Below are 72,089 nucleotides of genomic sequence, written 5' to 3'. Positions count from 1 at the left end.
AACCCTCTCTTTATCAAAGATTTCTATTTCATATTTAACCTCTTAAAAAAGGAAACTTATTTTTTTTTTTAGATTTCTCAGGAACCAAACTGATGCTAATAATAATATTAGGATGTCCCTTCTTACAAATTAACATGTTTTTGTTTTTATTCAACATGAATGATTTGATTTTGATATTTCAAAAAAAAAAATCTCTATTCCCATATTAACCGGATATACCCATTTTAATTTATCACAACACAATTCAAAAAAGAAAAGATGAATTGATGGGAGCTTAATTCCGCAATTTATGAAATATTTTTTAAGAACTGATTATTAATTAACAAAACAATTAAGAGAGTTGGTTCGAAGAAAATGAAGCAAGTGCCTGTCTCTTTAAGCTTTATCCTCTTAAAAAGATAAGGAGACCCACATACTAGGAACGTACATGAGCTCTAGGCTCGAAAAAAATCATGCCATCTTGTTGGGTTAGGCCATTAAAAAACTTCATAAAGAAATTTTGGACAGATAGTGACAAAAGCATTCACAAATGAACATCAAACCTTACCACTTCATTACACAACAAAAAAGTAGTTGAAAAAACTGCAATCAAAACATGGATCTTGCTTAAGCTAGATGGTGCTGGCCTTGGCCAAGGCCCGTAACATAATTTATTTGATTTTTTTTAACTATCGACATCTAATATATTATTCAACTGATTCAAATTTTAAAATTTCAATATTTTTATGTAGATTTTAAAACTTAAAGACCAACTTCGAGAGGCGGAGAAAGAAATCCAAGGGTCAACGGAACGAGTCGACGGGGTGTCGAGTAACAGTCCGTGTTCATCATCAGTATATTCAATGGAAGCCGTGGATCCACCACCTTTCCTTGGGGAATTTGGATATGATCAAGATGTTTTCCATATAGGACAAAATAGTTATATTCAAGGCCTGGAGTGGATGAACCTATATATGTAATTAACTAGTATGTGTAGATAATTATGATCTCTATATATCAAATATAATGTAATTAATCCTTAACTTTGTTTCTTAAAACAGTTTGCTAGTGTTAACAAGGAACTCTAAATTTAGACATTAATGTTATTAGAGGTACTATGTTAAGTAACTTACCTTTTGACTAAGATGGTTGAGTGATTTAGTCAACAAAGTTTAACTATTTTTTAATGATAAAGAAAATGTTGTTCTCTCAAATTCGAGCTGTTACGTCTGTAGGATATATATGTTATCAATTAGTTAAAAGTTACTAAACAAATAATACTTTATAATTATTCGACAATTTAAAAGAATATTCTTCTCTTCAAATTAATTAATTATCATAAATTCTCTCAAAGTTTGACTAGTAACATGATAATGTTTAATCTTATGTACACAAATTCCCAAAACTATATAAAAAGATATTGAAAACCTTTAAAAAAATATAGATAAAACGTAATGTTAATAGCTTGATTATTGATATTATTAACTTGAACTTTAATTGATAATTAAATTTAATTTTAGTGCAATTTTATTTGTAAAATATTATTTAATAATTAAGTTTATTTAGGTAATAAATTTTGTATAAGGATTTCTGGTGACTAAATATTCGATAAAAATATAAAGTATGTATTTTTAAAATTATGAGAGAAAAATTATTGGAGAGATTTCATCTTTTGTACGATCTCAACAACTTTTGGTATCTTTGTTGCAGATATGGATTTTGTAGTGACGTTGGAAGAGTTTTTGATAATACATCAAATTTTGAAATGCAATGAATTATATGTATTTGAGTTATTTGTTATCTCTATATTTATAGTTATTTTTTCTCTCACACGTGGAGGTAAGTGATGTTAAATAACATTAAATCTCATCCTCTTGTTTTATTTATTTCATGTTGATTATTTTTTAACTCACAAAATTTTAACAAGTAGTGGTAGAATTATAGTTCCAGAACCATAATGATATGATCATTAGTAGTTGGCCATTGTTAAGAGAAATTGTTGTTGTAAATTGTGTTAGCAAGATTATAGATGTTTTGTTGGAATGAATTTTTAATTACAAGAGACAAAATTCTAAATCAATCTAATAGTTGGCCATTGTTAAGACAAAATTGTGTTAAGACAAAATTTTTTTTGTTTTGTTGGAATGAAATGAAGTTATTGGAGACTTGAAAATTAATTCTCTCGTGAAATTTGTTCGATGAGGATATTATAATATATTGATTTCAATTCTAATTGATAAATGAAATAAATTATTATTAATTTATTTAATATTTTATATGTGAATTATTTCATTTTAATTTAATTTTAATTATTTATTTATATATAAATTTCTAACAATGATGATAATATTGTTAATTTATACGAAGGGAACTTTAAAGTGGAAACTAATAATAAAAAACCCTTTTACATAAAATAAAAACGAAATTAAAGCAAATCAAATTAGGCCACTCAAACTTTATAAAGCAAGGAGGGACAATATTTATTTATTTTTCTCACATTCAATGAGGGTAGTTTTGCGGTGCGGCGCCTAAATAACGGCTAATATACGGCGTGACCGGTTAAATAAGTGACCGGTTAAAATTTAGATTGGTTATGTTATATTATTTAACCGGAAATATTATAAAGTACAATAACATACTAGGTAACGCTTATATAATGTAATAGGTATCGCTTATATTTACCTATTTTATAAGTAAACCGGTATATTTATACCGATAGCATTGCAAATTTACCTATTACATTATAATATGTTGAAAGTGTCCATACTTTTTATAAAAAGGATCGATACTTTTTTTAAAGTTATGTAATTTATGTTTCAATTTTTTTTAATAGTGTCTCATGTTTTCCACCTACAATATTAATTTAATAATTTCATTTGCACAAAAAATTATTTGATTGTTTTGATATTTTATAAAATAATATTTAGAATTTAAATTTAACAATATTAACCAAAGATAATAATAAATATGTAATATATATGTTTATTGTTTTTAATTTAATAATAATATATATCGTAACGTAAAAAATAAATCATTAGACGCCTATAATTACTAAATTAATATCTTAAAACTCACTCAAAAGATAACCTTAAATTAATGTTTTCCACAGTGAAAAAAGTATGGACACTTTATAAAAAGGATAGATACTTACAATATAAGCATTACTTATTACATTATATAAACGATACCTATTACATTATATAAGCGCTACCTATTACATCATATTTTTACCTATTATATTGAAAGTGTCCATACTTTTTATAAAAAAAGATCGATACTTTTTTTAAAGTTATGTAATTTATGTTTCAATTTTTTTTAATAGTATTTCATGTTTTCCACCTACAATATTAATTTAATAATTTCATTTACACAAAAAATTATTTGATTGTTTTGATATTTATAAAATAATATTTAGAATTTAAATTTAACAATATTAACCAAAGATAATAATAAATATGTAATATATATGTTTATTGTTTTTAATTTAATAATAATATATCGTAACGTAAAAAATAAATCATTAGACGCCTATAATTACTAAATTAATATCTTAAAACTCACTCAAAAGATAACATTAAATTAATGTTTTCCCAGTGAAAAAAGTATGGACACTTTTATAAAAAGGATAGATACTTTACAATATAAGCACTACCTATTATATAAACGCTACCTATTACATTATATAAGCGCTACCTATTACATCATATTTTTACCTATTATATTGAAAGTGTCCATACTTTTTATAAAAAGAATCGATACTTTTTTTAAAGTTATGTAATTTATGTTTCAATTTTTTTAATAGTGTTTCATGTTTTCCACCTACAATATTAATTTAATAATTTCATTTGCACAAAAAATTATTTGATTGTTTTGATATTTATAAAATATATTTAGAATTTAAATTTAACAATATTAACCAAAGATAATAATAAATATGTATATATGTTTATTGTTTTTAATTTAATAATAATATATCGTAACGTAAAAATAAATCATTAGACGCCTATAATTACTAAATTAATATCTTAAAACTCACTCAAAAGATGTATATACCTAATATGTAGTTATTGTACATACCTAAATATGTAGTTATTGTACATACCTAAATTTAATGATATATATACTTGTAGTTATTGTACATACCTAAATATGTACTGCGAATTTAATGTTGTACCCACCCTTTAACTACCACTACCAATGCCAATCCTATTGAAAGCAGCACGACTGAAACATTTCAAAATGAACCTTTGCTTACATCTCCATCAACTCATGGACCACTGAACTTGCACAACAAAATTTTTGCCATTGATAATACTGATGTAGACAATGTTAAGCCAACCGAGGAATGCCATGAAGTACATAATGTTGATGAATCTGATAGATTGGTTGGTCAGCTCTTCTGTTCACGTGATCAAGCTTGGTACTTTTACAAGGGATTCGCACGGGAACATGGGTTAGTGCACGTAAGGGAACAACACGGCTTGACGTGGAAGGGAATGTGAAGACACAAGAATTTTGTTGTTCCAAAGAAGGGTTTCGAGTATCAAAAGTCAATACTGTTGATCGTCAACGTGCTCATACGCCAGTCACAAGAACAAGATGTAAGGCTAGAGTCGTAGTTACAGCAACAAATACAAACGATCAGTAGGTTATAAGTAAGTCTGATCAGAAACATAATCATGCATTGTGCACACCTGCTATGACACCATTTATGCGTTCTAATAGAGCTGTAAGTAAGGCTGATATCGATGAGGCAACAACATTGAAAGAGGTCGGTGTTGGCACGTCACAAGTAATGAACTATTTAACGCAGCAGGCAGGGGGCTATCATAATGTTGGATTTACACATAAAGACCTCTACAATGCACTTCAAAGAGGTAAAGCAAAGGAAATCGTCGATGGGGATGTGAATGCGCTTATTGCCTACTTTGATTATAAGAAACATGATGATCCCGGGTTTTTTATGACATACTCGGTAGACGAATCGGGGGGGCATTATATAATCTTATTTGGTCGGATTCTACATCGAGATCGGATTACACATGCTTCGGTGATGTAATTGCGTTCGACACAACGTACAAAGATAATTGTATGGTCGACCAATTATGCCTATTGTTGGTGTCAATCATCACCATAACACAATTGTGTTTGCCACTGCCATAATCGCTGACGAGACGTCTCAATCTTTCGAGTGGGTGCTACAGAATTTTTAGAAGCCATGATGAATAATCACCTATTTCCGTTGTAACCGATGGGGATAGGGCAATGCAGAGGGCTATCAAATCTGTTATCCCTTATGCTAAGCACAGATTATGTTCTTGGCATCTTTCTCGCAATGCACAAGCTAACATTGGTGACCCAAAGTTTACAGTAACATTCTCAAAATGCATGGCTTCCTGGTGGACAACCAAGGAATTTGATATTCAATGGCGTTCGGTTGTTTCAGAATTCAACGTCCAAAAGCATCTATGGGTGATTGAGAAGGGAAATACACGACACTTATGGGCACAAGCATATCTAACCGGTCATTTCTTTGCCAATATTCGCTCAACACAAAGGTGCGAGTCTATGAATGCTTCACTAGCTATTGCACTGAAACACAAGAAGACATATTTAGATGTTGTTCGTGCAATTGAAGATGGAATTAGTAGAATGCGTATGAACGAGTTGAAAGAGGATTACTTAAGTTCCCATACGAAGCCCTTCCAGATCACAAAACTGGTCGACCTTGAAAGCCATGCCGCTACGATTTTTACCCGCGAATCTTTTCGTGTGTTCCAAGATGAACTTATACGGGAGACATTGTACCAGATTGTGGCAGAGATTAAGTCCTTATTAGATGAATGTCAACATTATATTTTGTCAAAGTACGCAGAAAAAATAGGAAATTTGAAATTAGTTTTGATTATCGTACAAAAACTCTAATTTGCTCATGCAAAAAATTCGAGACCGTTGGACTTCCGTGTCGCCATCAACTTCACAACAAGAAGATATTTAGATGTTGTTCGTGCAATTGAAGATGGAATTAGTAGAATGCGTATGAACGAGTTGAAAGCGGATTACTTAAGTTCCCATACGATGCCCTTCCAGATCACAAAACTGGTCGACCTTGAAAGCCATGCCGCTACGATTTTTACCCGCGAATATTTTCGTGTGTTCCAAGATAACTTATACGGAGACATGTACCGGATTGTGGCAGAGATTAAGTCCTTATTAGATTAATGTCAACATTATATTTGTCAAAGTACGCAGAAAAATAGGAATTTGAAATTAGTTTTGATTATCGTACAAAAACTCTAATTTGCTCATGCAAAAAATTCGAGACCGTTGGACTTCCGTGTCGCCATCAACTTCACATTTTGAAGCAATTGGACTACACATATTTGCCGGGACTTTGATTCAAAGTAGGTAGACTAATGTGCGAAGGCTTCTGCACCCAGCTATGTTGATTTGAATGTCTCCAGAAGTGATGCAAATGGCAAGGTTCGCTGCTCTACGTTCAACGTCAAGTAGTTATGCTACATGCATCAAAGACAGACGAGTCTTTCAAACCGCAAGAGATGAGATGAAAAAACTAATAGAAGAATTAGAAAACTCGTTTGGTTTGAATGATTCAGTCAACCATAGCATTGTAGTAAACAATGTTCGTGACCCTCACGAAAACAACGCAAGCGAAAAGAAGTGCCGAAGAACAAGGTCGAGAAGAAAATTAGGCGATGTGGGTACTGCAACGGTGAGGGACATAACAAACTAACATGTCCTCAAGTCAAGCTCAGTTTGAGTACAAGCACACAACCTACATCAACTGATTTTTTTCGAAGACGGAATGGAATGACAACGATCTCCATATTTTGTAAGTATCAACATGACTCCTATTGTATGTACATATAATATTTTGAATGAAGGAGAAAAACCGCGTTACTTTAAAATTACCGACACAATATTAAAACGTGTCGATATAGGTTGTAAGACCTATCGCAAAACTGGTATATTTATACGTTATATACAAAATTATCTATTACATTATAAATCTGGGTTCCGATGTGTAAATGTCGACACTTTTTTAAATGGTATCGACACATTTTTCTTCCAATCTGGACATAAAGTACCGACACAATATTAGAAAGTGTCGATATAGGTTGTAGACCTATTCGCTCATAAAACCGGTATATTTATACCGTATATTACAAAATTATCTATTACATTAAATCGGGTTCCGATGTGTAAATGTCGACACTTTTTAAATGGATCGACATATTTTTCTTCCAATCTGGACATAAAGTACCGACACAATATTAGAAAGTGTCGATATAGGTTGTAGACCTATTCGCTCATAAAACCGGTATATTTTACTTGTTATATTACAAATTATCTATTACATTATAATTCTGGGTTCCGATGTAAATGTCGACACTTTTTGACAATGTATCGACACATTTTTCTTCCAATCTGGACATAAAGTTCTGACACAATATTAAAAAGTGTCGATGTAGGTTGTAGACCTATTCGCTCTAAAACCGGTATATTTATACCGGTTATATTACAAAATTATCTATTACATTATAATTCTGGGTTCCGATGTGTAAATGTCGACACTTTTTGACAATGTATCGACACATTTTTCTTCCAATCTGGACATAAAGTTCCGACACAATATTAAAAAGTGTCGATATAGGTTGTAGACCTATTCGCTCATAAAACCGTATATTTATACCGGTTTATATTAAAAATTATCTATTACATTATAATTCTGGGTTTCGATGTTTTTCATCGACACTTTTTAAATGGTATCGATACATTTTTTTCCATTCTGGACATAAATACATACACATATTAAAAAGTGTGAAAACTTTGTTGTGGATATCTCGAAACAATGCTATAGTCATGTGTTTCGATACTTTGCAAGCAGATGTAAATACATTAGTATTGATATTCAACAATCCTCAAATGTATATGTACACATAGAAGCAAATATAGAATATTAATGAAATATACACACAATATAATCACACCAAAATATAAATACACAGAATGTTCAAATAATGTACCGACAAACAAAATTAATCCGATGAAAAGGGTTATTTCTAACGAAGTTCGGAACATTAGAGGCCTTCAACAAATTTTCCAAATACTCTCGTATGTTTCCCGCCTTTTTCTGAGGACATACATAAATAATTTTAATTATCAAACTAATGAGGTGCAATTTTACTAACAATAAACTAAATTCGCATAAGCATGAATAAATTTGTGTCATACCTAGAGCATTGTCGTTCGAATGGGAAGCAGCATCAAAGGTATGTGGACATATGTAATTGTATTTCTATATAAACACATAAGTTGTTAAAATAATCAATGTCTGAACACCTATTCAACTGAAAAAAACATATTGCATAAATGCAACTTACCGGATTATAAATCATTTTTTCCGCTGAATCATCGACCAAAAGTGTATTTAGCTCGTTAAAATCTGGACACGCGTTCCAAACATCATTGAGATCTTTACAGTAGGTAACAGAATCGTATGTTTTGCATTTTTTTTGATCCTGTTCACAAACAGTAGAACATAAATATGTAGGAATCATAGACAACGAAAAGTCAGCAAACTGTAATGACATTCATCTTAGCCACACGAATAGAAAATGCTCAGAAAATACAGGTAGTTTCTCAAGTACACGGTCGACGTTATGCCTGAGATTGTAATCAAGTTTGAATGTTAACATTCAAATGTATATTAACGATTTTGACTACAGTAATTCAATTGCTCCAAACATGTTCTAACCTCATCTTTGAAGACCAAAGGACAACAACAAAATTGTCGACACAAAATTGCATAAATTCAAATAATCATCTTCTAAGGACAACATCTACAACATGAAGAAAATGAGATTAAAGTTCTACGCTTATATGTTAAAATAATGGATACAAAAGAATAGAATTAAAACCTGCAGGCATTCTTGGGATGTAGGCAAGGACACCATTGAGATCAAAAATTAAAAGTTTTCTTGAAGGCGGCGTTGCAGACACGATATACTTGTTTGGATCATCATCATCATCATCATCATCATCGTCATCATCTTCATCTTCATCGTCAGCTTCATCGTCATCATCATCGTCATCTTCATCGTCAGTTCATCTTCATTGACCGCTTGGTTGTCCACATCTGTTAAAAGAAAATAAAATACAGTTTAGAATGTGTAAATGTTTAGAAACATAAATAATGAATTACCTAACTCGTTTGATGTCGTTGACGTAATTCGTTACGCAACATGGAGACTTCATGTTGCAATGATGAAATATCGATCGGCATTCACTCACAAGGGAATCAATATGCTCCCGAAAATTGACCATGTATTCCATCACGGTCTTAATTGTGACATCCTCTGCAACTGGAGCTTCTTCCATCATTGCGTCTCCACTTGGTTGCTTTTCTTCATGGTCAATGGGGTTCATTTCCTCCCCCTCTTGATCTAATCTGACCTCCTTGACACGCTTCCAACTGAGTTTTTCAACAAAATCATATCCCGCTTTTTTAATAAATACCATGTCAATCTTGCGGGTTAATCGAACAGGGGCGTCATGCGAAAAATCAACTTTCTTCTTCTTCAACAGATGGGTGATGACACATCCATATGGTAGTGTAGTTGAAATTATTGCTCCCTTTGTGACCATATATACAATTGTATTAAATATGAGTTTTGCAATGTTTGGAGCCGTTTTGGATTTATACTTTGCTATCCACCAATAATCACTGTCTCGAAGCGTTGAATGTTTTCCCCCACTAGGCCGGATATACCATGTGAGCATTTTGTGAAACACTCTCGACTCTACATCGAGGTGAATTGGGCTATTTCTAGCAACCCGTTTAATTATAGACCAATCTACACCATTTTCATCTGAATCCCCTGTATTCGCTACACCTAAACCCTCCGCAATAGTTTCTGGAGATATATATATATCATTCCCCATGACATGTGTAATTTCCTATTATATTAGTCTTATTAGGCTCGTGTTGTAAGGAAGCATTGTTGTAGAAGACTCTAACTAGGTGGGATAATATCTTGGTTCTACACCAGGAATTCAAGCCAACCCCAAGATGTAAATGTGAATTTAAAACTAAATGCATATTATCATCAAACAAGAAACCCAGGTCAATGACACGTTCGGGACGAATCTTCCTTACTTTAAAACTCGTCTGCCATCTTTGTTTCTCCATATCGGATCTAAAGTTCAGAGTTTCGAAGGACCTGATTTCCTCAGAAGAATCGTTTGTTACAGAATGAGGTTGTGGTTGAGAAGAACTGGTTGAGAAGAGCTTTGAGAAAGACCGCGCTTCTGACGCTGACGTTTTGGAGCCATTTGGTTGGATGCTATTACAATGGAACACAAACACATTCAGGAAAAAAACTCCAATATAGAAATCAATCAAACCCATAAAATATCGATAAATTTACCTGAATATCTGATCGTCACTTATGATAACGCTAGAAGAAAGAGGAAGATTTATCTTCTGCCTGTTTGCATTTATGTTTAGGGTTTTTCGATTTAGAGTACTACATATAGTGAACGGTGGAAAATCACTTGATATTTAAATTAGTATCAACAAAACATTACACAGTGTCGATACATATTATATACCAATTCTCTCATAAAACCGGTATACTTGTACCGGTTAGATTGAAAAATTACATATTACATTGTACTTTTGGTTTTCGATGTTTTTGGGATCGACACTTTTATATATGGATCGACACTTTATGGTTGCACCCTGTTTTCCATTCATTCTGGACCAAAAATATCGACACAAACTAAAAAAGTGTCGACACATTATTTAGACATATTCTCTCATAAAACTGGTATACTTGTACCGGTTAGATTGAAAAATTACATATTACATTATACTTTTGGTTTTCGATGTTTTTGGGATCAACACTTTTTATATATGGATTGACACTTTATGGTTGCACCCTGTTTTCCATTCATTCTGGACCAAAAATATCGACACAAACTAAAAAAGTGTCGACACATTATTTAGACATATTCTCTCATAAAATCGGTATACTTGTACCAGTTAGATTGAAAATTTACATATTACATTATACTTTTGGTTTTCGATGTTTTTGGGATCGACACTTTTTATATATGGATCGACACTTTATGGTTGCACCCTGTTTTCCATTCATTCTGGACCAAAAATATCGACACAAACTAAAAAAGTGTCGACACATTATTTAGACATATTCTCTCATAAAACCGGTATACTTGTACCGGTTAGATTGAAAAATTACATATTACATTATACTTTTGGTTTTCGATGTTTTTGGGATCGACACTTTTTATATATGGTTCGACACTTTATGGTTGCACCCTGTTGGCCATATTGTAAATTTGCCTTTTACTTTAAAGTATCAACATGACCCTTAATGTGTATAAGAAACATGTACAACAATATACTGCTAACTTTTCTCATCTCATTCATAATTATATTCACATACAAAATTATAAATCCTATACAAAATTATAAATCTTATACCTAAAGGCCTACATTTACATCATTGCATCCTTTTGTTATTCTTATGTATCATGGCAGCTTTTGTTATCTCCTATCTTCGTTCATTTTGATTGTGGCTTACGAGATCATTTAATATTCGCGATCGATCCCACTCTCCAACAACCTATATTCAAATTGTCAGAACGTTAAGTATTGTAAACTACAGCATTCAATCTACGATTTTTAACAATTTTACCACAAACGAATTTTTCTTTCCACGTACAAAATCACCAGTTGCCCATGTAGAACCGATCGATTCCATCCACATCATCACATACATGCCGCAATCATGTCTGTTACAAAATTTGAAAACCACACATGTCAATTATGATGAATACTGCATAAATTAAGCTTTCTATTTGTGATAACATCTCATACCCATTCAATTGCTTATTCTTCTTATGCTCCACAAATTTGAAATTTTTCAAGGGATACTTTCCTAGAGATCCATAGGATTCAACCCAAATGCGTTTCTTATTATAAGAATCTAATATTTTAATCTGCATTAAAATAGAAGAAGTTATGATCCAAAAAAATTATGCATTATAATTTACATAATGTCCTTTCATACATACATACATACATACCAATCTCTTAGCATCCTTCACTCTCTGTTTAGCTGCTTCAGTTGTAAACATACTATCATATATTGTTGCAACACGATCTACCATATCCAACACCAACAGATACCAATGTGAATTATGGTAGTTTATCGTGATCATGATCTGCAACAAATTTCACACCCAATTTGACAAAATTCAACATTCTATATCCGAAAACATCATTTGCAATTGGTATGGTGTCTTACCTTCTCACAGTCGGTGAATTTCACATAGTTATTCAGTATGGGACCCCAGAAGGTAACAATACTCTCAACACTTTCTTTGCTGTTGGCATCCAACGCCTGCTGCTGCAATTACGCAACAAACATTATTAATTTACCGTCTATAACACTACTTATCTCCATTTATTAATTTAACTCACCGCTAAGTGGTATGGAATGTAGCCAATCCTCCGGAGTGACTTCTGAGAACCGTAGCATACTGTCCAGGTGAGCAAATAAATAACCTAACAAAATTAATTACACAATCAGAACATATTCAATAAGTTTTAACATTTTCTACTTTCTACTTACCACACCGCCAACCTATTCCGTAGGCTTCAACGTTGCAACGTCGTATACACTAGCGAATTGATTTCCTATTGAGATTACAGAATATATGTATGAATCATTAGGATTAATATGTTGTCATGAAATATTTAAATATAACTCACAAAGCAATATATTTCACTTACTCCGATTCTAACTCACTATTCCATAAATAATCACAAATTGCAGCTTCGATGTCATCAATTCCGCTTGGAATATCCGCTTTTTCAACCTACAATTTTGCATACAAATTTTTGTCACAACAACATAATAAAAATCAAATTAAGTTTTCTTTTATTCAACTTACCTTCTGCTTCTTCTTCTGGGGTGCAGGACATTCCGAATCCAAATCTGCTGCTATAACACTCTCCGGTGTATAAATGACACCGACTTCCTTCCTCCTCATTTCTTCCATCTCTTCTTCTTCTTCCTCCCTCTTTTCTTCTTCATATTTTTTCAGTTCATCGTATTTTTTTTTCTACATAGCTCTTTATCTCTTTTATTTTACCCTTCAATTGATCTCCTTCATCCAAGTATTTATCAACCACCCCCTTCACCCCCGTAAGTTCACTCCTCAATTCCACAACCTCCTTCACCACTCCCTCAAAATTTTCACCCGTCACCATCTTAATATCACCCCTTAACACCCCAACTTCTTTCACTACTTCACCCCTCAACACCTCTACTTCTTTCACCACTCCATCTATTTTTCCTTCCACTACCCCCTTATGCCTCTCAAGTGTATCTTCGGCTCTCTCAAGTTTCTCTTCGACTCTATCAATTTTCTCTTCGACTCTTGATTGTCTTTGCATGATATCAAATTGGATTTTTTTGATATCAGCCAATTCAGACATCAAAATGTCGAAGTTACTATGTTTTCCCTCACCGTCGTCCCACTCACTGTCATCCCCCAATACAACCATCCCTCCTTTCTTCTCCTCTGCCTCCACTGCCTCCTCTACATCCTTGACAATAACCTTCAAAATTAAATTACAATATTAAGACATTGATTATATTCTTAATATTATTTAATTACATTTATTACCCTTTCTTGCTTCTTCGCTCTATCCAACTTCAACTTCACCATCACTCTAACCACCTCTTCCTTCACCCATGTACGGAAGTGTGCCACTCCGGTTCTTTCATAAGCCGGCACTGCCTCACAGCCCGACCAAAAATCGAACAGTGCAACCTGCATTTATAATAAAATTTATATTTTTATATAAAAACACAAAAAAGTTCTTCAACTCATTTACCTCTAAGATTGCTATGCACCCTTTGAGGTATCTCTGGCTGCCCTTTTTAAAAGTGATTATTGATTCAATTAATCTCGAATGGATATATTCAGCCCAATTGAATTCACCCTTCAAGCTTTCATCACAAATGAGCTTCATATGTTCCTTGTTCGTTGACGTATTACCCGTTGGACAAAGAAAGATACCGACAAAGTATAATAGAACTCTGGCCTTCAACTCATCCCCAACGTAAGATCCACTTTTTATTTCCTCTTCAATTTCAGCATATGTCACCTTATGCTTCAAACCATATTTGGAGGCAAGTTCTTTCCAGTCCTTACTCTTACAGACTTCTACTACACTTTTGCCTTCATTTTCTACCCCCAATACGGCTGCAGCACATGGGATCCCGAGAGGAAATGAAAAATCACCATACTTAGCAATACATTGTCTGACATCAAATTGCGCCATCAAGGATCGACACAATTCCCTCCGAATAGGTCGATCCCTTACTCCTACCAACGATCCAAAACCTATTTCTCCCAGCACATTCAACTGACCCTTCTCCTTGAGGTGTTTAATTAATAAATTCACCCTTTTAATGCTGCATCTTGTCGACACTTCCTACATTTTTTAACAATATATAATGTTATAGTTCTTATATATTTTGTATCAACGTATTTACAAGTTTAATGAATACCTTATTTTCATGTGCTTTCCTCCATTCTTTGTATTATTTACTATCATTCCTTGACTGTGTGATGTAAGGTTCCTTTTCAGCATCACTCATTGAATTCCATTTGGACCTCACATCTTTTTTCACCTAATATTAAACATAAACGTTTCTTAATCAATACATTAACACTAAATACTACTCAATGTCAATGTCAATTTCATTTTACATACCGAACCGCTCTGTGTGCCATCTTCCTTCATCCTTTTGTATTCGGCCATACTGTCAACATTTAAAATTTGTAATCAATTTAAAGTTTATCGATACTTTAATCCAATTACCATTTCAACAATAATAACAAAAAGACATTGATACTTACTAGAAGTACATATATCCACCCTTTGGTTGCTTTCGAGTCTCGGCCTCAATTTCAAAGTCATCTGCTCCACCAACAATTTTCCAACCCATTGACTCCATTTTTCCTTCATATATCAATTTACGCAAATCAAATTATTTTGTTACATACACTTTATTCAATATACAAATATAGATAACTACTCTTGTGGTAAAACGGTTTTCTTCAAAAGAATTTAAATGGCCACACCAAAATGTGTCGGCACATTTATACAACCTATAATATCATTTTCTACCTATAATATTTAATAAAAGTATCGACATTTATATTTTTCCTTGAATATCACTTTCTACCTGCAATTGGTCCCAAATGCTTCTTTACTCCAAAACCCCAAACAACACTTAAAAACTCTATCGTGATTACTGTAATAATAAAAAATTAGGGTTTCGACAACATACTTTTCTATTCGACTGCAGCAACAAACAAACAAACTTCGCTTTAGAAACGCCTTCTGAAATGCAGCAACAATTACGCTTCGATTTCAAAAACTCGTCCGTTCTATCTATTTTCAGAGGATATTTAGCTTATATTTTCATCAGATATGTTATTTATATTTAATCGATACAAATACGAAAGTGTCGATACTTTTATGTCAGGTGTCGATACTTTCGAAAGGATAATTACATATTTCTTTGAAAGTGTCGATAATTTATTACACGTACTTACGAAAGTATCGACACTTTCAATATATCCGGTATCATTTTACCGGTTTTATCATTTTGATACCGGTTTTATCATATTTTTACCTGTTATATCGTTGTGGATCGATATATTTTTTTAAAGTATCAACACATTATAGGCGCTAAAACTGCTTCTCTTTTAAATTCACAAAGTGTCGATCCTTATATAAAGTATCGACACTTTCAATATATTCGGTAACGTTTTACCGGTTTTATCATTTTCTTACCGGTTTTATCATATTTTTACCTGGTATATCGTTTTGGATCGATACATTTTTTAAAAGTATCGACACTTTATAGGACTTAAAACTGCTTCTCTTTTAAATTCACGAAGTGTCAATCCTTATATTAAAGTACCAACACTTTAAATGTATCCGGTAGCGCTTTACCGGTTTTATCATTTCAATACTGGTTTTGTCATAGTTTTATCTGTTATATCGTTTTAGATCGACATATTTTTAATTTGGATCGACACGAACCGACAAGTTAAGTTTGCCGGTTGCATAATTTTTTAATATTTCTTCATGACTTAGACCTACCACATTATTATTAGACAACATTTCTAATAGCACTAAACCGAATTTGTTAAATATCTTTTAATGTATCCGGTAACGCCGTATATTAATCGTATATTAACCTGCCTTTCCTGAGACATTCACATTCAATAGTATTTTATAGGGCATAATTGTCTTGGAGTGTGTGAGACGGTAGAAATTTATTGCGTTTTTATGGTAGGTGGTGTAAAGCCAATATGTATGGCGCCAGTGAAAACCACATCAATGGTCTTACCCATTGCCACTTGTTACCATATATAGACTTTTTTTTTTCTTACTCCAACATTTGATTCAATTATTTATGCATTTTCATTTTAAAAAGAATTGAATTTGATTTTCTTTGTAATTAGTTATAACTAATTAAATTTTAGTTTTTATTATTTAAAATTTATTATTAAAAAAATTAATAAATAATTTTGAAAACAAATATTTCATAGTTTGAACTTACCTAAGGTATGTGTTGGGTTGTTGGAAAAAGAACAACAACAAAAAAAAGATGAAAAATTATCCTCGTTAAATTATTATTGATCAAATCCGATTTTACAGAAATATGTATCTTTCAAATTCAAACTTGTATGGATTTTAGAAAGGATAAAATTAAGGTTGAGTGGGTTCAAGTTAAGGTTTAGGATTAAAAAAATTTCAGCCGGATTCCACTAAAAAATCATCTAATAATAATTTTAGGGTTTTGATATTTAGTTATTTTTCTATTTCATTTCAGTGTTATTTTCTTCTTCTTTTATGAGTTAAAAAGGCAATTACTGTTGTTTGACAAGGTACCATTTGTCCAAAACATTCATAGTTTACGAAGAATACGCACATATCTTGTAAAAGTCTTTATTTGAATTCAAAATCTTTAAAAATATCAACATTTTCTTTTATCATTAAATGTGACCAAATAAGTTCAATTTTATGTTTCTTTCAATCCCTAGTTTTTGCTTCAGTTCACTGATTTTTCTACAAGCTTTCTCAATTTTATGTCATGCCTTCATTGTTCATTTCTATGGCTCTTTAGTTAGTTTGGGTCGGATCAATTCGAAAGCACATATTTATCCCAAAAATCATTTTAAACTTTAAATTAAATCGAATAATCACACACAGTTCTTGCGTCAGGATTGAGATAGTAAAAGATCTAACCCGCCTATCACCTTTACCATCCTTAGTTAAGAAGTAGAGTCCAATAAGAAATAAAATAAAAAACTTTGGGGATCTTAATCTTCTCTCTCAATTTTTTTTTGAGATAATGTTCCCTTTACTTTGACAATATTCTAATGTGGTGTCCGTACTTTATAAATATTCAATGTGTTTTTTATACTTAATTTCAGTGTTCAATTTTATATCCGGAGACTAATGACATTATATGATAATGAGACCAGACATATGTCACTTTATTATGTTGTTATGTGACATTGTTTAAAAAAAATGTAACACCCTCATACCGATTCAGGTGACTCGATCTAATTTAAGGTATCACATTAGGGCCACCGGAGCGACCATAGTAAAAATCCACGAAAAAATTAAATTTTTTGTTAAAACATGTAAAATCATAAAATAATTTATAAATAAAATACAAATTCAGAAAATCATTCATATATTACAAGCAGAATTAAATTCATACAAGTTCCAGACTCAGTATATAAAAAAATCAAATGTGACATATATGTCCCCCTAACTGCATATTGTACCGTACTCTGCAAGCAAAACTGAAGGAACTCCCAATAATGAAGTTGTTAGCGGCATTGGATCGATTCTTTTAACCTGAAATGGTGAGTAAAGAGTGAACTTTGGGAAGTTCAGTAATACAAAACTATCAGATGATGCTAAAGGACAAACATATAAATCATACATCATAAATTTTCCTTAGTTATTCAAGCATCTACATGTATTAGTAATGAGCGGAAGTTCCATATATATTCCTTTAGGTAATTAGACAAGAAGCTTACAGTTCAGAGAAACAGATTCGGGAGATCGAAATAGCATGTATAGTGTGTGTCCAAAAAACTAAAATTAATAAAATCATAGATTACAAACAATAATAATTTATTTCAGCAAAACAAATTTTTAAAATCACTGTAATACCCTCCACCCGAACACTCCATATGCAGTCCCTCAAAACTACATCCATAAGAACTTACCCTAAGCACATAGCAAAGGAGCCACCCTAAGGGAGTACCTTGAGGCCTACCCAAGGGTCTCTTTAGGTACGTAAGGATTTACCAGCTTGATTAGAGTTAACCTCTTACTCCAGACTCCTACCCATATAGTATCTAGTATAATTCAGATTGAGCACTAACTTTGATATCAAAATCATGATCCAGTAGAATATTGTAAAAATGACAATGTAGTCATTTAAATCATATAAATGTCATCTACCCGAACACCAAAATACAATCCTCATACTAAGAGAGTGCCTTGGGGCCTTAGAGCCTACCCAAGAAATACATTGGGGTCTCAAAGCCTACCCAAAGCTCACCTTAGGTCCGTAAGGATTTACTAGCTTGATCAAAGTTGAACCTCCATACTCAAGCCTACCCAGATAGTGTCCTAGTAAAATAATTCAAGTAGTATCCAGTAGTTCCATGATCCATACTTCAGGCATATTTCATTTTTCCAGTAAAACAAGTAACCAATAAATCATTATATCAATAAGTAAAAACAATCATAAATTAACTAGATATCAATTTATAATTTCAATACAAATAAAACGGCCAGGTAGTATATAGGGAACACACCAGAAGAATTAGTTATTTTTCGAAGGCAATTGATCGTTCTCTGGAAGGAAAAACATATAACTTATGTAGATTGGACGTAATTCAGAATCAATGTCCCTATAAAAAAGGGTTCGTTCATTAGCAAATCTAATCAACAATCAAAAATTGATGTTTAAAAAAATCATTTAAGATTCGAGTGTATTAAAAAAGTACTCAGGAGCTTTTACATCAGAATTATTGAAGATCAAGATATAACATGAATGTTTCCATTATTCAGACAAATAAGGGTATTTTAGACATTTTAATTTTTAGTGGATTCTTAGCAACTTAATTCAATAAGGGTAAAATGGTAGTTTGCATTATTCTAAACTTATATCGAATTACCATGATTTCGAGTCAAATTGTACTAGTCGATCTCCACCCTATGAAACTTGACAATAATCCAAACTAATATACTTCACGAATAATCACTTCTTAATATTGATTACACTGGTTGAATTAGTCACTTTTAGAATCATCACTGAACGAAACTTGAGTATTCGATGGTAATATATATTTCTGCGATGTATCAATATCAAGAATACTCAACATACTTGAGTTATACTCCATAACCTTTAGGGATGATACAACATTTAAGGTATTGGTGTTTATAAAATTTATCCAAAGATATTCACTTATTCCAAGTTGTTAAGATATTTAGGTCACTTTAACATTCGAGGTTAATTCGATCATCTTAGAGTTCATGGTTTTCTAATACTTTTAGGGTTTAGGGGTATTTAAGTTATTTGAATATCGAAGGTTATTTTAGTCATTTTATAGCTCGATTACATTTCGGTAATTCCTTTCAATCTAAACATAAGCACTTTTCCTGATAATTTGGCCAAGTATATCATTTCTAGGTTATTTTTCACATTCAGGGGAAATCTTAGTCTTCTTACAGTACAAGGGCATTTTTGTAATTTTACTCCATAGAGCTATTTTTGTAATTTATTACCCAAGTATTCATGCATTTAACCTTTAAAGAAATTAATTAGAATTTTGGATCCTGAGGTCAATTTATTTACCAACAAATCACTGAACTTATAATTGTTTTCGATCGGTCTACCAATTTCTTTTGTGAGCCGTCTGAGTCTTATGCATTGTTCTTCCTTTATTCCATATTCAGTGTGAGTCCAATGATAATTAAATAAACATAATTGATCAATCATTTCCATTCATGTATTTACCAATTATCAACGAGTTCCGAAAAATATACAAAAGGTAGTAGAGTATGCTCTCGATTTACGAGCCACATCGGTTAACCAATTAAAATCCATTTGATCACCTTCGAACTTTAATTTCACATCCCATAATGTCTCGGATACATGGAAAAACCAATTATATTAGAAACAGAACTTAAACGTGAAAATTTATATTGAATCGGGAGATAAAATACTGAAAACAACTTACTGTGTTTGAATTTGGCAAAATGAACTTTGGATTCGGGCTCAAGACGTCGAAAAATATAAAATATAACTTTTCAAAAATTTTAACGGTCAAAGTCAAAGTTAACGGGCAGGTCAACAGTCAATTAACATGTCAACGATTATGTCAAAGTCAACGGTTTGGGTCAAGGTCAACGGGTCAGACCGGTTCAGGTTGACTTAATTCGATCCGAGTTGACTCAGGCCAGTTCAAGCGAGTGACTCGAATCGGTTCTAGGATGTTCTAAGGTCTAGAAAGAGCCCCACACGTAAGTGGTAGTAATAATAAGATAGGGTCAGTCGGTCGAGCTCTCCGGGAGCATCCAAACACCATATCAACTAAGATTTAACTAAACATTAAACCAAAACTGAGAGAAAATTAACCGAAATATAAACCCGAGCTTACCCACACCGACGACTAAGAAAACGACAGTGACAACTAAACTTCTTGGTTGGATTTTGAGCAGACGAAGACGAGAAGTCTAGCTGAGGTGACAGTGTGGTTAACTGATGTCTGGAATGGCTGGAAACTGCGAGAAATTGAGGTGGAGAAAAATGGGTTTTCGGTGAAGCTTTCAAAAATATCTCCCTAACAAACAACGACAGCTGGTTGAGAGTGGCTGGCAGGGGTTGGTTTACGGTGGCCTAACGCTTCTGTTGGGGGTGGTCGTGATGAACACCGATCAGCGACGATGACGACCTAAGGTGAGGAGAGCCAAACAATTTTCTTCCAAACTGCGACGAACAATTGTTGAATAAGTGAATTGAGGGTTGGGGTTGGATCACCGATTGATGTTGAAGGTAACGACAATGATGATACACTTCACCGCTGGTCAGATATGGATCATCGGAGTTTCAACAATAACGGAGGGTTTTGGAGGGACTAACTTGTGAAGCTTGTAAACATAAGGGGTGATTTCTACTGGAAAAATGAATGGAGTTTTTTCAGGGGGTTGTCGCGACCGTCTTTTGGGTGGGCCCAGAATTGAGTTTTGACTTGGATTAATTGGGGTTAGAGTCACCACCGATCGTTTTAAAAAATATTTAGGTAGATCGGACACCATCTTACCTGATCTGCGTTTTACCAGAAATGTGTCGGGTTCGAGAGTCGGTTACGGTCAAGGAAGGATTAGCACCCTTGAACCACCCTTTCGGTACCAATTAATTTATTGGTTGTCTTTAATTACGAAAATTAAAATTAAAATTAAAATTTGAATTACCCTATTCGAATTGCTTACCTTTGATCAATTGAAAATACTACTGAAAATGTCAAAAAATGCTAGATGGTAAAATAAAAATAAATACAAAGAAAAAAGAAATATATATATATATATATATATATATATATAATAATAATATAAAATAAATGATAAAAATATTCATAATAAAAAAAGTTAGTTTAAAAAAAGAAGAGAAGAAAAAAAGATAATGTAAAACATATATGAAAAAAAGAAATAAAAAAATATAAGTAGTATAAATTAAGTAAAAAATAATATAAATTAAAATGTAAAGAGGACTAAATTGAAATAATGATAAAAACAGGTGGTGAAACTAAGAAGAATTCGGGATGAAAAATTAAAATTAAGGGGTCAAAATGAAATAATTACAAAACGGGGTGACCAAAGACATAATTTACCCTTTTAGAGTTAAAAACACGCGGACCTACCTCTGGGTCGGGTCGAAGGCACGGATCGGGCAGATGGGTTATATAAAACCCAAATTCCACTCCAACTCTCATTTTTCAACTATCTCTCTGAAAACAACATTTCTAAATCCCTCAAGCTCTCTCACACCCTCCCTTCCCAAGCAAATACTGGCCCCCCCGTCCTGTGGCTTCTCCATACTCCAAACAAGGATCCGAGGCCTGATTCCCCTAAAATTGTCACAGCCGACGTAGGTTTAAGAGTAAAGGTTTGACCTTTACCATTTTTTTGACGGTGACCTTTTGTTTCCCTGCGAGCTTCGGCTTGGTTTTGGTTTGTTTCTTGACCGACTTTTATTTGTTTGGTTTTTTTACGGGGCTTCGGACTTTGGTTGTGTTTCGCTGTATTGATGCCTTTTCGTGTGGTTTATTGTTGATATCTCTTTGTTATTGTTTGGTGTACTCGTTGGTTTACTGTTGGGTTTGTGGATGCTATTGATAGTTAATCTTTTGTGGTCGATGATGGTTTCTGTTGATGGCTCCCTCTCGTTGTGGTTTGGTGGGTATTTATACCCACCACTGAAACTATCTGCTCCGCCCTTCACGGGTTATTTTTGGGGTTTTGAATGGGACAAAATCGTGGTCGTTATGGCCGGTCATCCCGGGATGGGTCAGTCCCGGGATAAACGGTCGACCGTTTCGACGTTGGTGACACGTGACCATCCACTGTTCTCCCATGCGGTGCAGTGACATGCGTGTCTAGGGTTTTCAGGCCCTAAACCTTTGATGGGCTAGTTCAGGCCCGTTCTGTGGACTATTGGACTTTTGCTGGACCACTTTGAACCGGAACAAGACATTGGACCTGAAAAGAAAAATAAAATAAAATAAATTAACATAAATTACATGAATAAAATAAAATAAAAATAAAAATATACTAAATATAATTTATATATTTCAAAAATATTTTTAAACTATATATTATATTTTAAAAAGTTTTCAAAACTATATATTATATAGTTTTCAAAATGTTTTAAAAATATTATATAAGTTTTCAAAAAATGTTTTTAAAACTATATATTATATATTTTTTCAAAAATGTTTTTAAAACTATATATTACATAATATTTCAAAAAATGTTTTTTAAACTATATATTATATAATTTTTCAAAAATATTTTTAAAACTATATATTATATAATTTTTCAAAAATGTTTTAAAAACTATATACTATATATGTTTTCAAAATGTTTTAAAAACTATAAAATATATAAATGTTTTCAAAACTATATATTATATTTTAAAAATATTTTCAAAAACTATATAATATATAAATTTTCGAAAATCGTTTTCTGAAAATTATATATTATATTTTGTCAAAAACATTTTCACAAACTATATTACCATATACATATATATAAATAAATAAATATATATATATATATATATATATATATATATAACAAAATAACTTCAGGCGAAAATGAGTGTCTACAACTGCCCCTCTTTGTCCTTTTTAATGGAACGAAAAATATGATAAAGATAAAATGACACCAATTTTCACTCGGTAGAGTTGGAAATTGATTTGAATTAGAAATAACTCCTTGTCGAATTGAGTTGTGGATGGCTCCTCCGTCGCGAAGTCGAGTCCATCTCAAAATGATATAGAATTGAAATCGTAGTTTGGAATTTGAATCAGAATGTGGCTTCTTATCGCCTTTCGGTCTTCTTCTCGATTTAAAGACCTTGGTTAAAAAAATTCGACTAGGAAGTAGTTCCTTGACTCCACCCTGTGGTGGATAGGCCCTCGAGCTGAATGAAATCGAACTCGAAATTTCTTCATTAAAAGATAGCTTTTCTCGACTTAAGCTATGTTGTCGGAAAACAATTTTTTTCACTGAGGAACGGTTAACCCGAGTCTTCTTCTTGACTTGAAAACCTTGATTGCAACCAGACAGTAGTGTGATTGAGGTGTCATCGAGCTGAATGGAATCGAACTCGACAATTTTATTGGCATATATCCCTTCTTGCCTTGAGTTATTCTATAAATTTGGTTTGTCTATGAGCTGAGTGTAATCGAACTCGAAGGTCTTCGGTTGGTAGATAACCCTTCTCGACTTAAGCTATGCTGCAAATGATGTGCCTTGGAGCTGAGCGTAATCAAACTCGAAGGTCTTTTGGTGATAGATAACCCTTCTAGCCTTGAGTTATATTGTAAATGATGTGCCCTTGAAGCTGAGCATAGTCGAACTCAAAGGTCTTTGGCAGATAGCCCTTCTCGACTTAAGCTATGCTACGAATGATGTGACTTGGAGCTGAGCGTAGTCGAACTATAAGGTCTTTTGTTGGCAGATAACCCTTCTAGCCTTGAGCTATATTGTAAATGATATGCCTTGGAGCTGAGCGTAGTCGAACTCAAAGGTCTTTTGTTGGCAGATAACCCTTCTAGCCTTGAGTTATACTGCAAATGATGTGCCCTCGATGCTGAGTGTAATCGAACTCGAGGGTCTTTGGTTTGCATATAGCCCTTCTCGACTTAAGCTATACTGCAAATGATGTGCCATTGAGCTGAGCGTAATCGAACTCAAAGGTCTTTTGTTGGCAAATAGCCCTTCTTGCCTTGAGCTATGTTGCAAATAGAAAAAATTGGCTTCCCTTCACAGGTCTAAGCTGGTCGTAATTCTTCTGGTGATTCCCCTGAGCGGGTTTGGACCAAGTGATTTTTGGATGATTCCCCTTCACGGGAAAGCTCACTAATAAATTCTGTCAGCCGGATATCTTTCGTTATGGAATTGAAAGCTAGCTTGAAGAAATTAACTTGAAATATGTTGCTCGTTGTTGAGTTGAACTGAACTGGATTTGTTCTGAACTGGTTCTCGAACTCATCTGAAGTTGATTATCGATCTTTCAATCTGTCAAATTGGTTGAGGTATAGCTTCTGGATACTGAGTTAAGCAACTACCATCAATCTTTAAATGTGCTTTTGAATCAAGTATCCTTCACCTTGAAGTTGAAACTTGACTCTAAAGGCTGTAAAAAATTATGTATGGGAAAAAATAATAAATGTGATGCTCTTAAGTATGCCTAAGATGCATGTAACATGAATGAGTTATGTTTTATCTCTTGGATTGGAATCCCGTGTTTTGTCTGCCAATCTGGTCCATGGAATCGATCGTGTCCCATTCTCTTTTCAAGCTCTGGCTTTACAGACCTTTCATATCTGAGACTGTTCTGTTTGAAAATATTTTTCTCATTTTTCTTGTTTTAGGAGGGAAACAGATAAAAATGTCGTAAAATATTGCTCCTTAATTGAATCAAATTGTAAACATGAGTTCAAAGTATATCAAAGGAATCAATAGCTCGTTTAATGCTTTCAGAGTTATAGCTCTTTGACAAATGTTCAAATAGATGAGTTGGCTTTAGGATGGCCTCCTTTCTAAGGTTTCGGTAACTCAAAATGTCATTTTTTGAAATAACGCAACATGCTTTGGCATTTTCATTAGATGCAGACAAAATGAGTCAACTAGCATTATCGATTACTAGACCTTCTATTTCAGTTCTCTGAAATCTTTCATTTGTTCAAGTTTTGTAAGCTCCTCTAACAAAGGTAGTGCAGAAATATCAGTCTAAAAATGAAATTCCTGAGTGCTCGTGTGTATTTGACTATAACAGGTGTTCCTTAACTCCCTTAGTCCATTTTCACCTAAACTCCGTATTTAAATTTGTCATTAAATGCCTAGCTGGATCCAAAAAGCCGGGGAGTTTAACCAATTGCTCAAGAGGGACAACTTAATATATAAACACCTTTATCAGGTTAGCTGAATCTTATCCATAAAGCTGAGGCGTTTAACCAATTGCATTAGAGGGACAGCTCAAGCTTTATTGTATATTATAATCACCTTTATCAGGCTAGCTAGATATTAGCCATAAAGCCGGGGAGTTTAACCAATTGATCTAGAGGAACAAATCAAGCTTTATTGTATACATAATATTATAATCTGGGCATACGGGTCCAGCTTCTTAAGTTTGTCAAGAAGAACCTGTTATAGTCTAGGTGTTTTTGAAAGTCAAGAAATTTCATCCTTAGAGTTCAATTTCCAAGCATCTAACTTAAATTAGATTCACCTACTCGACTTTTCTATCTGTAAAGATCATGATCATCACTGAACGTCTTAAATTAAAAGTATAGTAATTGCTATATGCAAAAGATGCCCCATGTTGTCCGCACCCATGCAGATATAAATACCAAGCCTTATGAAGGGAGAATGCTATTTCAGTTCTTGTAAATAGTGTTCGCATTTTTTGGGTTAAAGTCCTTGTTTTATCAATTTTTGATCATGTTAACTTCTCAATGATCTGTAATTCTGAATCATTTACAGAGTTTTTTTAATTCAAATGATATTCAAAGAATTGCAAGTTTGCAAATGTGATTCATTGCTTAACATCTTTAAATTAACATAAATTTATTTAAAAGACCTTACAAAAACTTGAGAAAAAAAATGAAAAAACAAATTCAAACATAATGTCTCAAATAATGAAATGATCTCCCTCACTTGGATGTCCCCAAGTTGTTGAAGTCAATCAAGTTCTGGTTACGCATATTTTGTACGACTCTTTTGAATGCGTAACAGTTCTCAATAGTGTGCCCTGGGACACCGCCGTGATATTCACAATGAGTATTCTCATCATTCTACTTGGGGTATGGGGGCTTCATGGGTTCTACCGGATATGGTGACACTACATGAGTGTCAAGAAGTTGTCGGTAAAGCTCTTTGTAGGTCATGGGAATAGGGTCGAAATGTTCACTTTCCCTCCTAGGTTCTCTGAAATCTTGTTTAGAAGCACCTGACGGTACATATGCAGTTGATTTTAGGCTGGAGATTGTAACACCTTTACTGAGGTGTTTGATGTTGTTAATTTCTATGTTCCTCTCCCTCATAAGAGGTTTCTTACTGGCTTCCCCATCCTTTATCTTGCCTTGCTTTATAGCTGACTCGATCATTTCTCCGGCCATAACCAAGTCTGAAAAGCTTCTTGATGTGATCGCAACTAGGTGTCTAAAGTATGGAGTCTTCAGGGTCTATACAAAAAGCTTCCGGGTTTCTTTCTCATTCAAGGGCGGATGAACTTGTACAGTCAAATCCCTCAATTTTTGTGTGTATTGCCTGAAATTCTCGTTATGCTTATTTTCCATGCTTTGTAGCATAACTCGGTCTGGCCTTATGTCATTGACATGCTTGTATTGTTCCAGAAATGACTTGGTCAGGTCCCTCCAGGTCTTGATATTTGATCAGCTTAACTTGTTGTACCACCGGATGGCTGAACCCAACAGGCTCTCCTGAAAGTAGTGGATCAGGAGCTGGTCGTTTCCTCCATATCCTATCATCTTTCAGCAGAACATGGTGATTTGAGCTGATGGGTAACTATTTTTGTCAAACTTCTCGAATTCCGGGGACTTGAATTTCGGAGGAATAACCAAGTCTGGGACTAGACTAAGCTCCGCGGCATCGACTCCAGGGTAGTCATGGTCTCTTTTAACTACCTTCATTTGGTCCTCCAATTGCTTGATGTTTTCCCCAATCTTCTTTGATTTGTCCTCTTCGTCTGAATCCGATATATGATAGTAACCCAGATTATTCTCAGGGTTAAATACAGAGGACGAGGGCTTCACTTTTATAGCAAATGAGTCCCCTCGAAGTTCTGGTAAGATTTCAGGTGAGACAACCACTTGTGGGGTAGATGTTATAGTTACCCCTTCCGGTGAACCTGCCCTAGGCGTACTGGTCTGTTGTAGGCCAACTAACTTGGCAACGATCTGATTAACCAAAGACTTTTGGTTCTTCATGATTGTATTCAGAGTACTCAGACTACTCTGGTTTATCTTGTCTTCAAGTTCTTTCTATAATTTTTCCATGTTCTTCTCGATTTTCTCAATTCTTGCTTCTATCTTCTTCTTTTTCAGGTGGGTGTTATGCGGATGGGGTGTGTCCAATGCTGGAGGTAAAGAAAAATAACAAAATGCAAAATATGTATAAATGCGTGATGCATGAAATGTTCGAGGCATTGATCCAAAAAATATGTTGTTATTAAAAATGATCCTTATTGCGGACAAAAATGTAACGTCTGAAGAGACAAAAAACTTTTTGATAGTTTAGATATCGAACAACCTCTGACAAGTTAATTCATCTTTCATCTTTTCTGTTATCGGTTGAATACCCTGTTGAGTTGTTTCGGCTCCTCTGGCTAAGCTGTGCAAGAAACGAGCTGCTTGCCCAAAAAAAAGTCTCGAATGAGTGCATCTCCGTCTTTCACTAAATGATGCAAATAATGAAAACAAAATAAAATAGAAAAAATTAGTGAGGTAAAAAAAACAATCATGAAGATAAAGTCCTACCCCACATGATATCTACCACACATGCTTATTATTCCTATCCGGACATTATCTCTATCCCGCATGCTAATTTCAAACAAATCCTAACCGCATATTTATCTAGTTCGCATGCTTTGAACAGAAAGTAAAACAGGAAATAAAAACCAAGCAGCCTAGGGTTTGCAATGAGGTTTTGGGGTGGGCTCTAATTTCATGTACTCTCCCGGTTTAGGTTCTAAAGAAGGTACCCGAGTTCTCCTTGCTGATTCCCCCTTGGGCTTGCCAGATCCTTAGTCCTAAGCCCATTACAAGCTTATGTGGACTAAGTTAAACTCGAGACGAAACATTCTCTTATACCCGCACGGTGAATAAATTCACACGAAGACATAAGATATATGAATCCCGAAGGCTACTTGCTAAGCCCACACGGTGAATAAATTCACACGAATGCGTCGCTTTCACCCCCACTTAGATAAGGTTTGGAGCTCGGGTATAGAGTTTGAGAAATTTTTTTCAAAAATCTAAAATCATTCAAAAAAATGTTAGTACAACTATTTATTTGAAAAATAATCAAAAGTAATAATTAGAATCGAATAAATAAATTAAAATTAAAATTTATAACTTTCGCTCAAAAAGACAACTGAAAATTAATTTCGGCCTGACTCACTTACCTGTCCCCAGTGGAGTCGCCAAGTTGTCGCGGCCGTCTTTCGGGTGGGCTCGGAATTGGGTTTCGACTTGGATTAATTGGGGTTAGAGTCGCCACCGATCGTTTTAAAAAAATATTTAGGTAGATCAGACACCATCATACCTGATCTGCGTTTTACCAGAAATGTGTCGGGTTCGAGAGTCGATTACGATCAAGGAAGGATTAGCACCTTTGAACCGCCCTTTCGGTACCAATTAATTAGTCGGTTGTCTTTAATTGCGAAAATTAAAATTAAAATTGAAATTTGAATTACCCGATTTGAATTGTTTACCTTTGATCGATTGAAAATACTATTGAAAATGTCAAAAAATGTTAAATGGTAAAATAAAAATAAATACGAAGAAAAAGATATATATATATATATATATATATATTAATATAATAATAATATAAAATAAATGGCAAAAAATATTAATAATAATAAAAAAGGTTAGTTTTAAAAAAAGAAAAAGAAAAAAAAGATAATATAAAACATATATGAAAAAAATATAAAAGTAGTATAAATTAAGTAAAAATATAAAAAAATAATATAAAATAAAACATAAAGAGGACTAAATTGAAATAATGATAAAACAGGTGGTGAAACTAAGAAGAATTCGGGATGAAAGTTAAAATTAGGGGGTCAAAATGAAATAATTACAAAACAGGGTGACCAAAGACATAATTTACCCTTTTAGAGTTAAAAACACGCGGACCCACCTCCAGGTCGGGTTGAAGGCACGGGTCGGGCAGACGGGTTATATAAAACCCAAATTTCCCCTCCAACTCTCATTTTTCAACTCTTTCTCTGAAAACAAAATTTCCAAATCCCTCAAGCTCTCTCACACTCTCCCTTCCCAATCAAATGCTGGCCCCCGCCCGGTGGCTTCTCCGCCATGCCAGCCACCATGCCGGTCGCCGTCGGCGGGGGCCGAGATACCTAAACTTTCCCCAAGTGCTCCTCTCTACACTCCAAACAAGGATCCGAGGCCCGATTCCCCTAAAAGTGTCACAACCGATGTCGGTCTAAGAGTAAAGGTTCAACCTTTACCATTTTTTCGACAGTGACCTTTTGTTTCCCGGCGAGCTTCGGCTTGGTTTTGGTTTGTGTCTTGACCGACTGTTATTTGTTTGTTTTTTTTGCAGGGCTTCGGCCTTTGGTTGTGTTTCGCTGTGTTGATGCCTTTTCGTGTGTGGTTTACTGTTGATATCTCTCTGTTATTGTTTGGTGCACTCGTTGGTTCTGTTGGTTTATTGTTGGGTTTGTGGATGTTATTGATGGTTGTTCTTTTGTGGTCGATGATGGTTTCTGTTGATGGTTCCCTCTCGCCGTGGTTTGGTGAGTATTTATACCCACCACTAAAACTGTCTGCTTCGCCCTCCACAGGCTGTTTTTGGGGTCCTAAATGGGACGGAATCGTGGTCATTGTGGTCGGTCCCGAGATAAACGGCTGGCCGTTTCAACGTTGGTGACGCGTGACCGTCCATTGCTCTCCCATGCAGCGCAGTGACATGTGTGTCTAGGGTTTCCAGACCCTAAACCTTTGCTAGACTGGTTCAGGCCCGTTCTGTAGACAATTGGACTTTTGCTGACCACTTTGAACCGGACCAAGACATTGGACCTGGAAAAGAAAAAAATGAAATAAATTAACATAAATTACATGAATAAAATAAAATAAAAAATAATAATATACTAAATATAATTTATATAATATATATATTTCAAAATATATATTTTAGACTATATATTATATTTTAAAAAGTTTTCAAAACTATATATTATATAGTTTTCAAAATGTTTTAAAAATATTATATAAGGTTTCAAAAAACGTTTTTAAAACTATATATTATATAATTTTTCAAAAATGTTTTTAAAACTATATATTATATAATTTTTCAAAAAATGTTTTTTAAACTATATATTATATATTTTTCAAAAATATTTTTAAAACTATATATTATATAATTTTTCAAAAATGTTTTAAAAACTATATACTATATAAGTTTTCAAAATGTTTTAAAAACTATACAATATATAAATGTTTTCAAAATGTTTTCAAAACTATATATTATATTTTCAAAATATTTTCAAAAATTATATAATATATAAATTTTCAAAAATTATTTTCTGAAAATTATATATTATATTTTGTCAAAAACATTTTCACAAACTATATTATCATATACGTATATAAATATATATAACAAAATAACTTCGGACAAAAATGAGTGTCTACAGGAGCCTTAAGGAATATTTTAAGAGGAAAAATTTCAAAATAAAATATTGAATAGTTCCCTAGTCTAAATGGCTAAGGCATGACATCCCTTCACTTTCAAAAGTACACGGGTTCAGAGCTTCTAAATCTTGTCTATTATTTTACTTATTTTTCTTCATTTTATTTTAAATTTTACTATTTGATGATTAAATCTCCAAATTACTGAAATAAATTCTAGCAAAAAATTAGGGTGTGACAAAAAAAATTATGTTAAGGAGTTTTTAAACAACATAATAAAGAAAAAAAATATCATAAATGACATATTGTTTTATATATCTATCTCAATATATTCTTTGCAATACTACTATATCAAGGTATAATATAAGGATTATACAATTTCAATGACCATATATATATTTTAACAACAAATTAATCCTCCCTGAAAGTTATCCCATACACATTTTCGTCTTTTCATTGATGAAAGGATGAGCTTATTGGTAGTAGAATCATAATTTAAATAGAAAAGTAGTGTACGAAGAACTCGCCAAGTTTATAAAAATCATTTGCGCTTCTTTTTCGATTGCTACTTTACAAGCTAGTATTATTTTTTGTCTTTGTATACTCGTGTTTCACCTCATAATCAACGATGAATATATAATTTTATGTTAAAAGATGAATTTTAAAAATTTAAGAGTATTAAACTTATAAAACTTCAGATGATGAAAATATATTTTTAATAAAAATTAAAAAAAAATTAAATATATAATAATTTTAAATTTTTAAGAAGCGACTGTCTCCACTCGCGCCTTTCGGTCCATCCATGTAACGAATGTATAATTTACACACAAATCATTAACAGGTAAAAAGTTTTGTTTATGTAGTTCCAACAATGATACATGTCTCATAATGTTAATATCATAACAATTTTGTTGATGTGTGTGGAAATCAATTATTTTATGATAAAAATCAATATATAATAAAACCATTGATATTATTCCTATGATATTAATATAATAACCACTGAGTTATTGATGCAACTTAAAATTTTGTAAAATTTATTGATTCTGATTAAAAGGGTGACTAAGAAGGATCTTGTATCGAGGGCTGAAGACCGAGAGTTATGGTGGTGGCAATGGGAGGCTGTGTTGGCGATGGTTAATGACAGTTACTGGAACTTTGATCAGATAAGTCTTTTCAGATGATCATATTTATTAATTTATTTGAAGATAAAATTAATTCAATAAAATTTATAAAAAAAATAAAATTAAATATATTATTATATCAATTAAAACAAATTTCATTAGTTATTTAATAGTAATTGATTGAAAAATAAATTAAAAAATTAAACATTAAAATATTTATTAAAAATTAGATTATTAAAATATAATAAACTCAAAGTTATTCTTGTACTTTATCTTATATTGTATTCCAATTATCTCTGGCATTTTATATCTTTAAGAAAAAAGTTAATAAGCTAATAATTTGTAATATATACATTATTTTTGTTCTTATGTGTAAACTTAATTCTTTCTCAACCATAAAGCAGTGTAATTTGTCAATCAGAATGAGATTAAGGGCTCAATTACTGGGAGGCTTGCATTTACACATAAAAAACCAAATGGGTAATATTTGAGTGACGTGGAAGCCACAGAAGCCCACAACCAAAAAGGCGCAGAACAAAGCGTCAAAACCCAGAAAAGGACATCCAGAAACGGTGTCGTGTGAAACGAGATCTCCTTTTTTTGCTTCTTTAATTTAATGATGAATAATCAGTCATCCAGTTGGATGCTATGTCATAAAACCTAATCCACTCCAACATATCCCACCTGTCTTCCTTCGCACGTGTCACCTGCAAAACCCTAACCTCTCTCTCTCTCTCCCTTTCCTTCCCTGAGCTCACTATTTCCGCGCCACCTACGCACCCGACCACACCGGATTATTGTCCCCTCATTCTCTCTCTTTTTAAGACAACAATAACAGCAAGGTAACTCGTCGTACTTCAAATTCCCGTGCGGCGGTTGTTTGTTTCATCCTTAATTCTCAGCCGTCGGATAAGGGAAGTGGAAGAAGAAAGCAAAAACGAATATTTATCTCTCTTAATTGTTTGTTTTTGTAAGTGTTCCGATTAGACTTCCATATCACTTCCTTCTTCAACCCCAGGAAAACGTGTCTTTCCTTTTTCCTTCTTAGTTTTACTTTTGAAATTTTATTTTATTTTCCCCTTAATTTTAGTTAATTATTTGACCTTTGTTTGTGTTATGGCTATTGAGCATCTGTGTCGGTTTAGCCTTGATATTCAAGATTAGCTCTTTATCTTTGTAGAAAAAAAGTAATTATTTAGCAATTTATTGATAATTGTTTCATTTATGATCTTTTTTCTCTAATATGCCGGAAAGGAGATTTATAGATTCCAGCTGTAAGATGTCTATTTTTTGGCCAACCTTAGTGATTTTTTTTAAATTATAATCTATAGTGAAGAATAAGAGGGCTAAACGTTTACTGGCTTTAACTCTGGGCTATTTAAATCAGACACTGTAAATTTTGTTGTGGGGGTTTACCCTTCTATTATTTGCTAAGTTGACCCTTTTATAGCAAGAAATTAGGCGGAAGATTGTGTTTTGTTTTTGGAAAGGTAATTAGGTGAATTGAAGAATTACTTTCTATTTTAAGGTTGTTTGTTTACATAAGGATTGTTGCCTTATGTTCCAGCTCTGCTTTGTTTTCCGCATTAATAAAATCAATTACAATCATGATGCTTTCACTTGTTTGAACAAGGATGAATGTTTTATATTTTAAGCTAGGTTTATGGAAGATCAAAATAATTGAAGATCTTGATATTAAACGAGTTTATTTCTAAATTTAGCTCTTTTGATGGTTATTAAGTATTCCGTGGCTGGTATATGATGTATAGTGTATACAATATTTTTGGGATGGTCTTGTCTGCAGCTGGATCATTATCTTTCTATTTTGAAGATGTTTCATGATAATTTGCTGATACTGAAATTTGCATAGATTTATGTTCCATGAATCGTGTTTTGGCTCGTATAACATAAAAACCTTGTGAATACTCTGAAGTGGTCACATTTATCTGCTTCTGCATATCATGAATTCTGAGCTGTAGTTGCCTTTTCCTCCTCATTAGCTTCATTGGTTGATATTTTTCTCATTATTTTATTTCTGACGGATAAGGTTACTTGTATCACCTTCTAGGGTGCTTCATAAAGATCTTTGAGGATTTACGGATTTCATTCTAGTTTTGCTGAAATTCAGAGGTTTACAAAAGTAATTATGGGAACGGAAGAGGAGAGCTCACCTGCCAAGCCTTCTTCCAAACCTACTGCCTCAATGCAGGTCTGTCATTGTTGTCTCCATCCCATCAATTGGGAAGAACAAACAATTCGCCCATTTCATTCTAGCCTTCTCATCACTAACGCATTGATGAGTTTTACTGATATTTTTTCGTTGGACTTATAGGAAATGCCTACAATACCTTCATATCCTGATTGGTCATGCCCGGTGCAGGTTTGTATACTTTAGTACATAAATCCTGGTGTTTTATTTAGTGCTTTTAACTGTTGATCTTGTTTATAGAATCCTAAAAAATGTTGTCATGTAAGTGATTATTCAATCTTACAATCCAACTTCTTGTTCAGGCCTATTATGGTGCTGGAGCTGCCCCACCTCCCTTCTTTGCCTCAGCTGTTGCTTCACCAACTCCGCATCCATATATGTGGGGAGGCCAGGTGATACGGCTTTTGAAATCTCCATTGTACACCAATGTGTTATTTTTCTTTATATTTGAACAATGTTCTTACTTTCTTTTTCTTTTGATGATCTTTTAGCATCCTTTAATGCCTCCATATGGCACTCCTGTTCCATACCCAGCTATGTATCCTCCTGGGGGAGTCTATGCACATCCTCATATGATCCCGGTAATATTTCTCTTCTTTCTTTCTTTCTCTGTTTGTCACTTTTTGCTGTTTATATTCCTTTTGGTTTTCATTTATAAATTAAATGTCCTTCCTCTTGGCAATTTTTTTGTATAAGGCTCCAAGTGTTGCACAGAATAATACTGACCATGAAGGGAAGGATGCTAATGGGAAGGATCAAAATGCCTCCGAAAAGTTGAAGGGAACTTCAGGAAGCAAGGCTGCAGAAAGTGCAAAGGGAGCTTCTGGCTCTGGAAACGACTGTGGCTCTCAAAGGTGCACTAGGCTTTTGATTTTTACATTCATTCGTAACATGGGTTTTGGTTAAAAAGTTTCTCCATTTTTTCTGCCATGTCTTTTCTAATTCTAAGCATTTTCTTAACAGCTGTGAAAGTGGTAGTGAGGGTACATCAGATGGAAGTGGTGAGAATAATAACAAAGTATGTGCGCAGATATCATTATAAGCATTTTCTTAACATAGCATGTTAATATTATGAATTGTCTTTTCTAATGAATATGTCTCCTTTTTTCCCCTTTAGGAACTTGCTACTGGTAAAAAGGGAAGCTTTAACCAGATGCTTGCAGATGGTATATTATGCTTCCTTATCATATTTCTGCTTTTATTTGTAGGGAAAAAAAAGCTTCAGATTACTTTGAAAAATCGTTTCAGACACACAAACTTACTTGTGACGGGGAGTGAGGAAGTGAGGGACTAAGTTAATGAAATTTGAAAACCAAAATTAAAAAAAAAAAAAAAGTTGCGAAGTGTGTTTCTCTGTGATGAACTTAGGGAGGATTTTTTATACCGTAATAGTTTACTACTTACAAATCACCCTTATTACAGCGAGCGCACAGAGTAACAAAACTGGGGCCGTAGTTCCTGGAAAACCAATAGTCCCAACGCCTGCAACCAACCTGAATATAGGGATGGGCCTATGGAGTGGATCCCCTGCAGCCACAGGAGCTGCGAAAATGAGACCTAACTCGTCTGGTGCTGTGGCTGCAGTTCCTGCTGGAGTTGTGATGCCTGAACGGTGGATTCAAGTATGAGCATGTTGAGGCTATTTTTTTTCTTCTTATTTTACATGTTCATATTACTATTTTCTCCGTTTCTGATCCAATATTCTGCACCGGAGTTGTTAAAATTCACCTTAGTCCTTTAAGGTTCAACTTTCTTTGCTCCCTTTTGCATCCTTTCAATCAGCTAAACATTTTGGATATGACATAAGGCCTAATGTTCTTCCAGGATGAACGTGAGATGAAAAGACAGAAGAGGAAGCAATCTAATCGGGAGTCTGCTAGAAGATCAAGATTACGCAAGCAGGTACCTGGTTATATCTGTTTGTCTACCAAATGGCTCTAGAACTTATCTCCGTATTCGGAGCCTAACACCTATAGCTTGTATCGTGTTTCCGTAGACCGAGTGTGAAGAGCTACAAGCCAAAGTGGAGAGCTTGGCGAACGAAAACCATAATCTGAGAGAGGAACTAAAGAAGCTTTCTGTTGAATGTGAGAAGCTTACATCAGAAAATAGTTCTATTAAGGTATAGAACAGCTTTGCTCTTGCTATTCTTCATTCAACGATAGTCTATTAATAATGTGTTGAGATCACCTCTTCCCTGTCGCAAATTCTCAAGTGCATTATCGATAAATATGTTTGGCTACTTCTATAACAGGATGAGCTGACACGGATATGTGGACCTGATGCGGTAACTAATCTTGAGCAAGGCGACGAAGGGAAGCATTAATAGGAAACCTAGAACAGGTAACAGGCAGCCAATGCAGTAGTTTCTCGGCATCCTGGAACATTATTTTCACCATGGATTCGGTTTAGTTACTAATCTATACCCTTAACCCGTTATAACTGTAATGTCTATTTTTACAAACAGAAAACAGTTTTAACTAGCTTTCAAATAGTTGGTATTGTTTGTAGTTTATTAGGAGCGAAAGAATTGGGGATTGATTCAGAATATTTTCACTTTTATATGGAATACAAGGTTTGATTTTATTGCGTTTCTTTAAAGAACCAATCCACATACCTCAACTGTTAATATTTAGATAAATATGTTGGATGGGGTTTTTAAACCTCATCAAATTTCTAAATATTTAATAATATATGCTATTACAAGTAAGGGAGCCCTGGATCAATTCGAGTAAAAAAATTCAAGTTGAATTGATAGTCTCATTTTATTGAATTTTTTAGTAGAGTTGAGTCAAATTTATAAAATTGCGATTCAAAATTAATTTGAATCAAGTTGAAAAAATTAATTTTGTGATTTGAGTTGAATTTTACTCATCCGCATTAGTGTATTATTAACTTATTACTACATTGAATCATTGTATCGCATGTCTAAACAAGATGAACCTTTTTACTAGTATATATGTATATGATCAGTGTAAATATATATATTTTATTTTTAAGTGTTGAATGCAGTAATTAAGAATTATATATTTTAAAATATATATTATAAAAAATATTATTTCGAATTTCCAATATGATTTAGCAAATAAAACAAATACCAATAATGAAAAAGGCAAAGGAAAAAATGAACAGAATTTAGCCTTTGGATACATGAGCTACTGGTACAAGCATTATATGGAAATGGAACACCCAAATCTTATTATGTTATATGATAAGAAGGAACTAGGCAGGCCTAAAGGTACTCTCCAATCTCCCAGCTCTTTTACTTGCGATAATTAATTTACTAGAACCGAATTTTAATTACCCAAAATAGAAAAATCCATGCAAAATACTAAAATTCTAAATCCCGCTAGACTAATTTCATATCTAACACCTCCATGCTGACGTGGCAACCAAGGCGCTCTCGTACCAGCAAAGCACCAACTCAGTCTGTCTTTTCGCCACGTGGAATCCCCGAACCTGCACCCTCCCTAACAAACACTCCGCTTGAAACTCTGCCAACTGACTCAAATGCACCGCCCTCATCCCTGCCCCTCGAAACCTCTCCCTCCACGTAGGCGCCGTACTCCTCGCCGCCCTCTCCACTGCCGCCAATATCCTCGGCCGTAACAACAACGTCTCAATCTTCCTTACCCATTCCCCGTTAGCCACCGCCGCATCCAATGACTCGAACATCATTGCATAGAACTCCAAACTGTTAACGAAATTCTTTCTAAACGACGTCGTCCCAGACTCCATCCACACTTCACTGTCTACAAACACTACGATGCTCGGGTTAACCCTCCGGAGATCACTCAAGAACGCTGTCACGTCTAAGGTGAGACATCGGAATATAGACGGAGACAAAAGGATCGCCGTTTTCTCCCCGTCGATGAACTTAAAAGCCTTAAACGACAACATTTCGAATGTCCGAAGGAGAACGAACTCAATCTGGAACCTTAGCTTAAGGTCTTGAGCAAACTGAACAAGGTTGTCTTTAATAAGCCTTGTCTCAATTGCATATTCCTCGGGAACCACCGCAGTTATACGAATGAACTTACAAGAGTGGTCGTTTATTTCGGCCATTTCTCTCATCAAAGAAGCGTATTGGCCACCCAATCCGATGTCGAAATCAATTATGTGAATCAACGGTGCCGATCCATCCAGGGCTTCCAGGAGAGCTTGATTGGTCGTGAATTGACTGAACATGGGAATAGGGTTGATCCCAGAGAAGGCCTTGTAGGCTTCGATGGTTTGAACGATTTCATTCCACGAAGACAAACGAGTCGACCGAGTTGACCCGGAGAGCAGACACTGGAGAGCTTCCTTGAAGTAAAAAGCGGCTCTCTGTAACGGCTTCCCGGACTGAGATCGTAGCCGCTGACTGAGCCGCGCCAATATCACCTGCGCCAGTTGCAATTCGTGGGTGTCGAAACAATCCGCGGCTCTTACCAGCTCTTCTATAAAATCAAACCCCAAATTGAAGTTGCCGGTATTATGAAAACCACAACTATTAGACATATCAAGGTAGGTAGTACCACCAGTAAAATTACTTTGAAGAGATGTGTTTTGATTCAAACCCGAATAAAAATCATAAAGGTTGTTAAACTCGGAGTGATGAGTCGAGTCGCAGGAGGTGAACTCGGGGAGGTTCTGGATATGATTCTCGCAGGAAGGAGTAATAGCTTGAGGAGGAATAGTTTTGATAGACGGTACTGATTCGTCATCTAATCCCAAATCTTTCATGATGGAATCCCAATCCATGTTTCGTAGCACATGCTCGTCCCACTCAAGAGGCGTATGACGGTGATGAGGTGGAGGATCGGATACCACGATACAATTAGAAACATCGGATGGATTAGATATCGACTTTTCTGGTGCCGGATTCGGACTTCGACGAAGATCGAGAACTGAAGTTGGCTCATGGCATGAGTTTGACACACTGTTAACCCCATGGAAACTTGTGTTCCTAGCTGTATTGTTATTAGTAGTAGTAGTAGCACCAGTTTTATTGTTGTTAGGTTTAGGGCTTCGACAATGGTTGCTTTGTGGAGAAGAAACCGGGACTCTCATAGCTTTTGAAAAGGAAAAAAACGAAGAAAGGGTCTCTTTTGTTTGCTTGGATTTGGGGATTAATGTGGAATTAGGGTTTGAAAGTAGAAGATTGGAGGCAGGGGGGATTTTAGAGGTTAAAATTGCAGACCTTTTATATTTGCATGGGGGGTATCGGTGGAAGCATGGATGAGGATGGCATATATGCATGCTGGAGACAATACCAGACCTTTCCTTTTCATCAACTTTGATGCTTCTCACTCAAGCTTTTGCTTTCTTACAATGTTTTTCTTTTGTTGTAGGATTCCCACCCTTGTATTTTCTTTTGTTGTAGGATTCCCACCCATGTATTTTCTTTTGTTGTTGTTTCTTTTCAAGATCCATTATTTTTTATATATGTCAAAGTAAAACAAAAAGGCTCCATCTACATTAGTCTTTTCTGTTACTGTTTTCATAGAATCTTTATATGGTTTTATATTTATTTGATTTGATTAATTATTTGATTTTTCGTATATATATAAAATGATAATTATTTAAAAATTAATTATCAATGAATTAATGATATTAAAGAGATAATAATAAATGAATGGTTTTTATTAGTTGAAACCATACCTCACTATTTATTTTCTTAGATTCAGCACAGATATAAAGGTATGCTCAAGTAACATAATATATAAATCTTTCGTGAATTCAATAAACACATAAAAATTAATTAATTACATGCCAACGTAAATTGATGCTACCTATATAAATACCAATTATCCACTTGTGTAATAATTAATGAAAGGTCATATCAAACATCCACTTATATAATATTAATTAATGAATTAAGTATTGAGTTTTAGATGATGAATTATATTATTTAAGCAAGAATTTAATTTGCTTACGAAGTTGCAATAAGTTAAAATTCCTAGGAAAACGAACTCGACCACAAAACAGATAAAACCCTAATATGTTTTTTTAAAATTATTGTATAAATAGACATGCGACCGAACCTGCTCTCATGGGAAAACAAAGGGATTAAAAACTACAATATCATAACATAATACGTCCAAACAAATTGAAATTTAACATCACAAACAAATTAAAAACAAAGGGATTAAGGTTTATTTTTCTTTTATTTTGCCCCCACAAACACAAAAGTAGTAAAATAGGGAGCAAAGACAAGCACATCCACCCCCGTTCACATATATCACCTAAGAAAGGGGAGTACACTGTCATAAAGTAATTTTGAGGGTTGAGAGAGGCCACTTTTTATGGGTCTCATCCCTTCATGATTGACTTATAAATTCATCTATCTTTTACTTCTGAATATATATAGTAAAAGAAAAAGAAAATGTTATCGATTTAACTGTTTTATTTAAGGGTTTTATACTAATTTTCTTCACATTTATTATGATCCAACTTTAGATTTATTTCGACTTGAGTTTGATTATAATTGTGTTCGTAATTATTGCCGTGTAGAAAAAAGATTTTATAGAATTTAAAAAAAAATATTAGTTTAGTTAACTTGTACAATGACTGAAATAAGAAGTAACATGAGATTTAAGGTTTGACTCTTGATATATTATCTATATTCAGTGATTATTCTGAATTAACATAATGCGATCGATTATATAAAGATCTTAATTCCCAACGTCATGTCATTAATTTAAAAAGGTCTTCTAAATCATATCAATTTCATATTTGTAAGTTATTTTCTTGTTGCACAAGAAGATAATATAAAATTATTTTTGCATTAGGTAATTTTAAAAAAAAATTATATCTCTTTCTGATCTTAAATTAATAATCCCATTTTAATAAATTGTATAGGGCCTTAATCTTTCATCTGCCCTTATTTATTATGAAATAATATTATATATATATTGAGTTTAAAATCGTTGTCATTGAAAAAAGTCGAACATACAAAATATTAATACTATAATATTATTTAATTCTATTCGTAATGTTTACGAAGAAGAATGGTTTTTATATTAGTTAAAAGTATCATTTTCTGAACAATGAATCAAACAAGTAAACGTTAACCAACAACTGTGTGAATTCTCAATAAAATTTTAAAATTCTTAGTTTAGAATACGAATAAGTTGTTTAAACTTGAAATTATACATGAATAATTCTCTAGTAAATAACTTTTCGGCTTTGTGGTGACTAAAAGCCTTCATTGACTTCTTAATCAACATGTCTTAGTTCAATCAACCAAATCTGCGAGTCGCAAGAAGTTAAGATATTCAGCATAGAATCTCCACCGATTTTCTCGAGAACCAAACGACTTCGAAAGAACGACAAGTGATCTCATCATAGAAGAAAAAGTTGAGGCAAGGGCACTTCCCCAGGAGGAAAAATCAAATCAAATTATTTAAGAAAACATATAAATAAAGAATAGAAATAGAGCGTTCATATTAGGTAATAAGCGCAGCGGCGGCGTCGGCCATCGCTCCGTTGAAAAAAATTCTTTAAAAGAAAAAAGCTCATGGAATAGTTGTTGACAAGCCAAGTCATGTCTTCTCTTTTAAATAAGGGACCCATGCCATGCAAATGGACGTGTGTGACGTGATTGGACCCCACGAGACGGCATTCTTGTCGGATATGCATGAATTTTACCAAAAATGAAAAGGTCCAAGTCCAAACCCTGACATACTACTTGGTGGTAGTTTTTGTTGTGGAATAGCGCGTAGAAAGCACGCCCACGTCGGACAGCTTTAGCCTTTTGGCGGTGAGAGTGAAGGGAATATGTTCCGATCGATGACTGTGTGTTTTCCATTTGATTGATATGTCGGTAAACTAAACCATTCCGTACTTAAACTATGGAAATTATATTTAACATTTACTTTTCGTTTGGTTTTGTCCATTCCAAATTTAGTGTAACTATTATATTACATGACATATTTTTATGGGTAAATTATATTATCCATCATTCAATTATCTTCTCTCTCATATTTTGGTCATTGAAGTTTATTTTTTTAATTTAATTATTTAATTTTTAAATTACTCTAAATTTAATCACTCTAACTTTCAATTTTATTTTAATTATATATTAATAAAATAATTATAAAAAAATTATGTCACAAAAATTATTAATAAATAATTAGTGTGGTTAAAAAATGAGCAATTTGAAAGTTGAGTAGTTAAATTGAAAATTTTTAAACTTTAATGATCAAAATAGGAGTGAAAAAATAGTTAAGTGATAAATGATGTAATTTACCTATAAAAATATTACGTGCAATCATTCCATTACGTTTTTAACGGTAAATGTTACGTATGATTTTGAATCAAATAAAAATTTAGGTATTAAAATGAAACAAATTGATAGTTTAGGTATTAAACTTGTAGTTTACCCTTGATGAATTTCCACCCGACCCTTTACGTGCCAAGTACAAACACGATATAATGCTTTTGCGCCTTGTCTTTTGTATTTTATTTAACGGTATATGGAGCCTTTGACTTTTTTTTCCTTAATTAACATGATCTTTAAATTTATTTTATATTTAATATAATTCTTAAATGGAAGAAAAAAAACAATATAACTTTTTATTAGAGAAAAGTGCCATTAATCCTTATGGTATTTTTATAATGATTTACATTATGGATATGACAATATACGATATTAACATAACAGTCTATGATGTTAATATGACGATTCAAAATATTAATATGATATTTCCCTATAGATGATAATATAACAAAGAGATCTAATTGGTTTTTTAAAAAGTTGAGTGCTCATTTTATTTTAAAAATATTAAAAATATTAAAAATTATTTAAATTTAAAATATTAAAAAATAAAAATAAATAAAAATATAAAAAATTAAAAATAATAAAAATAATATTAAAAAATTAAAAAAAATATCACAAACTATAAAAAGATAAATTATTAAAATAAAAAAGTTAAAAAATATTTAAAAAAGTATTAAAAAATTTAAACAATTTTATCGGTAAAATCTTCAACGGTCTCTTGTCAGCTTGAGTCTATTGTTATTTGCTGAATATATTTTCAATCAAAAATATAATAATATCTTTTTATACTCCTTTAATATAAGGCCATAGCTTACGAATTTAGAAACTTAAAGGTAATGTTGGTGTGTTTTTATATGCTACCTTATTATATGATGTACTAGGCTTACAAATATCCCTTCTAATTATTCGAAATATGATTAGATATATGTACAACTGATTGAAATGAATAACAATATTTTCTAACTATGTTCAGGTGCAAAATTCTTAAGTCTCGACCATTCAAGTAAGAATATTTTGTATAAATGTTGATATGAATGTATAATAATGAAAACGTGTGTAATATGCATACATGTATGAGATAAAAATGTATGACAAGTGTAGTGATGATTTATATGCATATGAAATTAAAAGCTAGCTAATTTTACTAGTTCGGCTATATGAATATACTTAATTTGATATTTATCATATTCTTACAAATTTAGAATTTTAATTCTTATTTTTTGGTATAACAAAAAATATTCGATCTATGAATTGATTAATTCAAATCGAATACTCCAGAGACTTGTTATGAGAACGACCCTTCCCACTCAACATATTCCACCTATAATGTTAGTATTCTGGTTTCATACTTGTAATACAAAGAACTATAAAAAAAATATCACATGACATGCTCTAATAGAGATAGATATGAGTTTATTTATTTAGTTTTATTTATTTAATTAATGTAAAGAATTTTTTATAATAATATAATATTTTTATTTATTTTTATTTAATTAAATTTTATCGAATGTACAAAATATTTAATTAAAAATGTCACACATCATGTTTTTTAATATGAATAAAATTAAAATTATTTACTTAGAAAGTGTAAATAAAATGTATAATAATAAAATAAATTAAATTAAAAATAATAATAAATAATGGACTAAATTATAAATTTTAGAAATAAATAGGGATCAATTTAGAATTAAATAAAAAAATTAAGGACTAAACTAAACTAAAATAAACCTAAGAGACTTGAATATGGTGTATTCTATATTTATTATATAAATAATAAAAACATAATATTATAAATATTAATATTTAACTAAATTATTATCCTAAGGAGAATAATTTGTCTAATACTTAAAAAAAAGGGAGAGTGACATTTTTAGAAAAAGACCTATAATTGTTATCATAGAGAATATTTCATTACCCCAAGAGTGAATGTTCTTAAACCAATGTAGGTATATAATTTTGAAAAAGATTATTTCCCATGAATCAAACTTCCCCTTAATTTATAAATGGTTATAAATTATATATAACATTGACTTACACAATTTATCACATTAGAAGTGTTTAAAAATAAATACATATAAACTTAGTTGAGAATTGCACATATTGAATATAATAATGTTTTTGTGATGTAGTACTTATTTCCTAATCAAGCTTATGTGGGTCCCTAGGGTTCTTTTTTCAATTGTTTTAAGGGTAAAGTATATAAATAGTCACTGAACTTTTCAGATATTTGTATTTAGATCCCCTAACTTTTAAAACTTGCAATACAGTCACCAAATATTTAGTTCGTTTGCAATATGATCCCCGAGGTAATGATCGTTTCACTGCCGTTAGGGTAAATTATATAAATGGTCACTGAACTTTTCAGGCGCTTGCATTTAGGTCATCCCTACGTTTAAAACTTGCAACAAAATCATCAATTACATTCTAAACCCCAAATTCCAAAATACTTCAATTATATTCTAAATCTCAAATTCCAAAAATACTTCAATTGCATGCCCAACCCTAAATTCATAATTCATTCTCAAAATCTACCATAACAAACTAAACTTGAAGCATCAACCCTAAACCCTCAAAATATAACCCTAAATACTACATTTCCCCACCAATTAACCCAATATAATCAATAACATTTAGGGACTGTTTGTTCACTTCATAATGATTAAGCGCTGAATTATTCAAATGCTAAATGATTCAGAGGCTCTGTATGAATTAGCTCTGAATGTGACATGTTGTTTGATAATGACTCTGAATCATTCAAAATGTATTTCTGTGCTGAATCATTCAACACTGTTTTGCTGAATCAATCAGCACTGAATCATTCAGAGGTGAGAAACAAACGCGCTAAATGTTGAATGGTTCAGCATTCAGAGCCAAATAAACAACCCCTTAGTTCATTTTGGGTTTATAACAATAAGTGATTATGTTGGGTTTAGGATTTAAAAGTTAGATTTAACCAACTATAAGTGAACAATACTCAATTCGATTCAAAAAAAATTATATTTCGACTTGAATTGATTAAATTGTTTTTATACAAATTGACTTTGAGTTGTAATTTCATAAACTCAACTTAAAAAGATTTCAAGTTAAAATCGAGTTGTAAAATACAACTCGAATATCTCAAAATTTTTAGTAATTAGTGGATTAATTTTTAAGTTTGAGTCAAGTCCCTTGACTCTGTTTGATATATGTATATCACATATGGAAAAAAATATGAAGAAATATATGTATTGTATATGGTTAAAAAACTATTTAAATTAGAATCAAATAATATTATAGTATTATAAATATTTATAATTAAATTTAAATAGAAACTCGAAAATTCAATTCAATTCAATTAGACTTGATTTAAATTTTATAAACTCAAATAAAAAAAATTTCGAGTCAACTATTTTATAAACTGAACTGAATTAGAATCAAGTAATATTATAATATGATAAATATTTATAATTAAATTTAAACAAAAGCTCAAAAATTCAATTCAATTCGACTTGATTTAAATTTTATAATCTCAAATCAAAAAAAAATCGAGTAAACTATTTTATAAACTTAATTGAGTATTTAGGTCCAACATAACCATAAACCCTATACCCAACGTAATCACTTATTGTTCACTTATAGTTGATTAATTTTTTTTTCAAAACGGTTATGTTTTGCGGGTTTAAGGTTGATGCTTCAAGTTCAGTTTGTATGGCATATTTTGAGAATGGATTATGAATTTGGGGTTGTGTATGTAATTGAAGTATTTTAGAATTTGAGGTTTAGAATATAATTGAAGTATTTTGGATTTTGGGGTTTAAAATGTAATTGATGACTGTGTTGCAATTTTTAAAAGTTGGGGGACCTAAATGCAAGCGCCGAAAAAATTCAGTGACCATTTATATAATTTACCCTAACAGTAGTGAAACGAACATTATGTCGGGGACCATATTGCAAATGAACTAAATGTTTGGTGACTGTATTGCAAGTTTTAAAAGTTGAGGGACCTAAATGCAAGTATCTAAAAAGTTCAGTGACCATTTATATACTTTACTCTTGTTTTAAAACTTTAACCTTTCTTTTCATTATAATATAAAGTAGTATTAAATTTGGATGGTTGTATATGTGTGAATGCATGGGATGGGATTCAATGCTATTATTATTATTATTATTATTATTATTATTATGATGATTATTATTATTAAAGTAGTATTGATCGATTAGTTCAGATATTCTAGATCGAATTTTGTAAAGACTCATTATGGGAGCAACCTTCCCAAGTTTCAACCTAGCTTACTCCATTTGTAAATGTTGGGATTCGAACTCCTAACTTTATCAAAAATATCTAATATCTCATTCCACTAAATAACCGGTTGTTAGTGATTTCAATGCTATTATTAATTAGCCATTTGTTTATATATATGTTGATATCAATTGTTAACTATTCCTCCATTTTTTCATGAACAAAGATTCCGATAACAAGGGTGTGCTTCCTACTTGTTTGGATTATTACTTAAATTATTATTTTAAAAAACAATAAGGCGATTAGTATTTTGTACTAAATAAATTAATAATTATTTTAATAAGATTTAATAATTTGCTTAATATAATATATGAAATAACATTACTAAATATTAATTTTGATAATAACATTACTAAATGGAAATAATAAAGTTAAACATGATTATTTTGAAAAGTAAAGGCAAAGGCAAAGTGTACAAAAGCCTTTAAATTAAAAAAGCACTTTCTAGTGTACCTCCCCAAGCTGTATATGGAGATTAATTAATTAATTCATTTATTTATGATTGTTTTAAAGAATTACATCTTTGTGTGCTTAATCATGGATACTTTTACTAGAAATTTTGTAGAATAAAATCAAGCAAAGGATTGTTTTCACGTTACTCCATCTCCGTCTATTAATATTTTAATGCATTCATGATAATTAATATTATACTTTATGAGAATAAAGTGTTATGGTGGCAGTAGGCAATTTATTTCTTTTGATTTGGATAAAGAATTATAGTCGGAAGTTAGACGGCAATTGATCGGTGTTGAGATTCTTTATTTTCACGAGGAAGAATAGGAAGAAAAACGAAGACGAATGTGTTAGATCTTTTTCTCGGTCTTGGTTAAGATTTTTATAGTGACTTTTAGTGTTGGTGTAAGACTTCGGTTATGATGACTACTCGTAGATTGACATATCCAATAATTACGACTCGTAATAAATTTTGGTTACAGTAAATCATGTATGCATGCTAGAGATCAAGTCAAGAGGTCGCCACTTTTCAAGAGATGTTAAACGTTTGACATCCTATCTCTAAAATATGTTTTCTCATGCCTTCTACTGCAGAAAAAATCTCTAAAGATCTTGATAGGTGAAGATCAATTTTACAAAGGATATATAAAGATGATACAACAATACTAGTGTATATTGCTATAATATTAATATTATCCTTTTCTTGTTATAACCTTATTTAAAATATTAAATAAATTTTATATTTTTTATAAGCATCAGATTTCTAATCTATTGATTGACTAATCTAGATCGAATATTGTTGAGAAAATATCGATTTTTCCAACTCAATTTACATCAATCACAAACACCAAGATTCGAAGGGATCTAATGCCTCATCCTATTAAACCAAATGATTATTGGTAAATTTTATAAATTTTTAACACACGTTATTAATTTAAAATATATGAATTTCAGTACACATATTTATATTTGTCGTGGTATTTTTTTTAATTCAAAGAAGCCTAGATAATTAGGTTATAAACTAACTACTACGAAGATAGCTTGCCGATAGATCTCTAGCTAAGATACTTTTCAGGTCTGCAGGTGGAGTATCGTGGATCACCAATTGGAAGTGATGTGATAGAGCAGACTTGGTTCATTTGTCGGCAGCTTGGTTCTCCTCACGTGGAACCCAACGAGTATCAGTTATCAATTGTATTCCCTCAGACTTGTGATCGCACGGACGAGCGACAGAGGGCTAGTGGTTGCATTGTGATCATCAAGAAGGTGCACTACTTGTTTGTTGAGGGATATTTTTAATTCGTTTAGGGAAAATTTGTACAATGTTACTCGTCATACAATCAGTCGTGGATCTCTTAAAATGCATAATAGTGTGTTTCAAGATGACTATGTATGCTTTTAATACGAGATTTTTTACTCCTGTACCTGAAGAGATCTTCAGGAGAAGTCCACAAACTATAATATGCTATGATGTTGGTTGTGACCCTTAACAACTTCAGTATTATGTTCTCGAAGTATCTATGTTTGATCTTATTCTTGTGATTTTGTCTCTTGTACCTGAAGAGACTTTCACGAGAAATCTTTGAAGTGTCGTCCGCTTGATAACAAACTATTCAACAGGAATTGTTAGATAAATGATAGTTGAGAAACGAAACAAAAAAAAAATAGTATTATTATTGAAGCAAATATAGCAGAATAAAAACTGAATTCATAATAAAGAAAACGTAATTGTTTATTCGTATACAGACGTATAATCAGATGTATAGAGTTGTTGAGATATGTTTACATAACTTTTTTAAGACATTCGTCTGTTCTTATGGTACTGAATAACATTGGTTAACTATCTCCTAAGATACAATAATAAGATGAACATATCATTAGCACAACTGTAATAATCAACAAATTATAACTTCGATTTTACACTGAAACTGTTTGAAAATACAGAAAATATTTTGTGTGTTTACCTTGTAGGTTAACATGATTTTAATAGAAGATTCACACGGGAAGAATTATTAGAAAATTTGATTAATATATGAAAAACAATAAACCATTAACATATAATATTCTCGTCCTTTTTAGTTTCAAATAAAATATTAAGGGATGTGTACTTATTTGAGGAAAGACAAAAAATCATATTGAGTTACAACATACGTAGGCTCTTGGAGGGTCCAAACATTTCACGTCGTCTATGTCATGTGAATGCATCTCTAACCTTTGATGAGATAAATAAACACCTATTTTGAACTTGTTGAGATATTTATGATCAATTACTTAACCAAACAATATTTTATAGATTACTTGAGAAAAATTCAGAAACTCCTAAATAATATTGTATTCATATATTACATGTTATTTTTTGTTTTTGCTTTTTTTTAAAAATAGTAAATATATAGTATAGCATGCACAATGAAGTACTAAATTAGCATGAGTCAATAATACATATAAAAAGTTTCAATTTATGTATATAAATTTATTAAATTCCATCAGCACCTATATTGGAAAGAAGCCAATAATTGTCCTACATGTCTAGCTGATAAAAAAACTAATATTTTACAACAATAATAAGAAACACATGGTCTACACTGCAACTTGTAAAGAATACTAATAGTATTTAATGGGAATAATTTGAGTCAAAATACTTGGGTATTAAGGTTCAAAACCAACACGGGACACACGCGATAGGGAAGAAGAAGAGGCTTCAACTTCACAAAAGTTACTGAAAGAAGTTTAGATTCGTATTTATATTATTCACAAAAAGATGGTCTCCCAATACTCCCCTAAAAAGAAAAAAAACGGTGCGTTTGCTTTTACCTTTAGACAATCATGTTAAAAAATAATACAAATATATTAATATTTTCAAGTTTACATAATATAATTATAAATAATTAAATATAAAATATTTTAAATACGATTCTAATACAACAAATATATATATAATTAGAATGCGAATATGTGAATCGTGAGCTCTAATGAAAGGAAGATCTTCAATCTACTACCGAGCAAGTGACCTTACAAAACCTCCTTTGTGGCTTCCCCCCCCCCCCTCATTATGGAGGATCCCCAAAGGATATGTTGATTTTGCTTTTGGGGGAAAAATACCTTTTGATTCAATTAGTGTTTTGTTTCCCTTATCTTTTTCAATGTGTATAATTAATTCTATGGATTATTGTGATTCCTTCATAGTGCACTATGTTTTTTTTATGGCATTTGACAGATAGGTTAAAGATGGGATGGAATGTGGTGTAGGATTAAAGGGAATTTGGTTTAGCTGCCCAACTTGAAAATGACGAAAACACCAAGTCTGGTAAGTCCACTTGATTCAGAATTTTTAAGCATCATACTCAACCGCTGCTTGTTAAATAAACTTCCACAAATCGTGCTGATTTTAACTACGAATTCGGCCACGTCAATCCAGATAAAAAAGCTCCTTTGATTTTAAGTTCCTTAAGTTTTCTCCTATTTTAAAATAAAAAAAAAAAACATATAAATGTTGTTATCAAGTTGATTAATATTATTAACAAATTTAAGCTCTTTGTAATTTAGCAGTTTATAAGGTGAACCACCGATGCAAAGATCGAAGTTTGTAAACTTAAAAGGAACATAGCAAAGAAAATATGAATTACATATTTTTTTCATGGCCAAAAATAACGGAGCTAATGAAACCTTTCCAAGCCTAAAACCACCATACAAAACTTCTCTGTAAACTATACAAGGCCTCAATAGGTTCACGCCACTCTCACACATCCGCAGAGCTAGTAATATAGGAAACAACAACAGTGATGTCGTCAAGCTTGCCGCCATTATAGCGGAACCCAGCATCCTGAGCAGCTTTGGCAAATGGTGACTGCCTGTTCTTATCCACTGCTCGTTCACGAGCCAAACCTGCCATCTGCTTAGCTGTGGATTCGGGACTCAAGCCAGCTCTTAAAGCATGAGCAACGACAGCAGTAACCTCGTTGTTATAGAGATTATCAAACAGCCTGTATGTTCCGGCGACAATGGCATCACCCGGCAAAACAGGAACTCTGAAAACCTTGTCATATTTATTCCAAACTGATAGTTAGGTTTTTGACAAGAGTTGTGATTGGGGAAATAGGTTTAAGTTCTACATATCGATTTCAAGGTCAGGAAAGAAAATAAAAAACTATATGGCTTCATAAGAGTTTCAAAGTCTCGGCCACATGAGACACGAATATAAACATGTTTGCGTTGTAACAATTAGCATCAAGTCATTCAAGAAATGCAGCCAGATGAGGTTCAATGGTCAAATTTCAACAATCATCAGCATGTTTTTCTTAAATCCAATATTAAGGCATTAAAAAAACTGGGTGCTAAAAGATCTAAAGAGATTGCCAGGATTTTCTACACCATTCGAAGATATTGCCTTACACGTGGTCAAAAAAAACGAAAGGAAAATAACTGATCAAGCCCTTGTATTCAGGTGGAGTAACAAGTCATCAACTAACCTGACCAGAGCTTGGTAGATCACCATTATTACCACTCTCCAACTGATAAGTTAAATTGAAACCATGTTGCTGCACTGGGGAATTGAACACGGTTGAACCATCCCTAACCACTATGAAACCACTGTCCCCCAGATTTATGGCATGTATTCCCTGTGAAGAAAAGGAAGTATATGAAACCACACGGACTTAATCTGCTTCCTAAAAATCTCAGTCCTTTATAAAGTTTGCAATCCTAGCTGTCCCAAAATGCACTTGCAATTAAGCTCGATAAATGTTTGGGACCAGAACAAATAAGGTCAATTCCATAGGAAGACATTGAACGAAACGATAGCAGTTGATGCCCCTATGGCTTTCCTGCTAAGGTCAGAGAAAATCAACAGTTTGGTATGTGGCAAGAATTTCAATTCTCAGAAACAGAGAAACCTCGCATCATACAACTATACCGATACTAAAATTTAAAACCTGAACCAAGAAAAGAAATTTAATTTATTTCTTTATTTATGGAGGTTAGCAGGGGTTTTTTAGGTGAAAATAGACATACAAAGTTCAAAACATCAAATGGTTGACATTCAAAATAAAGCCAATTTACTCTTTTCAGTGGCACCAAACTTTTGAAGCATCCACAAAATCAATAAAAGGCAAGAAAATAGTTACTGCGATCAAATTGAGACCTTCCCTTCATCAAGATATGTCAAAGAAAATTCATCTAAAGCCCATCTGCTCTCATGCATGTTATCGTTTTAAAAAAAATGATAAAGACAAGCCTTTGAAAGTGAATACAAACCTCCTCTTTAAGGGCAATGATGCATGCTGTTCAGGATCCTTGTGATTTTGTGATTGAATGGGCCTTTTCTAATACTTTGGCAGGGTCAATTGAACCCTTGGGTTCATCTTGAATTGCAGTAACTGAATTAGACATAAGTTCACGAGCAAATTTTCCAGCATCAACAACAACTTCTGCCCAGCCACCTACACCATCAGCTACACCTATGGTTTGTTCATCGGCACAAATGAAATGTGCATCCTCTCCTCCCTTTTCTACCTTAGCAGGATGCGGGAGATAACATGACCCAGAAACAAGCGTCGAGGTTTTCTCACCTGGAATAGCTCTGAAATCAACGCCAAAGAACCAAATTGTGGAAATTGAGTACAAGTGTCGCAAATGTTTAAAGCAATGAAAATAAATAGAAGATGAGAAGACATACTGTTCAGGCAAACTTGTAGCCTGCTCATCACTATAACTGCCATCAAACGACACATCATGAACAGCCCTAGCAGAGGAACATGGCAAAGATGAGGTGTGAATACTTTTAATCCTTGGACTGAAAGGAGGATTAAATTTAGAATTTCTTGACATTGTGGCAGAAATATAGTATCAACAAGTAAAAAGGGGTTGCTCCCACTGTCTCAACAACATACAAACTTTTCGGAAACTGGTATGGCTCCGATCAGCAAAATAAACCCCTTTAGGTTTAGAAAAGCCGAAGCCATTACAACGGCTCGCCGCTACCTCATCCACGTAAACATCTCCAAAAACAGCTTTGGAACCAGACACAGCCATGTTTCTGCCCTGTCACGGAGCTGGATTAGAATAAACCTATTATCGGATAACTAATTACTCGAATAAGAAACAAAGGACTAAGTCAACCCTGACAACAATTTCTGTCTAAGTACTGAAATAGTTGAATTGCACAAGCAAAGGCACGTTTCTACAATTGTCCTTCAAAAACCAGTATATATTACAAGGTTGAGCTTAGAAAGGTACACACCACAGATTTGAACTCCTTATATAAAGTTCTCTTAATTCAATCACTCTCCTAGAGAATGTTGAACCTTGAACCGGATATAAAAGGTTATACATTTACAGGCTTATAATCAAATGAAACATATTTCTTTCAACACAAAAATAGCCTTACTTTCTAGGCGTGTAGATGATGATTAAGATGCATTAAAACGCGCTCAGAATTTAACAAAACAAAAAAAAGAGTGTATGGAAAAGGTTCAAATCACCTAAACTAGTTACATAGCTCAAGACTAACTCAGATTGCAAAGAAAAAGAAGAAGAAACTTAAAACTATAACTTTACCTTTTCTGGACAATAAACTGCAGAATTTTTACCTTTATACCCAGTAATTATATTGGAATATATGGTCCCTAAAAAATAAAACAAATATGTTGCTCATTTTCAAATATATATAGCTTCTCACTGTTTTAAAAATCCCATTTCAAAGCTTAAACTTTCAGGAAAACTACTGAAAAAAAATATATGAACTTTTGATAGTTTTAATGGAAACGAAATATGGGTAATTGTAAGAATCTTAACGCGAGAAATATAATTAATTAAAACTGAAACTTTTCACAACTACCCAGCAAGGAAACTGCAAAAACGGATAACAAAATGGCGTTAACTAAACCTGTTCAAGTAGCTTGTAGCGGTTAATCTGCTGCAAGTATTTGATACCTGAGCCTTGGGTTAAGTTAAGCTATTATCGAATCAGTAAAATCCTAAAGTGAAAATAAACAATCTCCGGAGAGAAAGAGAAAAAAAGGAAAAAGATCCGAAAACTTTGAGTCTTTTTGGATTGAGGGCCAAAGATTCCCCGGATCCGATTCGAATTGGCTTCTTCTTCTTCTTCTGTCTCTCTCTCTATGGGGATAATTTCACTTATTACAAGGGTAAGACGTGATAGTTTTTGGTTTAACTGCACCATATATCCTTAAATTGCAGTTTAAATTTTTTTATCTAATCTTCAAAGTGCACATTATTTTTACTCATAGTTTATTATTTTAATGATCTAAAGAGAGATTAATTTGTTGAGTTTTTTTTTAGAAAAATGACGCTAGTTTTATTAAAAAAAAATGAATATTTAATATTACAATAAGAGTTTATAACTATTGTCGGAAATTAAATACATAATTTGGACATTTTCTTAAAATATTAAGACTAGTCACTTTAGATCATACAAGAACATACATGGAAAATGTTAAAAACTCAATCAAAATACTTAAACAAAAAATAGATACAAACAAATCTAATTGTATCAACAAACGAACAACAAGAAGGGATTAAAATATTGAAAGACTATTGAGAACCATAAATCAAAGCTGAGCGTCGTGAGAAACTATCAACGATCATAAAATCGCGTATCCAAATTCAGTCTGAGAGTCCATAGCAGGGAAGATCAAATAGATTACAAATAATAGTCATCTTGATTAGTCATGATGTCGTCAAATCCAACCCTGAGAAAGTATAAAATAAAAAATAACAACCAAACGAATGAAAAATGTGCCACAAAGACAGAGAGAAACGTGTTATAAAGGCAAAGATAAATGTATCACAAAAATAAAAGTATTCTTATAAAAAAACTAAAAAAGAAATAAAGAGAGAAGAGAATCAATAGTCTGCAACCAATATCAAAATCGATGCCGCTGCCGACTAAACAAAATCATTTTTTGAAAATATTCAAATTAAAAAATTAAAAGTAAGAATTAATTTATTTAATATTTAAACTTATAAGGATCTAAATTATTGTTAAATTTTTTTAATTTAATCTCTATGAATTTGTATTTAATATCTAAATAACTATATTGATAAAAATATTTGATTAATATAATATTAATATTATAAAAGTTCAATTTAAAAATAATGAAATAATTTAAAAACATATGATGTAATTAATCCATTGTGAAAATGACTGAAATAACCCCTCACAATATCGATTTGAGCTTTCAATGATGGACCTTTTAAGGTTTCAACTTTCAAGCTTGAATTATTACTTCAATTTAAATGTGCGTGTGATATGCATGCGGGTGACCATATCGAAAGCTCTTTTTCTTTACCCTTTTTCAAGATTAAAAACCTTAAATCGAGGAATCTGAAGAGGGGGACCAAATCAAGAGGGTCGGTGTAAATTTGAGGATAAAATGGACATATGGGATAAGGTTTAAAATACAAGTCTAAAATTAAGATTAAACATCACCACAAACCAAAGGGAAAAAACAAAAAAGAAACAGCATAACCAACATTTTTTATCCTTTCACGTATGATACGCCTCTGGGAGGATACGTACATCTGTAATCTACTGTTGTATAAAAATGATTCGATTATTCTATCTTGAAATTGTCTTTTTCTTTTCATAGCATATGAAATTTTGACTGGGAATCTTTGAAACTTGAAACCCATTAATAGCTTCTTTAGGCCCCAAAAGACCCATTAATGATTAAGCTCATTTTAATGCTCTGTATCAAAATTGATTAAGCCCAAAATGGACCTCATCCAAACCACATACAAGAAAAACATGACCCACCCTCTTGATTTTGTCCCCTCTATTCTAAACAAATAAAATTGGAATATATGAACAAAATAATAATATGTAATTTTACTTAAATGTTTTTGTTGATCAAATTATAACAAATAAGTAAGTTGGGTTGATGGTTAGGCATTAAACTATTTATCTACTAGACCAATGTTTGACATATGTCATTATAGGATTGGTTGTCATTAATTATATATAAATAATCATTAATAATTAATTGATTTAAAAATATTTTGTTTGTTGATGTAATATCATATGTGGACATATCATATCAATATTATGGTCTATGTGGATTTGTTTAGTTAGTATGATGCGTTACGTTGATCCAACCAATATGTATTTTGTCCTAAAATAAAATATTAAAGATAAAATATTTCAAAACAAAATAATAGAAATTAAAAAATATTTGATCAAAAGTTAAATACTAATTTTATCATTATTCTTAAATAGAAATGTAACGTGATCTTGATTTCTATGTCATATTATTTGAAATATACAAAATTAAAATGAGGAGGATAAGTCGTAAATAGAGTGAATTGCTTATTTCTTTAGTGATGAACTAATCCCCACCTGGTCCGTTTTGCTAAGATAGATAAGGTCTAAAATACTAGTAAAATCACCAGCACCGCCTTATCAATACAACTCTCTCTCTCTGGCCATGGATGCAGCCAAGATGTTGCTACTATCACCACCTTCAACCTCCCTATCTTCACTAAAACCCCATAGTTCCATTCTCACATACACAAGACCAAAGGTGCAGCCTCCATTGAAAGTGCTAGCCATGGCAAAGGAGACCAGTGAAAGCGGCAATGGAGTTGCAGAGAAAGCAGCAATAGCCGGTGGCCTGGTTGCCAATCCAGTCATTGCTTGGTCCCTGTACACGCTCAAGACAACTGGGTGTGGTTTGCCCCCCGGACCGGCTGGCTTGATAGGTGCACTGGAAGGTGTTAGTTACCTGGCTGTTGTTGGGATTGTGGGTTGGTCTTTGTACACGAAAGCCAAGACCGGTTCGGGTCTACCAAATGGGCCTTTCGGGTTGTTGGGAGCCGTTGAAGGATTATCTTTCCTGTCTTTGCTAGCCATTTTGGTTGTTTTCGGGTTGCAGTTCTTGCAGAACGGATCCATTCCAGGACCTCTTCCGAGCGACCAGTGCTTCGGGTGAGGAGATAATGTGGTATGGCCCACTACACTCTTATCTTGTGCTTGTGGCCATGCCTAGCCTAAGGATTGTAAAGATTTTTATTCCATAATGAACTTTCTTTTGTTTAGTTTTTTATTTTCTTCTTAATGTGTTTGCTACACTAAATAGAAAATAGAGGGAGAAATTAATAACGTGAACAGATCTAAATAGGATATAATCGAGTTGAGTTGATTATAAATTTAAAGTTTAAATTTAATTAAATATTATTTGTAATTTTAAGCAGAACTCGGTCATCTATTTTTTGGAATTATGCTTTTATAGAATTTTTAATAACATACAAATATTTGAAATCTAGTTTTTGCATGAGTAATTTAAAGCGTAACATACAAATTTGAAGTCATAAAATAAATAAAAGCTTTCCGACCGAACCCATAGATCAATGGGAAATATGATGCAGAGCTAACATTACAAAGAAAAAGGATAAAGCAAGGTAAAAAGCGTCAGCAGTGGAATTAAAACTTGTGATAGAGAGAGAGATTGAAAGTGGTGAAAGGAAAATAAATAGAAAAAATAAATATTTTTAGATAAAATATGAGAAGAGAAAAGATGAGCTTAGTATTCTCTCTCTAAACTAATCATATCATTAATTAGATTTTAATTTCGTCAATCAACAAATGTAAGTTCAATCTCCTTTAAATCCTTTAAATTTTCTTAAATCTACAAAAAGAAATGAAAATATACTTTATTCGATTATCAATTTTTTGTTGTTCAATTGATCTAATTTCGAGATATGTTAAAACTCGTCTCAAGAGAGATCTCTTCTTATTAAGCTTTGTAAACTAAGTCTCCAATTTTTAAGAATCTGTTTGTTGGTTGCTGAAGTGATGATGGAAGTGAATGATAATTTGGTTGGAAGGTAATATCAATTTTTGACCCAATGTAGAATGTGATCTTGAGAACTTAGTTGCTAAGGTTTTACTCTTATTTTCTCCCGTATGTCATTAATCATACCCAGGTAATTTATGGGGTCATATATATAGGGTTGGAAGCAATTTAAGGTGAGTGGTTAATTGGAAGTAATGAAGGTTAAGAGAAAATAAATTATCAATACACTGCAGAACCGGCCTGGATGATCAGCAGCATCTGATATCAAGTGTTGAGGAAGGGTTTGGTGGCCCGTTTCAACAACAGTGGAAAACGTGTTCCATGTTAAAAACCCCCCATTGATGAGGTCTCTGAGAAGCTACTTGTACATCTGCACAAAATTAAATGAAATTAACAACTAAATTTCAAGATATTTACCATAGTCTCCGCAGCAGTTATTGGCAGGAACCAAGACGATCCTCCAAGACACGTCTATATATATAGCATAAACGAAAATGATACCGAGAAAGATGCCACTAATTAAAAGGAATGGGGCCCTTGCTTAGTCGATCACTCCACAACTCCACATTAATGTTGTCTAACCAATGCAAAAAAGGCAAGTATCAATGTCCCTTTATCCACCACGACTTTACCTTTTTCCCCCTCTCTTGCTATTATTAACACACCATATAACATCAAAGCGATCACCTTTAAAAAGGCTTCAAAGTTTAAATTTCTTAAATGCAAAATCAGATTGGGGCCTTAGGACAATAGAAGCAAGGGGACTTGGCATTTAATGTCCTAGCTAGAAAGGATCATTGAGATTACATTTTCATGAAGTTAGGGGGTCCCCAATATTTCTACATGAAAAAAATACACTCCAATGGCACACTTACTGTTGTCTTTGTCTTCTATCTTAATATAAAACAATTCATATTATATACATTTTGATCATTTGAGTTCATTCTCGCAAGCAATCCCATTTCCAAAGTTTTCTTTTCTTCCATTGATGAAGTCAAGTGATAAGGTTTCCGTCTATGGAAAAGAAATTAAACAAACAAATTTAAATTAATTGCAGATATAACTAATACAATTACAAGTGGAACCTTAATCCACGCCAAATAACCAGATCAGAATCATCCAAAATCATTCCATTTACAGCTATTTTGCCACTCCATTCTTGCCTGCTGTTTTGCTGAAGTTCCCCCCAAGCTTGATAAAACAGACACAGACATGTCCTAATGTCTCCATTTACCCCCAAGTCCCTTTACAGAGATGTTATTTTCCAAATTTTTCTAGCTAGAACGAGCTTTTATACATCCAGCATCCTATTACATCTGGTTCTTGAATTTTACCTTATATTACAAGGAAGTCGTTTCCGTAGAGGCTGTAGAATAAAAAAGGACCCCCAACCGCCTCTTTGATATGGCTTGATGCTAACCTCCACCACGGCAATTCTATATCTAAGATTATATATCACCATTGTGTTCTTCTGCAACACTGTAGCCTGTGCAATTTATAGTTTCCCAAGTCATGATCTCCTTGATGTCCTTGAAATCTCCGCCTCCAGACGATGCTGTCGCTGCAGCCACGTCAAGTCCACTTCCAATAGAGGTAATTAGAGCAGACAGGCCACCATTGGGGCTGCCACTGGCGGCCACCCCTAATCCAAGAAAATCAAGTGTAGTTTGCTTTGGACCGAATACAGGGGTTCCCATCATCAATTCCTTTAATCCCGAACTTCCATCACAAGGAATCCCGAATCCAAGCCCTGCTGCAACTGAGGCATTGTTGGGCTCTACTTGTCTCTGACCCCATTGCAAATTTTCCCGCGGTGCTGATGAAGATGATGAAACCACACCGAGACCACGAAGCAAGGATGCATTACTTGCTGCTGCTCCCATCTGAGCAGCTTTCTGCAGTAATGCCGTGGCCGACATAGCAGGTTGTTGGGGCGGTACATACTGCTGGCGTTCTTGCCCTGCATTTCCGAATGTCGATGAGCCATGGCTGGTTGAGAGGCAGAGAGAAATTGGTTCAATGGATGTAGATGGAGCAAGGTCAGCAGGACAATCAGGTGGACCCATTGCTCGAATTAAGCTGGTGAAAGCCGGAGGTTGTAAGCTCACAGATGCAGTAGAGGATGCAAATAAGCTTACAAATACACTGCTGCTGCTGCTGCTACTACCATTGCTAACTGAGCTGACGCCACCGCTACAACTTCCATTTAAGCCAGCCGGAGGCGGAGCTTCTTCCACGACAGAACTCGGATCTTCGGCCAACTCTATTACAAGATAGAAGGCAAATACAACCATAAGGGATCCTGATTTAAAAGTCTAAAACATGAATCGGTAATGGTTTACCTTCTACAAATCCATTTTTCTTTTATTTTGGCTTTTGAATTTGCACAAATCGATTCTTACGATTTAGAAAATGAGTTCATTTTCCCTCCCTCTAACAACAAAGACCAGTAACAGACAAAAACTACTACGCTCCAATATTTATACAAAGACATAATAACAACAAAATAAAATTCTCTGTTGTTAATTCCAAACAAAATCACAAAGGGCAAATTTGAAGCTAACAAGATACGAAAGTTTCCTAATTATGTGTTTACCAGAACTTTGAATTGGCATAACTGAAGAAGTCATTGCACTTGTTGACTGAGGCAGAGCTGATGCTGAAACCTGTACTTCTAATGGCGCTGGAGCCGACACTGGTGGCGGTGTAGGCTGAAGGGCCGGTGGTGGTGATGACTCCACAGCCATGACTTTCGGGTCGGGTTCTGAACTGGGGTCCGTTTGAACTTTAGCACTCTCCTCAGCTAACGTATCACAAAAAGCTCTGTGCGTGATGAAACTATCTCTCCTGCAAAAAAAGACCAAAACGAAATTAACAATCAATCCCAGGGGGGAAATCAATTTTTCCCCAAAAAAATCGAATCTTTAGATAGTTTTTGAGCACCTGGAAAACAGGGTTCCACAATCACATTTGTACTCTCGAGTACCACAAATCTTAGAGTGAGCTTTCCAATCGGATTGAACAGCGTATTTCTTAGAACATTTATCGCATTTCCACTTTTTTTCTCCATGTTTTCTGCAGAAATGTTTCTTAATTCCCGTAAGATCGCCTAAAGCTCTCGAAGGATCGTGATGGACACAAGTTGGCTCGGGACAAACATAAACTCTCTTCTTCACCTCCTTACTGGATCTCTGCCTAATCTTCCATGGTAAATTATGACCTCTTCTATGAAGCTGAAGATTCTGGTCCCTTTGAAACCCTTTGTTGCAAATTTCACAAACGAATCGGTTCGTGGCCATGAGAGTCTTTGGAGATAAAGCAATCACCTCTGCATCTGGATCTGTAACAGCTCAAAACAACAAATGAAATTGATAACAAAATAGAAAAATAAAACAGAAGGGAGAAAAAGACTGATGATTGGATATTTAATTATTTACATATTACAATACCTGGCATTCCAGGGAGGCTACGTTTCTTCTTGACGGTGAATTTGGGAGGTGGGTTTTGGTTACCAGAGGAAGAGACGCTAGCGTCGCCGGAGACGGTGGAAGAATTGTATACGTCGACCGGCATGGCTTAAAAAAGGGAGTTTTCTTATATAAAAAATCAAATTACAAGACAAAAAAAAAGTTGTTTTTCAAGTCAGTCAGGATTATCTACCAGTCAATCTGCTTTTTTTCTCTTTTATATGTTTAATCTTTAATCCAACTACCAGCTCCCCATGCTAAGCCTTTGACCAAATTCACATTACCCAGAGAAGCTTCAATGATTAAACCCAAACACTGAAATCAGCTCTTTCAGTTCTGGAAAGCATCAAAGTTTCAATCCAAAGCCCCAAAAAGATGAATACCCAGAAAGCAAATCCAATGAAGCAACTGAAAGATCCAACGGTGAGAGCTGAACACATAAACAAATACAACAGAGAAACAGGATCAGATATAGATAAGTTATAATATCTACACGTTTCAAAAAGAACGCATAGTAAAAAAGAAACAGAGCTTCGTGTGAAAGTTTTAGAGAAAGAAATAATGCAAGGAAGAGAGAGACTTCAAATTTCATCTTTGGTTGCAATTGCTGGCTTACTTTTCAGAAGAGAGAAAGTATATATAAAAAAATAGAACTGATTTTAATATTAGTGTTTAAGTGAGATTTTAGGCAACTTTATTTTACTGTTTACTGGAGCAACTTGTCGGCACTCGGGAGATGCTGTTTTGTCGTGTAGTGAATTGGTCGGATCCGAACTCTTTTCGGGCAAGATGAGAGAGCTGTTGTTGGTGCTGCTGTAAATTCATGTAAAGTCAAACTACTTTTGCTTATGATTGGAATCGTTTTAATGTTTCAGCCAATTGATTGTTGGCACGTAGTATGAACAACTAGAACTGAGAATATTGGATTATTGTCCTTCTTTTCCTTCACAATATCAAGGAGCAACCTTATTTATTTGTAAGTTGCATCAATACTACATATGATGAGTTTACATGGCAACTTTGTCAGAGAATAGCGTGGAAAGACAGAGCGAAAACAAGCATAAGCAGATGGAAAATGTTACATCGCGCCCTTGAGCTAACTTTGTTGGAAATCACCAGTCTAGTCTGGCTCTTTCTACAGGCCTTTCTATTGTGCGGACAATAAAATAGATTTGAAGAAATTTATTCCTACTAAATATAGACTGGTTTTAACACACCCAAGAGTCGGGGTAAGTCTGGTGATAGTGGGAGGAACAACCACCATCCCTTTTCTTAGCATAACCTCGGCAGGTCTGTCAAAAAACCCTGCAGATCCTTTGAAGACCAGATCTGAACAGGAAAACACCAACAGCATAGGAACAAACTAGGAAAAATATTTTTTTATTATAAAAAAACAAGGTAAACGATCGGCATAAAGACATCGCCGCCCGGCATTACCGTTTGGACCTTACTACCCATCAGTGTATTCTCACATTTACTTTATCCAATAAAGGAACACAATCTCTCCATTTACTTGCTTGGTTAGTTATTTTCAAAAAAATAATTGCTTGGTTAGAAGAGGTACTCCTCAATAGCTTACAGCAAGCATACCTAATACAAATATGGAAAATAGACAGACTGATATCGAAAACAACTTGAATTAAGGCTTAAATTTTTACCACAAATCATACTTCAAATATAACCAACTTACCAGGGTTTTCACAAAGCTAATTATATCATAAAGTATAGTTCGAGTTTAACCAATTTTTCATGGCTTTCACACATTTTATTATACCACAGTATAAACACTAAACTCAAATCAGTCCAAATCATAATCCGGACTTCAAATTCATAATAAATTCACTAATCGAAACAAAAACAACATATTTGAAATATCAAAATAGCTTACTGAAGGATTGGCATTTGAATGCTCTAAATGAACTACACAATCAAAATCGAAACATACCAAAATATAGATATAGCTTCAATTTAAGCTTTTCCCCGCCTAATCTAAGTTTTCAGATTGCCTCGAATCAACCAACTATTCCAGAGTTTCAGCTTTCCTCTTGATTTTAGGATTTCCGCAAATCCTTTTTTCTCTCGCATTAAAAATAAACACATAATTAAAAATATATTCATCATCAAAGATAAAATAATACCTAAATCCTAGTGTGCCATGTATTCTCAAATTTAACTTAGTATTGAATTACACAATACCAAATGATAAAGTTAAGCATGAGCTTCTCAAATAAAACTTCAATTTAGAATTTAAAGAGATGATTTAACGTAATTTGGTGGTTTCTCTACCTAAAAATCCTTTAGGGTTCTAAGCTTTCTTTTAATGGAGTTTTATCAAATGCAACGGTGGCTAGGGGATAAGTTCATCAATAAATCCCTTCATTTTCTCTTTCTTTTCATTTAAGCACTAATACTTCCACCGCTCACACTTTAGCCCTTAGATTTTCAATATTTATAAATTTATCCTTACTTCAAATCCATATCAAATTATAATTTAATCGAGCAATTCCCTTTTACTGAAAACATATACATTAACTTAGATTATTAAAATAAATCCCCAAAACCTATTTTTTATCATCGAATGTCAGAAGAATTTTTAAATTGATTTTTGGGACGTTACAAAGTTTATTAACTGTCATGTCATCTCATGTTATTTTTTGACCGAAAAAAGATTAAAATATTATTTTTAAAGTCGGGTGATCATTTTGTAACTTTTAATAGTTAGAGACTCAACAAATTGAGTGACTTTTTATATCTTTTACCCAAAAAATATTTTTTTATTAATCTGGTGTAAATACTGTTGGAAAAAATTATGAATGAATTAATTTATTTAATCATGACTATTCATGAAAAATAATTAAGTATTTTCATGAAAATAGTTATTTCATTTCACTCTAAAGGTCATGTCTTTCCATGATAACCTTTTGATTAAAAGGTTACCATTTTTAATCAAATGGTTAAGTCATTTCATTAAAGGTCTTAACATTTCAACACAAATCCCTCTCCTTATATAAAGGCTAGTTGTGACACATCTCAAACACAACCTTTTACCATTTTCTTTCAATCACTTTCCTCTCAATTCTCCGATTCTTCCAAAGTCATTTTCTGGTGATAGATAAAGACAAAGATTGTGTTAGATTGTTCACTACGGTTGTGCTTATTATTGTGAACGTGTGTTGTTGTATCCTGGGAGACCGACGTCCAACGTTACTCAAAGCACCGAGGAGAGGACGAATCTGTCTTAAGGAAACTGTTCATTCAGGCCTCAACAAAACTCTTCTTCTACATATTCAATTTCATCCGATTACAGGTTCTATTTTAATTTCACATTTTTTAATTTTATTATTGAAACAATTTTTTTTAGATTGTAATACTACAACACTATTTTTCAATATTTTGCAACAAATACAAGACAATATATGTTCAAAGATAACTCTTAATCATTTGACATTGAACGTTAACACCTTTAACATTCATGGTACTTAATATAATGTTAAACGTGTATTTATCATATCATATTATTTTTAATTTATTAAAATAATGCTTAATATTTAATTTAATAATAATGAAGTTTTTTTTCTTCATAAACGATTTTAATCTATTAACTTATATCCTTGATTAATATTTAAAATAAATTAAAAAACACGTGACACATCCCCCATCAATATATAAATTATTTTCATATCAAAAATATAAATTCAAGTCATGATCGTGATGTAAAAGCAATTAGCCATACTATATTTTTTTAAGAAAAACGAGTTAGCTATATATTCATATTTCTACTCTTTCTTTCTTTTTCATAATAAAATTTCATATTTCCACAACCAGAATCGGTAATTGCTGCATTTTTTAAGCACTTGGCGTGCACGCATTCAGCATCCAATTGTGTATCAACTCTGACTATCTTTGTTACCTTTAGAAAAACACTTTGTTTCATCAACTATAAAGTCACATAAACAAAAGGACAAAAAAAGGAGTTCATCGGTGGGTCGTATGATTTTTATATTTGATTCATTTGTTTTTAGTTCAAGTCAAAAACTAAGGAGGATATACAACCATAAACAGCCGGCAATTTTTTTTTTATCTGAACACTGCATCATTGCATTGACTTGGGTGCTTCTTCCTCCTATAATTTGTTTGCTTATATAAGAAGTCTATTTTCTTGATAGTTGCTTATGAAGTTTACCTAAAATTCTAATACTTTGTATGTGTCCATCTAAATTATTGTCTATTGACTTCTATCAGTTATTAACCTGGGAAAGAGACGTGATAAGTAGAAAAGTTGAGGGGTTTGCAATGGTTCGATAACTTCCAAATTACTAAGAAAAAAAACTCAAACTATAATAAATTCCATCCCTAACATTATCTATTTTTTTTGGTGTGTGTTTAATATAAATCGTAACTCCTCATAATCATATTTGAATATATATGAATACTAGTACTATGACATCGGTTCCAAGTTTGACCCCAAAAAATGCTTAACTATTTCTAAACCATGATGATAAACAAAAATAATTATAGAGTCAAAGAAGGTTTTATTTTCTCAATGTTCCTCTTGGCTTGTTGTTTTCATGATCTGGTTTACCAGGTCACGCTACCGTAGGAAAAACTAGAGCCAAATTGACTTGTCAATCATACAATTCTTGGAATTGGATAGGGAGGGAAGTTAATATCTTATTGTTCTAAAAGAGCTCCAAGTTTCATATGTATATGTCCACTAGAGAAAGCCGACCCCATTCTTTTGTTCAATCATATTTCCACAAATCCTTTCCCCCCTTTTGTTTTATTTATAGAATTTTATTGGCATTTGACGAACTTGAAAAGTTATCTAATTCAACTGCACATCCATATTTTCCATGTTAGGATTCAGCTAAGGAAATACTAGCAACGAAATTCATGGTATATGCATCCTAGAAGGATAAAAAAGGCTGCAAATGCGGGTAGACTTGGATATAATTATACTCTGACAAATACTTGTAGACACCCATTTTTTGATTGGATTAAAATATATATATTATATTTATTATTATATACTATAGTATGATTATTATTATTATTATTATTATTATTTTACAATATTTGCAGGCCCAATTACAAATACCAAGAGGCCCAACACCAGTGACCCAACAAGCAAACCCAAGCATCCCAAATGACAACCCAGCAGTTTTAGGATTTTTAAAACCCTAATCCCTAAACCAAAGCCACCGCCAGCTTTCCCAGCCACGCCAGATTCTTCACACAGTCGCGTCGTATACTAGTTCAAGCCGAGCCACTGATGAGGCATCGAGCCAACATCGAGCTGCACACCGACAAACCGTTCAAGCCGAGGCCACCATCGTCGTTATCACCTGCAAAATCCTCACCAAAGTCAAAATTAGATCCCACCACATTACCTAACATTGAAAATTTTGAGATTTCTACCTACCGAATCAATTATTCAGTATCCAATAATCACGCATGTAAAGACAAAACGAAGACAATTAAAGGAGAAGGCATTCAGGGGGGTTTTGGGAGGAGAAACTACAAAGGGGAGACACAGATTGGGTGAGGGAGGATAAGAACAGGAAGCATTTTTTAGCAAAAGGAAAAGAAAGAAATTTGGTTCTTGTAATAAGGGTATTTTGAAACCCACATAAACAGAGTGTAACGGGGCCTTCCCCATCTTTCGAAGAGCAATACACAGAAAATTGCAAAGAAAAATACAGCAAAGGTTATTTCTATATTTAGTTTTATTTTTTTAGCTTTACATTTTATTTTCAAAATAAAATCAGTAGATTTAGTTTTTTTTTAAAACAATAAAGAGGACTAAGAGTTTACCTTCAACGAGCACAACGCTGTAGCCTAGGGTCGGCGGATCTTGAAGTTTTGGGGTTGAATGGCTGAGGGATAGTGTACATTAGTTTAGAATTTATTTTTTTACATTTTATTTGCTTCGGTCGGGCTTTGAAAAATAAAAAGGAGTCATTTTTTACCTTAGTTGATCGAGGTCCGGTGGTCGGTGAGGGGTTGCCACAACGGCATCGTGGAAGAAATGGCCATCTTGGCCATGGAGAAAGGAGAAAAAAAAATGAAATGAAAGAGAAAAGAAGGAATGATATTTTTGGTTTCACGTTAGTGGAAAGAAATAAAGGGGAGAAGGGGTTTGTTTGGGGTAAATCATGCGTCAGATCCATGGGCTTTGGGAGTTCATTGCTTTATTCTTAAAATAGGGAAAATCACGAAATAATCCCTTTAATTTAGGAGCATATTTACACTTTAATCTCTGATTTCTCTATTTTTTTATTATTTCGAAATTAGATGTTATATTTTATTTTTTTATTTTGATCTCTATACTTTACTATATTATATTTTAGTCATTTTCATTCTATATTTTAGTCTTCTAAACTATTTTATTTTGAATTTTATATTTTGATATCTTTTATTTTAATCCTTTATTTTATATTTTAATTTAATTTAATATAATTCCTTTAATTTCATTAATTTTATTTTTATTTTTATTTTTGCTTTACATTTTTCAATACTTTAAATTTAATCCTTTAACTATTATGTTTATTTTATTTTAAGTGTTTATTTTTTTTATTTTTAGTCACATTATTATATATTATGTTATTATTTGACTTTGGTTATGATGTTTATAATTATTGTATATTAGTCACTGATTTTTTAGTGTTATAATATTTTCGTAGTATTCAATTTGGCCACGAAATTTGATAAATATCCTATTTTAATCATGCTATTGTCATAATTTTATTTTTTTTAGGTTTATTTGCATGTTGATTCCTCACTAAATATTATTTAATTCGAATATATTATGTTACACATCTTTATTTTGCTCAATATAATTGATTATCTCAAGTTTTATTTTGAAATTTTGGATAATTTATATTTTAATCCTAATTATATGGTTTTATTATATTTTAGAGTTTTAAATCGTGTTATTTTTACATTATGAAATACATAAATTATTAAATTGGTTAGACATTCAATTTTTTCAGTTTTTTTATTAAATTGTGTAATTCTAAAGTGTGAGTAATTTTCGTAATAAGGTCTCTATTTTTTTAATTTTATTTTTTTTAGTCATTTGTTGTAACTTACTTATATTGTATTTCGTGCACTTTATTTGAGAAGTTCATATCTTAGTCATTTAGCTGTGTGCAGTTAATATTTCATGTTCGTGTATTATTTAATGCCCATAATAGACATTTGACCGGTTCACCCATCATTTTGAATACAGTAATCTCGTGAGTCTCTTTTTCACACATGTGCATATTTAATTTTTAAAACCTTGAGATAAATACCTAGGCTAGTGTTTTTTAATTTTGGTGGCACCCATTTTCATGTCATGGTGCGTGATAGTAATAATCCAAGCAAGAGTTGTTTCTTAAAAGTTCACCACCATGCGGGGTCCATCATTATTTTGAAAGCATCCATCCCAGTTTGGATGTATTTGTTTGTTTGGTCTTATTATTTTATTTTAAGTATTGCTTATATCCTTTGTTAATTATATGTTTAATATTTCATTATTTATGTTGAGTTTTAGTTTATTTGATTTAATCTTTATCTCGTATGAATTAATATTATGATATATATATATATATATATATATTACAAATGATTATTACATGTTAGTTAATCTGATTTATTTGTAAAATATCTAGTTGTCAATATTTTATGTTATTTATTCAAATATATTTCAAGAAATAATCACTTCGAATGAAATTAATTAACTTCAATAAATGGATCATAATTTAATTTGATATTTCAATCAGGATTTCCACCGTTACGATAATATGTAAGTGACACAGTACCAATTTTGGGCGCTGTGGGGGTGCTAATCATTCCCCACGCGTAGCCGACTCCCGAACTCGTTTTAATCGAATCTTTGGTAAACGCATACCAACTTTTTTCTTAAAAATGATTTTTCTTAAAATTATTTTTAAAAGACGTTTTTAGGTATTCGACCTATCTAACCCAAAGGTTGATGGCGACTCATTTTCAATTTAATTCCAATTAATCCAAAATCATCCATTTTCCCAAAATTAAAAGTCGTAATCGTTTTTAAAACAATAAACGATTGTCTCCGCCGAAAAACGGTTACGACAATACCAATACATTATTTAAACTAACCAATGCTTTGTTAACAAGATATATATAATTAATGGTTGAAAACCCTTCATATCTATGCTATACTCAACTGCTTATTTGACTCGAAATCATTAGAGACTTTTAGGTACACCTGTTTTACCATCCTTAAGCCGAGTGCTTTCGGATAGATGTAGAAATGGAGCAAAAGAGTCAATGATGATATAATTTTGATCAGGAATTTTATTGATGCAACTGGGAATTCCATTTAAAACTTAACCATTTCACATTTGAATATTAATTGATTTTCCTCATCTTTTTTTTTAAAATGATGCTTCTAAAGTCGAGTTACAATGAATTTGACGGATTCAACTCACATATAATAAAAAAAATAATAAGAAAAAAAATTATATATCGAAAATCAAGATCTTTGAGTAGACAATGACAATAGTAAGAAAAAATTATTTGTATAAAACTGTGTCATTATAATTTTATTCATTGACATTTCCATCTTTCTCAAATAAAAATAATAATAATAATAAATATTTTTAATAGTTTGAGATGATTATAAAATAGTATTTGTTTAGAATCTTTATTAGTCATGGATAAAGCATATACACCTTACAAACGTAACTGTTTCAACCCAAAATCTCTAAAAAGAACAACACTTACTTTTACTATTAAAGCCGTTTGATAGATTGTTAGATGAGAATTTATAAATATAATCTGGATCTCAGTCAGCCCCACTCTTAATCTAGGTGCTGTGGGTCTATCTACGGGCTCTGCTGGTGGGCTTCAGCGTCCAGACTTCAATATTCTTAGAGGGCTGCAGATCGGTAACTCGGTGAGTTAATTAAGTCGTTTGGGGCCTATCAGGTTTTGAGGAAATGAATAGTCAAAATCCTCATACGATAACGCGAAATGTATTATGGTTTTTTTTTTTTACTTTTAAAATACGTAGAAGAAAATGTTGACAATAAGTAATAGTCATTTTAATAATAATAGGAAATACTATTAATTTTACAAGATGAATTTAATTAAATGAGATAATATTGATTTTGTCAATGAGTGCTGGTACAAGTGGTTGTGATTTAAGAATTCGACTTTGTCAGACCAAGTTCAAATCATATATAAATCTCAATTTGATCTTTAGATATGTTCTGATCCTGGATTAGGGATCTAGACTTTTTTTTACAAAAAAAGAAGAGATAATATTGATTTTAAAATATATTATGACATTTTTAGAGCATGTTTACTTTAAATCATTTTAAGCTAGAGAAATTTAAATAATTATATTTATTCAGTTAGATGTTATATTCTATTTATCGATTAAATATAATAATTCTAAGAAATTTAAATAATTATATTTACTCATTTTGATATTATATTATATTTATCGATTAAATGTAATAATTAAAGTAGTGGACACATTACAACATCAATGCTTAAACTATTTGATTATATTCGCCTCATAAAATTAACTATTTTTCAATTAAACAAAACGATAGTTATACTTCTATTTTCAATATGTACATGAATCTCATTGTTAATTTTTTAAAATGCAAGAGTAACCAAAACATATCTCCGTCTAATTCCAACAAGTCTCGTATAACAATGACTAATAGATCCCACAACCAGAAGGCAGCACCCAGCAGCAATAGCATGCTAATACTGTAAACCGGTTATATGATACTCTTGTACTTTTCAAAAAAAAAAAAATTAATGTGACTCTCATATTTAGAAAATAAAATTAATGTGATCTTGTGACTAACGGTACCTTTACGGTATTGATGTGGCGATCCACAATGGTTGGTGACGTGACAAATGAGTTAAATTGATTTTTTGATAAGTTCAAAGATTAAATTGAGTTTTTTTAAGTTAAAGGAATTATTTATTTTTTAGAAAAAAATTATTTTAGATTCTAAATTTTAAATTTAAACTATACAAATATAGAAAACATTAAATATAAAAATAATGAAAATAAAATGAAATTACTAATATCTATATATATTAAAAAAAATTACTAAGGAAATATGAAGAACAAAAAGGAAAATTGACCACCCGACAAA

The 72,089-nt window shown here is 32.7% G+C and overlaps 5 protein-coding genes and 1 pseudogene across 9 annotated transcripts in view; 3 read left to right on the top strand and 3 right to left on the bottom strand.

Annotated features, from left to right (window-relative positions):
* Positions 1-1,085, top strand: part of LOC120141759 (homeobox-leucine zipper protein ATHB-40-like) — a 1,764-nt gene extending 679 nt beyond the window's left edge. The window contains exons 3-4 of one of the 2 annotated variants that reach the window (XR_005517798.1): positions 732-1,020; positions 1,053-1,085. Coding sequence is in view for 1 of the 2 variants with exons in the window: in XM_039156555.1 (XP_039012486.1) it covers positions 732-959 (228 nt within the window). In the remaining variant the exon portion in view is untranslated. Of the gene's footprint in view, positions 1-731; positions 1,023-1,052 lie in introns of those variants that run through there. The other variant, XM_039156555.1, reaches the window with a different exon arrangement.
* Positions 1,086-33,121: 32,036 nt separating this feature from the next.
* On the top strand, positions 33,122-37,257 carry LOC120141724 (G-box-binding factor 1-like). Of its 3 annotated transcripts, none has more exons than XM_039156519.1 (12): positions 33,122-33,304; positions 34,531-34,671; positions 34,795-34,842; positions 34,974-35,063; positions 35,163-35,252; positions 35,368-35,525; positions 35,635-35,689; positions 35,789-35,837; positions 36,094-36,293; positions 36,496-36,573; positions 36,668-36,793; positions 36,926-37,257. In XM_039156519.1, the coding sequence occupies exons 2-12, from the start codon at positions 34,609-34,611 to the stop codon at positions 36,995-36,997; spliced, it is 1,029 nt and encodes a 342-aa protein (XP_039012450.1). In that variant the 5' UTR covers positions 33,122-33,304; positions 34,531-34,608; the 3' UTR covers positions 36,998-37,257. The 3 variants fall into 3 exon arrangements, with proteins under 3 accessions (XP_039012450.1, XP_039012449.1, XP_039012448.1); XM_039156518.1 differs by having other exon boundaries at positions 33,122-33,432; XM_039156517.1 differs by having other exon boundaries at positions 33,122-33,432; positions 34,510-34,671.
* A 721-nt stretch (positions 37,258-37,978) lies between these two features.
* Positions 37,979-39,814, bottom strand: LOC120141675 (scarecrow-like protein 15). 2 transcript variants are annotated; one of them, XM_039156471.1, is made up of 2 exons: positions 39,661-39,814; positions 37,979-39,630 (listed from the first exon to the last, which is right to left on the bottom strand). In XM_039156471.1, the coding sequence occupies exons 1-2, from the start codon at positions 39,721-39,723 to the stop codon at positions 38,038-38,040; spliced, it is 1,656 nt and encodes a 551-aa protein (XP_039012402.1). In that variant the 5' UTR covers positions 39,724-39,814; the 3' UTR covers positions 37,979-38,037. The 2 variants fall into 2 exon arrangements, with proteins under 2 accessions (XP_039012402.1, XP_039012401.1); XM_039156470.1 differs by having other exon boundaries at positions 37,979-39,814.
* An 11,563-nt stretch (positions 39,815-51,377) lies between these two features.
* Positions 51,378-53,993, bottom strand: LOC120141789 (annotated as a pseudogene).
* A 3,055-nt stretch (positions 53,994-57,048) lies between these two features.
* LOC120141673 lies at positions 57,049-57,639 on the top strand. Its single transcript, XM_039156466.1, has one exon. It carries the CDS (start codon positions 57,107-57,109, stop codon positions 57,608-57,610), a length of 504 nt encoding a protein of 167 aa, XP_039012397.1. The 5' UTR covers positions 57,049-57,106; the 3' UTR covers positions 57,611-57,639.
* Positions 57,640-59,659: 2,020 nt separating this feature from the next.
* Positions 59,660-62,553, bottom strand: LOC120141773 (zinc finger protein GAI-ASSOCIATED FACTOR 1-like). Its single transcript, XM_039156574.1, has 4 exons — positions 61,924-62,553; positions 61,418-61,814; positions 61,071-61,321; positions 59,660-60,737 (listed from the first exon to the last, which is right to left on the bottom strand). The coding sequence occupies exons 1-4, from the start codon at positions 62,045-62,047 to the stop codon at positions 59,923-59,925; spliced, it is 1,587 nt and encodes a 528-aa protein (XP_039012505.1). The 5' UTR covers positions 62,048-62,553; the 3' UTR covers positions 59,660-59,922.
* Positions 62,554-72,089: the final 9,536 nt, after the last annotated feature.

Source organism: Hibiscus syriacus, unplaced genomic scaffold (genome assembly GCF_006381635.1).
Source record: "Hibiscus syriacus cultivar Baekdansim isolate YM2019G1 unplaced genomic scaffold, ASM638163v2 tig00110813_pilon, whole genome shotgun sequence".
NCBI classification, from domain to species: domain Eukaryota; kingdom Viridiplantae; phylum Streptophyta; class Magnoliopsida; order Malvales; family Malvaceae; genus Hibiscus; species Hibiscus syriacus.
The sequence above is the reverse complement of the archived record's forward strand: the minus strand, read 5'-3'. Positions and strand labels throughout refer to the sequence as shown.

Coding starts and splice junctions, on each gene's coding strand:
- LOC120141724 (XM_039156519.1), top strand. CDS start 34,609: ATGGGAACGGAAGAGGAGAGCTCACCTGCCAAGCCTTCTTCCAAACCT. Junction 35,690..35,788: donor GTGGTGAGAATAATAACAAA/GTATGTGCGCAG, acceptor TTTCCCCTTTAG/GAACTTGCTACTGGTAAAAA. Junction 36,294..36,495: donor TGCCTGAACGGTGGATTCAA/GTATGAGCATGT, acceptor ATGTTCTTCCAG/GATGAACGTGAGATGAAAAG.
- LOC120141675 (XM_039156470.1), bottom strand. CDS start 39,723: ATGAGAGTCCCGGTTTCTTCTCCACAAAGCAACCATTGTCGAAGCCCT.
- LOC120141673 (XM_039156466.1), top strand. CDS start 57,107: ATGGATGCAGCCAAGATGTTGCTACTATCACCACCTTCAACCTCCCTA.
- LOC120141773 (XM_039156574.1), bottom strand. CDS start 62,047: ATGCCGGTCGACGTATACAATTCTTCCACCGTCTCCGGCGACGCTAGC. Junction 61,815..61,923: donor TAGCCTCCCTGGAATGCCAG/GTATTGTAATAT, acceptor GAGCTGTTACAG/ATCCAGATGCAGAGGTGATT. Junction 61,322..61,417: donor TGTGGAACCCTGTTTTCCAG/GTGCTCAAAAAC, acceptor CTTTTTTTGCAG/GAGAGATAGTTTCATCACGC.